The following is a 64,192-nucleotide window of genomic DNA, read 5'->3' on the forward strand; positions in this document are numbered from 1 at the left end:
TGTGGTTCTTATCCTTTCTCATTAATGCGATGTATCATGTTGATTGCTTTGTGAATATTGAACCACCCTTCAATCCAAGAATAAATTCCACTTTATTGTGATGAGTTTTTTAATGTATCGTTCAGTTCAGTTTGTTAGTATTTTGTTGAGAAATCGTGCATCTATGTTTATCAAATATATTGGCCTGTAGTTCTCTTTTTTTTAGTGGTGTCTTTATCTGGCTTTGGTATCAGGGTAATGCTGGCCTCATAGAATTAATTTGGAAGTTTTCCTTCCTCTTCTATGTTTTTAGAACAGTTTGAGAAGAATAGGTATTAACTCTTCTTTACATTTTTAGTAAGGGGCGCCTGGGTGGCTCAGTCAGTTAAGCTTCTGACTTCAGCTCAGGTCATGATCTCACAATTCATGAGTTTGAGCCCCACGTCAGGTTCTGTGCTGACAGCTCAGATCCTGGAGCCTGCTTCAGATTCTGTTTTCTCTCTTTCTCTGCCCCTACCCTAGTCATGCTCTGTCTGTCTCTCTCAAAAATAAAATGAACATTAAAAAAATATTTTTTTTTTTTGGTAGAATTCTCCTATAAAGCCATCTGGCCCTGGACTTTTGTTTGTTGGTAATATTTTGATTACTTATTCAGTTCATTGCTGATAATTAGAGTCTGTTCAAACTTTGTATTTCTTCTTGATTCAACTTTAGAAGATTGTGTGTTTCTCAGAATTTATTCATTTCCTCTAGGTTGTCCTATTTGGTGGCATATAACTTTTCACAATAATCTGTCATAATCCTTTGTATTTCCGTTGTCATTTGTCATTTCTCCTGTTTCATTTATGATTTTGTTCTGATTTTGCTTATTTGAGTTTTCCCCCTCTCTCTTTCTCGATGAGTCTGGCTAAAGGTTTATCAATTTTGTTGATATTTTCAAAGAGCCAGCTCCTGGTTTTATTGATCTGCTGTACTGTTTTTTAATGTTTCTGTTTCATTTATCTCTGCTCTAATCTTTATTATTTCCTTCCTTATACTGGTTTGGGGTTTTGTTTGTTCTTCTTTTTCTAGTTCCTTTAGGGATAAGGTTAGGTGGTCTATTGGAAATTTTTCTTGCTTCTTGAGGTAGGCCTGTATTGTTATAAACTTCCCCCTTAGACCAGCGTTTGCTGCATCCCAAAGATTTTGGACTATTGTGTTTTTGTTTTCATTTGTTTCCATGTATTTTTTGATTTCCTCTTTGATTTCTCAGTTGACCCCTTCATCGTTTAGCAGTATGTTATTTATGGCCCATGTATTTGTGTTCTTTCCTGATACTTTCTTGGGATTGACTTCTAATTTCATAGCATTGTGGTCAGAACAGATGTGTGGTATGATTCTGATCTTCATGAATTTGCTGAGACTTGCTTTGCAGTCTAATATGTGATCTATTCGGGAGAATATTCCAGGCATACTTGAAAAGAATGGATATTCTGCTGTTTTAAGATGTAATGTTCCGTTAGATCCAGGTAGTCCAGTGTGTCATTCAAAGCCACTGTTTCCTTATTGATTTTCTGTTTGGATGATCTGTCCACTGATATAAGTGGGGGCGTTAGAGTTCCCTACTATTATTATATTACTACCAATTACTTCCTTTTTGTTTGTTATTAGCTGCTTTATATGTTTGAGTGCAGCCATGTTGGGTGCATAAATATTTACAATTGTTGTATCTTCTTTTAAAAAAAATTTAAATATTTATTTATATTTGAGAGAGAGAGAGAGAGAGAGAGAGAGAGAGAGAGAGAGAATGCACAAGCAGGGGAGGGGCAGAGAGAGAGAGATGGAGACGGAATCAGAAGCAGGCTCCAGGCTCCGAGCTGTCAGCACAGAGCCCGACGTGGGGCTTGAACCCATCGACTGTGAGATCATGACCTGAGCCGAAGTCGGTCGCTCAACCGACTGAGCCACCCAGGCGCCTCATATAATTGTTGTATCTTCTTATTGGACTGGATTGTTCCCTTATGATTATGTGGTGTCCCTCTTTGTCTCTTGTTACAGTCTGTTTTAAAGTCTATTTTGTCCAATATAAATATTGCTACCTCTGCTCTTTCTTTATTTCCATTTGCATGATAAATGTTCTTCCATCCCCTGACTTTCAATCCGCAAGTGTCTTTGGGTCTGAAGTGAGTCTCTCGTAGGCCACATATAGATGGGTCTCACTTTTTTATCCATTCCATCATCCTATTTGACAGTTTCATCAAGTTCCCTCCAAAGCTCTTCTGACAAGACCCTACATATTCCAGGCTCCTCTTGTCCTTCTCCTGCCCCAGACTTAGACTCCGCTATTTTTTCAAGAAGTTCTGCCTTCTTTTAGTGGGAAATCATAGTGTAAAACTACAATCAAAGCAATAAAAATGCTCATTTTATTTGGTTGTTCATTTTTTATAGGCCTTCAAGAGATATTTAATATATATAATTCATCCAAAGATTTTTTTTTTTTTATGCAGGAGGGTTGTTCAGGTTGTTTAGCCTGATTTATCACAAGAAAATGAAGTGTATTGCCCACTGTTGAATGTAGAGCATCATACTATATTCCTACACCAAGGATGGTAATCTAAAATTTAATATGCATGGTTAAATCAATTTTTAAAGTCAATCTTCTATTTGTGGACATTGGGTTTTTTTCAAAATAGTAGATTTGTATGAGCAGCAGTTTCTATAACTAAATCTTTGTGATAATCCTAATGATTTCCTTAGTTTGTTTCTTTTAGTGGAATTGCAGGTTCAAATTTTCTGAATATTTTCATGGCTTCGAAATAGATTTCAAGTCACTTTCGGTTTCCTTATTTATTTTTTTCTATTTTGCTTAAGGTCTTAGAAGAGAGAAGACATTGACAATGGGACCTAAGTATTCTAATATTTTTCACTGCAAATTACTGTATTGGCAGACCCCTGGTTTATATCTGATAGGAATCGTGTCAGATTATTAGATACCCTAGAAATTAATCAATGCTGAGCAAAGCCATAAAACTCAGTTCCTGAATCTTTCACAGGAAGAAGCATGCTTTGGATCTGGCTGGATCCAGTTACGTGAGGCACAGCCTGAACAGCCAGACATTATCCAAGACATGGACTTACCTTAGTTGGAGAACAAATGAGATAAAAACACTTTAGATAAACACTTTAGATAAAAACACAGCCCCTTCAGTGTAGAGGCTGAAGACTGCTATGGCGACCAAAGCGACCCTCGGGCTCCTCATCTGCTAGCCCCTCCCACCCAAGAAGCAGCCTAGACTCTGGACATCACTCCTCCCCATTTGTAACCTTTTCTCAGTAACCAGTGAACTGCGTGGGGGAGCCCTGACTTCATGCACTTAGTTGCGCCAGACCAGAGACCTCACCCTTCTGAAATGAGCCCAGGCAGCAGTGTGTGCCTTGGCCTGTGTGCCAGCAGCAACTGGGACGACAATCGTTGTCCTTGGCATGGATCCCCGGACCTGGATGTTAAGAAAGGCCCGGTTTTCTTGGGAAGATGGGGGCACGGGCTCTATACATGATGGCCGTTTCACAAGGCCGACATCATGAGGGAAGGGGGCCTGGCATTAACACAGCTGGCAACCCACAGTGTTAAATTGTCCATAAAAGCGGTTGTTAAAGCCAGGAGGAAAAAAAAAAAAAAAAAAAAGCAGCCCTTCTGCAGACACTCTCTGGGCTGCTTATTCAGGAATTTCACAAAAGCTTTAGGCCAATAATGAGGCCTGCGCTACTCCTCCGCGCCCGTCTCAGCGTGACCGGTAGACCACGTGGTCCCTGTACATTGAGGCCTAATTGATGAGGTTCTGATGGTTTAAATGGAGCTCTGATTGCGGAGTTTGAAGGAACTTCTGCCAGTTAGGGCTCCGGAGGTGAGGGGAAATTTTTACGCTCCATTCCCAGAGCTCGGCTAATGACTGTTAGGAAATGAAAACTAACTTGGGGAGAAATGGAGGGGCCCGGGGAGGGGAACGAAGGCCTCCAGGCCAAATTCTGTAATCTGATCGTCCCTTTGCAGCAGGAGACCCGAGAACAAAATGCCCCTGGAATACCTTTTGCTCATTCAGCGCCTGAACATTAGTCAGCTCCTTTCAATTCAGATTGTGGATGGTGCGTCTGGTTCGGGAAGGTTACATTAGTCGGAAGAGCAAATGCCTTAGAAATGAGGTGCGGTGGTCGCATCTCAATCAGTTGTCAAATGCTTCCCCTCGCGGCGTGGCAGCAAACAGAGTGGCCCAGATCCTGGCTCAGCCACCTAATAGCTCTGGGCAAGTTTCTTCCTTCTCCAAGCCTTGTAATCCTCATGGGCAAAAGTTAGGGTGGACTGGTGCCTTGCGGCATTATTAGGAAGATGACAGGAAATAATGAACACGGTGAGTAGCATGGCCCACGGCTGGCGGCTCAGAGCCCCCACCTTCCCCCTTTTCGCCCCCGCTTCCTTTGTGCTGTGGCGGAGGGCAGGTGACTGGCTGGTCGTCCCTGTTAACAGCGCCAGCCACGCAAACAACTGACTTTTATGCTTGAGGGATGCCAGGCACTGTGCTGATAGGACAAGAAAAAAGGGTAAGAGGATCCAGATCTGAGGTTGAAAAGTCTGCGGTATATATACACTGTCAAGATAGCTTGAAGGAGATTCAGAGAGAAGGTTCTAGAAAGATTCCAAAAGCCAATGATGTATGCAGGCCCGAGTATTTATGGGATGTTGGGGAGCCTGGGAAGAGGAAGGTGCTGAGTGAGGCCCTTTCTGACAAAGGCCAGCTCTCCGAATCCCTCCCCTGGTGGGATAGGACTGTCCTTCCCTGTGCCTTTGTTTTGTTTTTCATTTTTTGAGAAAACTTTCATTGACTTGGGCGTGGGAAGTGGGTTTCTGGAATCTTTCCTCTAGGCCAAACCTCTGGTAGCCCACTGTGCACTGTGGCTGCCGTGAGGTCCATGGCTCGTCTGCACGGCATACTCCCATTCACGCCTACCTCCTTACAAATAAAAAGGTAAAAAGCAGCCAACAGTCACTTTCTCACATTATCAGCTATCAACCAGTACTCAGTCCGGTGCCATCTGGATTCTGCCCCTGTCACTGCTAGGGAACTTTGCTTGCCAAGGTCCCGATGACCAACGGCCTGTTGATTATGGAATATAATGACTCTTTTTCCATCTTTATATGCCCTGGCTGCAGAATTAGAGCCCACAAACCCACGGGGAATTCTCTCCCTTGCTTCTTTGCTAGTGTTCTTCCCAGCATGCTGATCTTTGAATTCACTTGCTCAAATACCCCCACAGTTCCAATCCTTTGAGGTCATGAGGACCTGCAACCCAGTGACTGGGCTGGGGGTACGTTCATCTATATTTGTATAGATGAACATATATTGATCATATGTATTTGTATATATGTTCATCTATATTTGTACCTCTTCCACTTGCCCTATAATTTCCTCACCTTTGCTTTGAGATACATATATATATATATATATATATATGCTTTCTGATATGTGCCTTTTAAAAATTATTTTTAATGTTTATTAATTCTAAGAGAGAGAGAGACATAGTGTCAGCAGGGGAGGGGCAGAGAGAGAGGGAGACACAGAATCCAAAGCCATCTCCAGGCTCTGAGCCATTAGCACAGAGCCTGATACGGGGCTCGAACTCATGAACTGCAAGATTGTGACCTGAGCCAAAGTCGGGCGCTTAACCAAATGAGCCACCCAGGCTCCCATATAAATTTCTATCATTGTATTATATTATTAAATAGTATATATTTTTCATATGGTAATTTCCAGGGCCTTCTTTTTAAGCTCCCAGGCTTTCTTTACTTTGCGTCCTGTTCCTATTTCACGGTTGCACTTTTTTCTTATTTGAAAGCAGAGAGAAAGATATTTTTCTCTCTGAACAGTCTCTGTTTTTGCTCAATTGTGTTCATTTAGATGTTTTGTTTTCCGTTTTTCATATTATAATCTATCTTCAGATGCTTGGTAATCCTTGATTTCAGCTCTTGCTTCAGGATCTTCCTTACCAAGCTTATGGGAAACCCTGAGTGAGTGACTGTAGTTTCTGTAGACTTTGAGTGATCTGGCTGGGCCAGTGAGTGGAGAAACATCTAGGGTCGGTTTCTTGAGGTCTCTTCTCTTGGCATGGGTCAGATTCCGCAGAGAAGCTTCTACTAGTCTCTTGTTTAGTGGGTGAAGAGCTGATTGCCCTCATTCTTGGAGGTGAATAGAAAAATAGGGGGCGCCTGGGTGGTTCAGTTGGTTAAGCATCCGACTTTGGCTCAGGTCACGATCCCACGGTTTGTGAGTTTGAGCCCCCTCACGTTGGGCTCACTGCTGTTAACACAAAGCCCACTTTGGATCCTCTGTTCCCCTCTCTTTCTGCCCTACCCCTGACTTTCGTGTGCTCTATCTCTCTCTCAAAAATTAAAATTAAAAAAAAGAAAGAAAAAGAAAAATAGGACAGGAGTTATCAGCATCCAGTATCCAAGCAATGCACTGACGTACCCTGTTTTTAGAATACTGACTCCTGTCCTTCCTGTGCCCTGTGCCCACCAGTACAGAGCGCTTCTGCTGCCTCTCTCAAAACACCAATCTCCAGTCTTGCACCAGGTTGAGGGAAAGATTGGCAAGACACCAGCCCGGGTTAGTGAGAGGATCTGACTGCTTCTTAAATCAATTTTCAAGCAGTCCTCATTAATTTGGGTCTTTCCCTTCAAACTGGCTTCCAGGGTGCTTTGTTTCCTCAGTTCCTGGGTCTTTCAGAGATTCTGGTATAAATTGGGTTTGCTCTTAACTCTCCTTCTTGCTTGTTTGGGATTCAGTTTTCTCAAGCCCCCGGAATAGGTTACTCATTGTCTATTTGATTTACACCCTTCAAAATTGTATTGTTTTCTCCTCTCCTGTCTTCCCTATCTTTCGAGGGCTTTGCTTTTAAAATACCTTTAGAGTTTTGCTAGTGAGATTTCAGGAGAGAATAGAAGTAGCTGCAGGTGACCAATGTCTCCCCTTACCCCATCCTCTTTCATTTTTTTTACGCAGCTGAGCTAGTAACACACTCTTACAGAGCAGTAACATTTCTAAGACTCTTGATTTCTGAAGATATCTTTGTTTACTTTTCATACTTGAATGATAACATGGCTGGGAATGGTGTGTTTCTGTTGTTCAAAAATTATTTTTCGTCATTACTTCAGAGGTAATCTCTATGATCTTCTTGAAAGAAGTGCTGCTAGTAATAAATCTTACTCCGTCTTATTCCCATCCCTTTGGAGGTCATCGTTTCCAAATCTCCATATGCCATTGTGGTTTTCTCTATTCTTTGACATCCTGAAATGTCGCTTCTCAATTTGCCGTAAAAGGTATGAGAAAACCTAAATGTATCCCTCGGGTCTCTAACTTCTGCGTTGGGGGGATATTTCTTCCACTGGATGTTCCACTTCACTAGCTGGTTCCACAGCTGTGGCCACTCTGTTCATTTATTGAGCATGTTGACTGTGCTTCTTTGTGTAGGTGCCCTAACTGCGGCTGGGTACTTCATGTCATGAATCCTGTCTTATCCTGCTACTATATTAAAAATATCTCCGTCTACTGATTTTGGCAGAAATGCCTCTTTCTGGTGGTGGTCTTCCTCAGATACTGATGTTTCATCTAGAACTTATCACCTTCTCTTAAAATGTTGGTCTTGATGACGGTCTTCCGTGACTCGGTACTGCTGAGTACTGCTCAGTACTACTGAGTGGATGTTCTAGAAGCTGGTTTGTGGTGAGTTGATGCCCCTCTTCTCTTTGTGTCACCAGACACAGGCCACTGCTCCTCCTCTCCAGCCCCAGCCTTCAGGTAGAGGAGGGGCCAGACTGCATGGTTGTTCTTTCTGTTCTCCAACCAAACGTCAGGTGCTGGTTATATCTGCCATCTTAGAACAACTCTCCAGAATGAAGCTTTGTATCCTCATCCAGTCTGACCCATCTGCGTTCCACGTGTGTGAGATTCTTCATAATAGCTGGCCCACTGATGGGCCCCCTTCTCATTTTCCATTATTATTATAGATTGTTTAAAGATTTAAAATTAAAGCTTTTCTGTAATTTCTATGAATGTGGTAAAAATGTAACCTGCAGCTTACTCATGCCAGCATTTTTTACCCAATCCAAGATTTTTATTCAAAAATAGATGCCGTATTCACACCTCTGCCTGCTTTGATTTGGCCCCTACTTCATTACATCCCCCAAACTTCCCTTGCTAATGTTATCTGTATTTTCCATATTGAAGAAGTCAATAACATTTTTAGTTCTCAGCTCAATAGATTCCTCAAAAGACTTTAACTTAATCAACAGTAGCCTCCCTCCTTTTTCTTAGCTCTTGTGAAATCTTAGTGTCTTTATTTTGCCCTGTCTCTCTGGTTGCTCCTTCTCAGTCAGTGTGAGCTGCCCCTACCAGATCTGTGAACACTGGAATTTTGCCCTCTTCAGTTTTGAGACTTCTTTCTTTTCTTAATGACTTCATCTACTTAGATAGCTTTTAATTCCATCTAGAATATTAAATGATGTCTCCAGAGGGAATATATGCATATTATCTATCTATCATCTATCTATCTACCTATTTAATCTATCTCATATATATATATATATATATATATATATATATATATATATATATAGTCTCAGATCTTTCTTTTGTGGTTCAATTCAAGAATTCAATTGTCTGTGTAATGTAGTTCCTCATTGTCTTACAGGTATCTCACAGTAAGATCATTAAGTCAATAATCCACATCAGAAAATTGTCCCTCTTTTTGGTACTCCACTGGTCCTTAATATATACTGTCAATCATATATATGGGTATATATGTACACACATATATATGAGTTACTTCTACTTTTGTGCCTCCCCCAATTTCTTTATACCAGTATCCTGGTACAGACCTGCAACTTTATCACAAGCTGGTTTTCCTGGGGACACAGACCCTGGGTGGATCTTAGCAATTAGTGGGCAGGTCATTTACCAGGGGGTGCTTTGGGTATCAACACTTTGGAGTGGAAGGAAACAGAACTGAGTAGGAGGAGAAGCTGGACCACAATGCAGTCCCAATAAAGCCTTCATCTGAGCACAGAGGGAGCTGTATAGCTGCATAGTCCTTTGGAATTGTCTTGAGATAAGAGGAGAAAGCTGGGCGTTTGTACCCCATGCTGAACAGTTATTAGGCACGAGTTGCTTCTGGAAGGTGTGACCTTGGGCACAGCAATTATCAAGGCAATCCTCAAAGAAGACTGACAACTGAGGTCCACCTTCTGGCAGCACTCCCAGCTGCTGGGGGTATAAGCTCTTTGTCCCTGAAGAGGGATCTGGGTAGTACATTATAGTGTCCACCACACTTATTTTGGGGGTCCCTGAAACAACATCCTATCTGATTTCTCTGAGCTTCCAGTCTCCCCACCTCCAACCCACCCTAATCTATTTTCACTCAGCTATTAGAATGAACGTTTCTTAAAACAGATATGTTGTTAGATCATTTCCATGGCTTCCCATTGCCTTCCAATTACAGCTGAAGCCCTATTAACAGTATGCTATAAAGCTCCTTCATATTTTGTCACTTATGTATTTCACAAGGCTCAGCTTTCACCACATCCACATTCCTGCCACGTCCAAAGACTTGTTTTCTTGAACGTTGCATTGTTTTTCCCGTCCCTGTGCAGCTAAACATTCTGTTGTCTCTGGTACTAATGACACCTTCTTTCTGAATCACCTGCTGTTCTTCCATCCCTCCTTTAAAATTCAGCTTGGACCTCATCCCCCCCTGGTAAACCTTACCTAACTTCCACTGCTGACCGAATGCTCACCCTATGTGTTCTTATAGCCTTCTTTGGTTACCTCTTTCGTAGCACCAATGATAGCAGGTTTTTCCCCTATTTGTCTGATTCCTTCATTACACTGAAATTTCGTCAGGGCCAGGAGCTAAGTCTTTCTCAACATCGTACCCGCAAGTCTAGTGTAGTAACCACACAAGATTCTGGCTACCAATTATAATGCGGGTGTATGGAGGGGGTTCTCCCACCCATTCAACAGCTCTCTGGACACCAGCTGGGTGTCCTACTCTGACACTACTTACCCAGCAATCGCCTCAGAATATAGGCTGAGGGGTCAGTCCACAAGACTGCTTACCATCCCTGGTACACTTCCGAGGCTACTCACAAGCCCAGGTTGTTAACCTGTGTTTCTGACTGACTGGTGATAAATCAGAGGTTTCCACAACCCCCACCTTGGGTTCAATTAATTTGGCTCATAGAACTCAGGAAACCCATTTACTCACTAGATTACAGACATATCACAAAGGATATTGAAGGATGTGAATCAATAGCCAGATGAAGGAATACATAGAGTGAGGTCCTAAACAAAGGAGTTTCTGCCCTTGTGGAGTTTGGGGCCCAGCATGGTGGCATATGTGGAAGCATTCTGATTCCTCACGCTGGAAGCTCTCCAAAATCCACCCCCTCCAAATTTTTCCTTTTTTTTTTTTTTTTTTTTTTTTTTTTTGGTTAAATATTTTATGGAGGTCTCATGACATAGGCATGGTTGATTAAATCATTGGCTGTTGGTAATTGATTCAACCTGCAGCTCCTCTAGCCTCCTTGGAGGTGTGCCTTGGAGGCGGGAGCTGAAAATTCCAACCCTCTATTCATGATTGGTTCCCCTGGCAACCAACCCCTATTCTTAGGTGCTTTCAAAAGTCATCTCATTAGCATAAACCCAGTTGTGGGAAGGGGCTTTTTATGAATAACAAGACATCCATTTCACTTTTTTGGCTCTGAAGCTTTTCAGAAACTGGATAAGAGACAAAATATTGTAACAAAAGTTGTTCCCATCGGCTTTTACTGCTCAGCAAACTCTAAGGGTTTGGGGACCGGTGAGCCAAAAACCATGGACAAAAGCTAAGTCAATATGGAAAATGTACTTTGGTCATCTGAATGACCAAATATACATTTCCCATAAATCACAATGTCAAAAACTGATTCAAAGCGTATATCCCGGAAGTATTGGTGGAGTTAATCAGTACGTAAATAAAGATGTCATAAAAACAGTGAGCCCAGGGTTGGGTTAGCAGGGCATTGTGTACTGTGATGTTTCTTCTGAGATAGTTCAGTTGTGCTTGACTGAATTATACCAAGCAGACTGGACAGACTTTCGTAAAGCCAGACCAAGGCAGAGAATTCAGGGTCCCCCACTTGCAACACGTCATGGAGAAGAAAGACTGGAATTTGAGTCAGAACTTCTGGTATCAATGTCTCCTTTTTCATTTATTAGCAATGTGACTTGGCAAGTAAGTTAACTTCCCTGTGCCCTTATAACCTAATCTGTAGCAATACAGGATTAGATTACATCACCCCTAAAGGCTCTATAAAATTAGATTATTGAATTGCTTGTCAAGCAAATATCTGATTGTCCTCTGGAAAGTTCCACTCTAAAGTCAAGTCTAAATTGGAGATTCCTGCCTAATCTTGCCCTACAAAGTCATTGCTCCCATTTTACCTGACAACTTCAGAGCACTTTTCTTTGCACCTGACCAGCTTGCCCGGGGGTGAAGTCATGCACATATCTAAATTCCAGATAAGCCTTTTACTAGTGAAAAAAAGACCTGGGGCCTGTCCTGTGATGTCAGCAACACCTCAGGTCCCAGGAAGTGTAGGTAAAAAGTCTGTAGGCCTCACTGTCACTGAAGGAGAACAGAACATGTGACCCCCAAATCTGCCACTTCGGTGTGTGGCTTATTTTGAACTGAAGGCCATCAACACCCAGCAAACTCAAGAAAAACTTTACCTTGCCCTGAACTAATTAAAAGCATTTAGATAGGGGGTCTGGTTCAGAGAGAGAGCTAAGTTTTATCTGAATGACCTATCTGTATGGCAGGGCAAACATCTAATTACCAAGTATCTGTTCTTATTGTCCTACGAACTACCCTCTTCCCTTTTGAAGCCCCGGACTCCATCCCTCCTAGCTCAGGATGGCAAAATTTGGTGTCTTTCCTCGTGCCAATTGCCTGACTTTTCCTTGGGTATCATATTTTTTGTGGCTTCCATACATACATAATTAAATTTGTTTTTCTCTTGTTAATCTGTCCTATATCAATTTACTAGCTAAAGAACAATAAAAGGGTAAAGAAAAAATTGGCCTGCAAAACATCATAAGAATATTCTGGATGACTCTGGGTGTTATTGGACATTAAAGACTCTGTCTTCTCCAAGGGAATCTTATAACTGTTAGCTTTCCATGGCATCTATGTGGAAACGGGCATGCACTGGGGGACTCAGCAGAATTTTATTCCCTTCCAAAATTAGAGGAAGAAAGGAAATTCATAAATCGGTACTATAGAAATGTTGACTGTTATTTATCTCATTTGAAAAATACGTTGGATTTTGAAATAAATACAACATATATTCCCAACGTAATGTGGAAATCGTTTCACGCTATATGGGAAGCGTATCATACATGGATCACCTTTCCCATAAATGGTAATTTCCACTTTATTTTACAGATGGAAAAACAGAGGCACCAAAAAGTTATGTGTCTTGCCTAGTATCTCAATGTTTGTTATGATGGTGATGAGAACATTTCAATTTATTGAAATTAACTGTGCTCATGGGTATGCATCCTTTCCTTAGAATTTTTCTCTTTCTCGGGAAAAACAATCTTTAAATAGCTTTGGTCCAGCAGATTGCAAAACATGTTTTTGGCTGCATATTTTGAATACCACATCAGAACACAATTCTGGTGAAGAGAAAAGTTAGGGGAAAATAAAATCCTGCTCCCGGTTCACTTGATGCTTCAAGAGCAATGTGTTCTGGGTCTTCTGATCACCCACAAGTGTCATTGCCTATGTCTAAGAGCATCTGTGTCTAATGAAGGGACAACCCACCATGTGGCTGTGCTTAAGACTGAGGGTCACTTTGCCTCTCACCTTTACCTGCAAAGTATCTCTTTATTGATTCTGTGTCTAGTTCTGCCAAGGGTGTGATGGTGGCCCATGGATGCATAAATTGTTTGTACTTGGAGAGGTGGACCAAGAATATGGCCAGTCACTTACCTTTAAAAAACAAGTATATATACAAAACAAAACAAAACAAGACAAAAAGACCAAGTATAGAAAACTGGTAGTTCCACATCTCTCTCCCCCCTACACACGCACACACACACACACACACAAACACACAACCATAGTTAAGACTGTAATCAAGGTTGGCACCCAAAAAAGCAAATCATAAAGAATGTAGATACTCTGTCCCTGGTTCACGATAGGCGATAGTATTAAACTGATGTTCCAGAGAGGTGATCATAAACCCCAGGTCAATAACAGTACCCAGAAAAGACACAGTTATTAAACCGGAGAGTTGGGGAGAAGGGACCAGGAAGGTGATCATTCTATAAGAAAAAGAAAGACTCACTTAACCTTGATCAAGGTATAGTGACAGTATGAGCTTTTGAAAATGTCCTCTGAGATCATGAATAAAAGGTTTGAGATAAGTGGCAATTACAAAAATAAGAGTGCATCCTTGATGTAATACATCTCGTGTATTAGAGTTGTTTAATAATAACTTCACTGCGTCTCTCCAGTAACAAAGTCTGGAATTCCCAAATTAGCCATTGAGGGTTTCAAAGAGTTTTCCCAGATACCTTTATTTTCCTTTATTAGTATGCTAGCTAGATTATGCTTCTGTGCTGTCCATTTTGTAGAAAGAAAATGCTTCTGTTACTGTATGGCTAAGAGACCAATCTGTTACATGAGGTGAAATTACCCAAGGTATGCTTTGGCCCCGCACACACGAACCCTTCCTAGGATATTGATTTGATGTGTTCCTAATGACACAATCCACTTAGGGAATGTTCCAGCAGGTTGTGGGAAAGAGACACCCAGAGAAAAGGCCTTTGGTCCACCTCACACCCTGCAGTGGGAATCGGAATACTTTGGTTTCAATTACATTTAATACCTTTTGCTTCAACAGCCCGTGGCCTGCTGTGATTAAATATTGATGCTGTTCTTTCAATTTGGGCTTCTGTTTTACTTTTTTTTTTTTTTTTTTTTTTTTTTTTTTTTACCTTCGCTATTGGTTGTCTCGTCTCTGGGGAAAGGGTGCTCCTAACATTCTCCAAAGAAATTTATATATATGCAGCCCAAACCTTAATATTTTGTTCTTTTAAAGAAATCGATCAAGACATCCTTATAACTGCCATGGCCAGTAAAGATGCTTATTCTCTACCATGCTAACCAAGGTGTGTGTTTAAAAGTGGACTTCTTGGCAGAGGCATGCTCTAGATGGCTTTATATCGATGCCAGCACAGTCCCAGCACGTAGTAGGTGATCAGTAACAATTTAGTTAATTTAATTAAATGAAAAATGGCCAGTGTCTCTCTTCTGTCTTCATTTGTCATTATTCATCTAGAGATTCCACATCATGTAAATCATGGCGAGTCTAATACTTCCATCCTTTTAGAGATGAGATAAATAACTTTTCCAAAATTCATATAAATCGTTATCAGTGGTGCTGGGGCTAAAACCCAGGTGTCCAACCGCTTCAGATCCATACAGCTGAATTCGAAGGTATTTATTTATTTGTTGTTGTTGTTTGTTTTGTTTTTCCTACTGGATATGACCTGTAAAGGGAGGTGCCTCCATACCCATTTGACTAAAGAAACAAAAGGGGAAAAAAGAGGAAGCTCCAGATGCTGTCCTATGTATCTGAAGCATAGATTAAACCTGATTTATAGGGAAAGGCGTGTCTCCAAATAATTCACAGGCACTGTCTGTTCCTAGCGAGTGTAAACAAACCAGAGCAGTAATGAATTCTTGGTGGTTACTGAAGTCAGCCTGCTGTGGAGAAGCAAAATGATTTGCTTTAGTGGATTCCTGATGGGTTGACCAGCTGCCCAGAATTGAGATCCAGTAGCCAGAGGGGTGCAGGAAATGGAGAACTAAATCTCAGCTTCCCACGGTCCATCAGTGTCCCGTGCAAAGGGCAGGTTGGAACAATTTGCTGCCCCAGGGAGATGGTCGGAGATGAAGGTTTGAGAAGGTTGTGCCTGAGCTGGCAATACAGGACCTGGTTCTTAGACACTGAGCCTCGCCTCCTTTGCAGATGTCAGGAGGAGTGGTGGGGGGCAAGACACTCCTCCCCCCAGGCCAGGCATAATTGATGTGTTTCTGCTAAGCCAGGCTCCCTGTCTCCTACATCCTGCATAGGGAAAGGAATACTTAGGGGGCGGTCAGTCTCCTTCCTTCCCCTCTCATCTTTCTGAAGGGAAGCACCTCGTGGAATTGGGAATACTGTAAGAAGGACCTGAGTGTGTGCCCCCATCCTGCTCCTTTCTCTCTGCCTCTTTTGAGTGAATCTGGTGGATCTCAGTGCTGAATGCACACCATCATCATCTAGTGGGGCTTCCAAAACCCACTCATATCTTGGCCCCAGTCCCAGAGATTAGACCTCAGTTTACCTGTGGTCGAGCTCGGGGCACTGATGGCTTTCAAAGTTCCCTGGCTGGCCCTAATGTACAGCCAGGACTGAGAAACAATCAGCTGAGCCGTCCCCCGGAAAAATAAACTCCTCTCTGCCTTTCCTTGTGGCAAGCCGTCTGCACTTGCTGGAGGGATGTTGCAGGCTGAATTTCACCTCCTCAAAATTCTTGCCTACCGAATCCCAGGACCCCAGAATGTGACCCTATTTGGAGAAAGGGCTTTTAAAGAGGCAATTAAGTTAAAATCAGGCCGGTAGGGTGGGCCCTACTCCAATCTGACTGGTGTCCTTATAAAAAGAGAGGATTCAGGACATAGACACATGCGGAGAAAGGACCGCAGGAGGGTGCAGCGAGAAGATGGCCAAGGAGAGAGACCCCAGAAGGAACCAAATCTTCTGACACCTTGTTCCTGCACTTCCAGCCTCCAGAACTGTCAGAAAAGAAATGTCTGTTGTTTAAGCCACCCAGCCTGTGGTATTTTGTTACGGCAGCCTGAGCAGACTAATTCCAGGGCTGTCTGTGATGTCTTGTGGCAACAGGGGTGAGGCTGTCATTTTAGGGAAGGCGTTAGCAAACCCAGTTGCAGTGACACATTTAAAAAGACTTCTTAAGCATGTTTCACCAGTAATAAAACTGACTTCCCCCCCTCCATCTCTCTAGTATGTTCTATGTATATATTTGTTTAAGTTTTTATTTTAATTACAGTTTGATGTGCTATATTTCTTGTTTTTAATTATTTTGTAAGTTATTTGTTTTGACAGAGAGCATGATCGGGGAGGGGCAGAGAGAGAGAGAGAGAGGGAGAGAGAATCTCAAGCAGGACATGCTCATGCTGACGGCACGGATCCTGATGTGGGACTCGAACTCACAAACCATGAGATCATGAGCCGGGTGCTAAACTGACTGAGCCACTCAGGCACCCCTCATTTTGTTCCAAAGTGGAAATGTGGTAAGTGTGGTCAGCTTTCAGTTGAAACCCTGGGATGAGGTATTTGCATCTTTGGCCTAACTCCTTCAGGTGCCATTAGTTATTTTTGCACTTGAGAGCTATTTCACATTGTTGTCGCTTCACATCCCAGAGAGGGCCAAAGAAGCCGACTCCAGTGAATGTTTGGAAATAGGCTCACCCTTTGTGCCAAGGGCCTTTCTTCCTTATATTTAAGACGTGGAGTGAAAACAGAAATAGCTTCTGCAAAGTTGTATTCCATTTATCCTAAAATCTTTAAAACGTCCATACGTCAATATCTACAAAATATTTGCATGAAAAGAGATGCGTTTCTCAGGGTAAATTAAAACCAAAGGGGCTAATAGCATGTGCCATGCTGTTAAATGCTTCAGGAGAATCATGCGTAGTTCTTACCCTGTAGAGGCTTCAGGATCCATTGTAACCAATCACAAGCCCTGAATTTAAGAAGCCACAGTTTAATTGAGGAAGTTATCAGCCTATTTTCTTGGGATGGCTGATGAAACCCATCTTTTTCCTCAATGGAGAATCCCAATGGAGAGCAGAAGGAGCATCAGGAAGGCTCTTTTTTCCCCCCACTCTAGAGCTGTATAAAAAGTATCAGCTTGGTGGGAGATGTTTTCGGCCACCCAACCCACATAGAAAACCAAGAATGATGTGTTGTCTGTATTGAGAATGATTGTAAACAGTGCATCAGCTCATTGCAGCAGTGCTATTCCCAAATTCCGTAAGTGGTCGTGGATGCTTTAACCAGGCAGCACAGCGCAAAGTGACTAATCTTCTATGCAGCTGCAATGTTAATGGGCCAACTGTGTTATTGCACATTTGCCTGGAAGGAACAGCGGTGCCTAAATGGATTGCTATGATTTTGAATACAGACAGAAGGACCCACCACCACGAACCCATGTTAGCAACTGACACACCATACACTAGGATGGGGCCTCGTCGCTATCTTGCCCCTCTCAGCTCCTGGAGGCTGGCAGATCTGGTGCAAAGAGACAGACGAGAAAGAGAGCAACTTGAAAGAGAGAGAAGCTTGTAGACTTTCCTCGGGCATTCAGATGAGGCAACCACGTTCCGGTGTGTACTGACTTTGCCATAAGACAAGCCAATGATCTGTGGCTGATGGTCAGCAGGCATGGATGGATCAGATCATCTGGTGGAAAAATGAAAAGGGATTTGAAGTCAGGACTCCGAATTTGCTGCTGATTCTTAATAGTAACTTAAGCTCTACCCTTGTCTCTTTTTCCATCTTTGAACACAATGATTGTCTCTCATTGACTTCCAGAGAAAGACTACTTAGGCTTAGAAATTAATGTTCTTTGCCAAAGCTCAACAGAGGATGAATGTCAGGTTTGTTCAACGCCATCACCTTGCATGCATGGTGTTTTTTGTGGCCCCAGATGCTAGGGGTGCTGGGGTACAAATGCAGAGTCAGGGTTTATCCTAAGGGAAGGACGGGTTTGGGGAGATTTTTCACTTCCCTCTTTCACTTTGCATCATCCTCACTTGTACCCATCATCATTTTTCAGACAAAATTAGAGGAAAGTAAACAATTGTCTAAGGAAGCCCTCCAAACAAAAGTAAATCAAAGGCAGGAGGATGCTGAGAAACTTGTATAGGAGGAGTGGAGACTATGTCATCTTTATTTCTTGGTGATGGGAGCCAGATTTACCGACTTTAAGTATAAAATGCTGGGAGAAGGATGGGCATCATTGCTTTAATGATCAGAAGCCTTCACCCTATTCCTTGGGCCCTTGATGAGGGAACAGTTAAGATCACTATGACACATTCTGATAGTGAACGAATTTCTCCTTCACAGTAGTTAGCAACATTAACTTTTAAATTATTCAGGTGGCCAGATATTCTTTGCTAAATATTAGTCAAGTTTGTTTTTCTTGACTAAAGAGGTATTTATCCTCTTTTCCCTTTTCCCACATTTGAGCATGGCCTGTATAATGGAATACTACTCAGCAATGAAAAAAGAATGAAACCTTGCCACTTGCAACAACGTGGATGGAACTAGAGGGTATTATGCTAGGCAAAATAAGTCAGTCAGAGAAAGACGTATCATATGATTTCACTCATGTGTGAAACCTGAGAAACATAGGGAAAGGGAAGGAAAAATAAGGTAAAAGCAGTGAGGGAGGCAAACCATAAGAGACTCTTAAATACAGAGAAGAAACTGAAGGTTGCTGGGGAGGGGAGGTTGGAAGGGAGGTGGGTGGGGGGATGGGTTTAATGGGTGATGGGTATTAAGGAGAGCACTTTTTTGGGAGGAGTACTCGGTGTCATATGTAAGAGATGAATCATTGGGTTCTACTCTTGAAGCCAAGACTATAGTGTATGTTAACTAACTTGAAATTAGATAATAATAATAAAAAAAGCATGGCCTCAAGAAGACTTATGGGAAAGTCAAAATGAAGGAGTCTTCCTGCTTTTGGTTTTCAAAGACTAAGCCCTAAGGAGAATGAATGGTTAAAAAGGAGGGAAAACAGAGCTTAAGGGCAATGACAAGAATATTATTAAAAAGATTGGGGTGCTTTGGTGGGTCAGTCAGTTAAGCGACTGACTTTGGCTCAGGTCATGATCTCATGGTTCATGAGTTCGAGCCCCGTGTCAGAGTCTGTGTTGACAGCTCAGAGCCTGGAGTGTGCTTTGGGTTCTGTGTCTCCCTCTCTCTCTCTCTGTCCCTCCCCTGCTCATGCTGTATGTCACTCTCTCTCTCTCAAAAATAAATAAACATTAAAACAATTTTTTTTAAAGATAGACCATGCAATCTGAGATGATAATAAGGGGGTAATCCGAGATGGTTGCAGAAAGGACGAAAGAGAGGGATGAAGAATTAGGTGAAAATAGATAGCTAATAGATGAAAATTCTCCATGACTTTGAAGATCATGAATAGTAAAAGGATGGACGATTTTGAGATAGAGAAATTCGGAGTAATGCCAAGGTCTAGAATGAGACTATAGGAATGAGTAGCTTAAGTAGAATGGAAAATGTCATTGGAGATGATATTTGAGAAACTAGAAAGCAATGATGCTGAAGAGGTGGTCCAAATCAGCATTCATGTTTCCTGGGATACCGATATTGCCCAAGGTATGTATGAAGATGAACAACCAGGTTTTGGATCCCTCAAAGACTGTGGAGTGGGACAGATAGGTTACTGTGCTGTATGAATGGATCCAGTATCTCTTTAAGAGATCTGGTTATTTAAAACTTTCTCCATCAGTTTTCTTCACAGTTTCAGGCTTTTTTGAAAACTGCATACCCCATCTTCTTGCTTTCATAATCTGAAGAGTATAAACACAAATCTTAAGCCTTTTTAAGCAACAAGCTGTGAAGCCACCCCTGTATTTCAGCAGTCTGGTCCTTAACAGGAGCCCAACAATGTTGTAAGATGGGGGTCCCCAAAGTAGAGAACCACAGATACAGATGATCACTCTGACTTACTGAATTCGTCTTTCAAATGCTGCTGAATGAGAGAGTTTTAAAATCTATCCCATTATTAGCTCAATATTGATAATTTTTTGAAGGTCAAAATTATTTTATTGTGTTCTATTTTTAGTAAATTTAGTGATATTTTTTGTATTGATTTACTGGTATGGTTGTTTGTATTTTCCAAAGATGGGCAATGCAATATCTTGTATCCCTCATGCTTTTCTTCCAATAGGACCTTGACATCCTCCCATCAAGTGGTGTTGTCTATGTCTCTTCCTTTGAAGCTGGGAAGAACTTTTTGACTGCAACAACTAATAAAGAATATACTACAGAAGTGATACTATGTGATTTCTGAGGCTGCATCATAAACACGTAATGCACCTCCAACTTGTTCTCTTGGAGCACATGTTGGAACTCAGCATCCAGGCTGAGAAAGAGTCTAAATTAGCCCATATGTAGAGACCACTCAGAAAGGCCATGTTGACAGTTTACCTGAGGTCCCTGCAATCAGCTAGGATCAACTGCCAGACGTGCTTGAAAGCCCCCCAAACCTTTCCAAGCTCCAGCCAACAACTAACCCAAAGTCTTTGAATTTTTCAAAATTGAGGTCCCACATGTCATCCATTGTACAAGCCATTTCTGCTATTCTGTGTCCAAATTCCTTACCCCTAAGTTCCATGGGTATATTTTTTAGAAGTTTTTAGTTGGTTTGTTGCACAGAAATAGATTACCTGAGCAATGGGGAACTAATAAAAGTTATTTGAGTTAAAGTGCATAAGAGTCTGTATGTGCGCACGCACTAAAAAGTAAGCCTTCTCCTGATTTAATCAAACCCATACCAAACTGGCAATTAACTCATTAACCTTCAAAACTGTCAGGGTATAGGTGATGTCCTTAGGATCCATGGAGCCAGAGTTAGCATGAGTGCAGTTCTACAATAGAGAATAAAATTTAAAAAGATTGTGCTGGATTGCACCACAACATTGTTTGCTACTCCTCTTCAGATTCTTCTGGTACTTTCCTTAGTTATTTATCCTCAGCTTATTTTTGTAGCAAAAGATCTGCCTGACTCTTGTCAGTTCCTAGGTAACTTTTAGCCTTTGTATTTCTCCGACAACTCCTCCTTCTACTTCTGCATGTATCTGATTTTATTTTTGTCTTTCTTCATTTATTTATTGCATACATCTGAGTTTAGATCACAGGCTGGATATCATGCTTAATATTTGCTTCCCTGGAACCAACAAATCCTAATGCTTTCTGGCTTTTATTCTGTCAAATTTCTATCACATCACACATGACTAAAACTCATTTTGTCACAAAAATCTCAAATATTGCTCCAGACCCAGATTGGCCCAATGGTGAATTCTACCAAACATTAAAAGAAGAATTTAAACTGATTATCTACAATCTCTTCCAGAGGAAAGGGGCACAGAGGATAATTTCTAACTCATTCTATAAAATTAGCACTACCCTTATACTAAAACCAAAGACATTACAAGAATAGAAAACTGACAGCAAATGTATCTCATGAACATAAATGCAAAAATCCTCAATGAAATATTAGCAAATTGAATTTAAAAAGGCGTAAAATTACGTACTGCAATGGGGTGAGGTTTATCCAAGTATGCAAGATGCAAGGCTGTTTCAATGTTTGAAAATCAATTAATATAAACCATCTCATCAACAGGCTAAAAAAGAAAATTCACATGATCATATCAATAGGTGGAGAAAAAGCATTTGACAAAATCCAACATCAATTCATGACGAAAACTCTCAGTAAACCAGGAATAGAGGGGACCTTCCTCAACTTAATAAAGATTCTAAAAAACAAAACAACAACAACAGACCTATAGCAACAACAACAACAACAACAAACAAACAAAAAAAAAACCAACTTACTTAATGGTGAGAATGATACTTAATGGTATTCTTTCCCACTAAGATCAGGTTCACATTGAGCATATCCCTTCTTGTCACTCCTTTCCAACTTTGAGCTGAAAATTTTAGCTGATGTGATAAGGCAGGAAAAGAAAAGAAAAAAACATACAGGTTGGGAAGGAAGACATAAAACACTTATTTCACAGATAACATGGTTGACTAGGCAGAAAATCCAACAGAATCCATTTTAAAACCTAAGACTCAAGGTTAATAGGTAAAAGTTAATCAGTTTCCTATACACCAGCAATGGACAAGTAAAATTTGAAATTAAAAAAAGGAAGACTGTTTACATTACCACTGCAAAAAATGAAATACTTAGATGTGTATGTAACATAGTGTATATAAAATCCATATAGGAAAACTGTAAAACTCTCATGAGCAGAATCAAAGAACTAAGTGAATGGAAAGATATTCCCTGCTTCATACAATGGAGCAAAGATAATCTCTTCAACAAATGATGCCGGAACAACTGGCCATCTCCATGCCAAACAATGAATCTAGACATAGACCTTATATCCTTCACAAAAATTAACCCCAAATGGGTCATACTAAAGGTGTAACATAAAACCATATAAATCCTAGAATGTAATACGGAAGGAAACCTGACCTTGGATGCACTTTTAGGTACAACACCAAAGGTAAGGTCCATAATTAATAATTGATACTCTGGACTTCATTAAAAGTAAAATCTTCTGCTCTGTGAAAGAAAATGGGAAGAGAATGAAAGAACAAACCACTGGGAGAAAGTACTTGAAGGCACATCTGCTAAAGGACTGCTACCCACAATATGAACTCTTAAACCTGACAATGAAAAAACAAACAACCCAATTAAAAAAGAGCCAAAGACCTTAAATGACACCTCACCAAAGAAGGCATACAAATGGCAAATAGCATATGAAAAGATGCCCCACATTATATGCCCACAGGGAGATGAAAATTAAAACTGCAATGAAATACCACCACGCACCTATTAAAATGGCCAAAGCCTGGAACACTGGCAACACCCAATGGCAGTGCAGATGCAGAGCAAAGGAAACTTGCATTCATTGTTGGTTGGAATGAAAAATGGTACAACCACTTTGGGAGACAGTTGGGCAGTTCACTGTATGATCCAGCAGTCATGCTCCTTGGTGTTTACCCAAAGGGGTTGAAAACTTCCATCCACACCCAGACGTTCACATAGATGTTTGTAGCAGCTTTCTTCATAATTGTTAACCCTTGGAGGCAACCAAGATGTCCTTGCATAGGTGAGGGGATACATAAACTGTGGGGCATCCAGACAATGGGATATTATTGATCACAAAAAAAAACTGAGCTATTAAGCCATGCTAAGACACAGAGGAGAGTCAAATGCATATTACCAAATGAAAGAAACCAATCTGCAAAGTCTATAAGACTGTATGATTCCAACTATATGACAATCTGGAAAATACTAAACTGGGGACACATCAGAAAGACTAGTGGTTGCCAGGGGTTGCGGGGAATGGGAGGAGAATGAATGGGCAGAGCCCAGAAGATGGTTCAGGCGGTGAAAATACTCTGTGGAATACTGTAATGGTGCATGCGTGTCACTGTACATTTGTCCAACCCGTAGAACATACAACACCGAGAAGGAGCTGCAATGTAAACTACAGACTTCGGGTGATTGTGATGTGTCAGTGTAGGTTCATCACTTACAGTGAAATGTACCATCCTGGTGGGGGATGTTGACATAGGGGAGGCTATGAATGTGGGGGGGGGGGCGCTGAGACATGGAAATTCTCTGTACCTTTCCCTGAATTTTCCAGTGAACTTGAAAGTGCTCTAAATAAAAAGGCATAAAAAGTCAAATATCTCTATCTCATTTTGACCTTTTATTATAACCATCTTTACTAATTATGTGTGTATGTGTGTGTGTGTGTGTGTGTATCTCAGGGCAACTTTGTATGTAAATGTATAGATCACACACAAAGAGACATGTGGGTTTACTTGTTTTATATCTGCCCTGGAGTATGTCATTGAATATATAACACAAAACTAAAATTATTTGGAATGGATTATAATATCCAGACTGTCTTAGGAACACAGTCTCATATCTTATCCTCAGAGCTTAAACGACTTTCCAATTGTCTAGTTTAAAGATTTTATACTAACATTTAAATATATATCCTCTTGACTTGCCCTGAATGGATGCAGAGAAAATAATACAGAGAAAATGATCACAAAACCTGCTCATATATTCAAGCATTATTCTTTTACAGGCTTAAACACTGCCATAAAATGTGGCCTCCGAATGCAGAGCATATGAAAACCCAGTTGAAGAATTCTTTCCTATATTGTATTCCTACCTTGGGTACATATAATGCTGCAGATGTATTTCCCAGTCATACTTTCCTCCTGTCAGAATCTGTGCAAAACACACTTGGTCATTCACATTTCTTTTGCAAACAAAACGTAAGAGAAATAATCTTTTCTCTCCTCAGTAAGAAGTGTATCACTATAGCTATTAATGAGCCGCAAAGACCAGACCCGGAGACAAAGCTTTGTATTTTGACCAATATCTTTTTGAGAAAATCCCTAAGAGTTTTTGTGTGCCTGTTTGTTTTTTGAGGGTAGACGTGCCTGTTTGTTAAGAGTAGAAGTGTCTGTTTGTTTTTTAAGGGTAGACGACTGTCACTAAAAGGAATAAACCCTGGCAGGAGAAATGGATGAATATTTCAACCTGGTGCTATTTTGCTTTCGGCCCAGAAAGGCAAAACACATTTCTGCTAATAGATTTTTTTTTCTCCTGTCACATGTACTGCAGGTTATAGAACGCAAATTATGGTAAATCTCCTGCTCTTTGCATTAGACACAAATAAACAAAAAATGCCAACCAAACAAAAGAATATGATTTATAATTCTCTATAATTGCATCTCTTTCGAGCAATATATAATCATACTGCCTCTCTCATTTTACAGCTTAGGAGGGATGGGTGAAAACACTTTTTTTTTTTTTTTACTTTTGCTGATAAAAAATAATAAGTAGAATAATAAAACCCATCCATTTTCCTGAGTGTATTGTAGAGAAGGAGCAAAATTCTCTGGCTGTTTATTAATCAGTTGGATTTGTAAATGCAGAGTATTTGACTTAAGCTCAGTCTGCTCCCAGACAAATATCCCCACAGCATGTTATGTATTAAACCATTTTTCTCAGATTAAAATCTTCCAAGTGGAGCCTCCAGTGCTGCGATCATTCAGGATCCTGAAGGCTGACTGGAGACTTCTTTTCTGATGGAAAGGTCATTTTCCTCTAACTGCCATTCTCCCTGCCTGCCTCAGGCTCATCAGATGTCCAGAGTTTCCCTCTCTGAGCCTTCACTCTGAACCCTACCTAGGAAGAGAGTGTTGTGATTTCAACTGCCAAAGGGACTCTGTTATCTGTAGGAAAGTTGGGGGCCAGTTGAAAACAGGATCCATTTTTTGTTTAATATTTTGTAGCATATTCATTTGTTAGATTTTATTCAGGGATTTGATAGGTTGCTTACTTTACGGAGTATTCAATCTATCAACATATCATGATTCAGCCTTTCATCCCTTCATTCCTTCATTCATCTGATTCACCCAGTCAATCAGAAACATTCGGGTGCTTACTGTATGAGAGGTCCCATGAATATAGCAAGCAAAAAGATAGACAAGTTCTATATTCCCTTGATGTTTGGTTACCAGCAGGGGAGACCAACAAACAAACACATGGATAAGTAATACTTTGTGTTACAGCAAATGTAAATTTCCAGAGATGGCAAAGGGTTTGGCATGCTCAGAAATAAAGGGTAGGCATTGCAGCTGAAGCATGATTAGTGACGAGAAGAAATTCGAGTGGGGAAGGAAAAAAAAGTTGGCCATTGAACCAAGTTTGGATTTTATTAAAACGAGATAACATTGAGAAGCTTCAGTCCAAAGAGTGATGATGTGATCTGATGTAGAGTTCTAAGCAGTCACCTTGCCTCCCATGTAATGATGTAATAACATAAAATGAGATCAGGAAGATTAGCTGGAATATATCATAGCAATCTGGAGGAAAGGGATGGTGGTTTGGACTAAAGCAATGATGAAGTTACAGAAGACTGAAATATATTTAAAAAAGTAAAATCAATGGGATTTGATGATGGAAGAAAGGTAGAGAATAAGGGCACTGGGTATTTATGGATGGTGTAACAGTGGTATTTGGGTTGCTGCACTGTGATGCTAATTTTTAAAGTTTATTTATTTTTGAGAGAGAGAGAGCATGAGTGAGGGAGGGACAGAGAGAGAGAGAGAGAGGGAGTGAGAGAATCCCAAGTAGCCTGTGAGCTGACAGCATGAGGCATGGGGCTCAATCCCATGAACTGTAAGATCATGACCTGAGCTGAAATCAAGAGTCAGATGCTTAACCAATTGAGCCACCCAGGTGCCCCATAATGCTATTTTTTGATAAGAAAATCTGGACGGAGGGCAGGAAGAACATATTTGAGTAGGTTATCAAAAGTTCTATATTGGAAAAATTCTGCTAAATATACCTATTAAGATGCCCAAGTGAAAAATGTACTTGTAGATATCAGGATGGAGATTTATACATTGGAGTTATCAACATAGACATGATATTTAAAAGCATCATGCTGAGCACCTAGGGTGAGAATGTAAATAAAGAAGGGAAGAGGGTTCATAACAAAGATCTAGGTCAACATGTGAAAGCTATATGGAGAAGTAGCAAGCGAACAACTAAGCAGAGAGGTACCAGTGAAGTGGGAAACAAATCAGAAGAGTGTGTGGAATCGTAGAGAATAAAGTATTTCAAGACGATAGAAGTGCTCAACTATATCAGGTACTAAGATCTGGCAACAAGTGCTCAACGGCTTTCAAAAAAGTCATTTTAATGAGGTTGGGAGGGATGAGAGTCAGACTGGAAAGAGCTTCAGAGTAAAATGGTAGAGTTGTAGACAACTTAAAAGTACAGATCCTTTGTTTAAAATGGCCAAGAGTTCATACTTTGTACTGAACTGTATTTGGAATCTAGGTTGCAGTCTCTTCAAAATGTGGATATTGATATTTCTTACATTCTAAAATTTTTTTTAATGTTCATTTATTTTTGAGAGAGGGAGACAGAGTGTGAGCTGGGGAAGGAGCAGAGAGAGAGAGAGAGGGACACAGAATCCAAAGCAGGCTCCAGGCCCTGAGCTGTCAGCACAGACCCCGATGTGGGGCTTGAGCTCACAAACTGGGAGATCATGACCTGAGCTGAAGTTGGATGCTTAACCGACTGAACCACCCGGGCGCCCCTCTATAATTATTTTTAAACTTAATTTAGGTAATACACCTAGAATGCTTTTGATAGTGCTTGAAACAACACAAGTGCTCAAGAAATGATGTTGAGTTGGAACTTTTGACTGAAGCACTGAGATAATGACAGAAATTCCAAAGTAAGATGCCAGTGCACTATAAGGCACACGCAAAGTAGGATCTCTCTGAAAACGTGTTATGCCTCTTGAATTCCCTTCACCCACAGACAGAGTCATTTCAAAGGAGTCTATTATTTGAGAATTTTTGGTGAAGACAATTTTTGAGGGAACCATGGAAATGCCATGAAACCTCCTGTCAGCCTACATTTAGAGACCTTGAGAAGGCGCCAGTGTGTCTTTGGCCGGTGTGGTGGGCTAATATCTGACTCACACTTAGATAATCTGGAGGATAGGAGAGGAAGGCTAGTGAGTTGCTTTGGATAAGAAAGAGCTGCAGGTGCCACTTGGGGTCATGGACTATCCTGTTGGCTCCGCAGATTGAGAGTTAATCTGGGGCTGTTTAAAACTCTAAAAGGGCATGGATTCCAAAGAAAAAGTCTGTGTGGAGTGGACTGGTGAAGTTACCTGGGCTTAGCAGGAAGCAGCAGCTGGGGGAATAGAATGCATGGTCTGTACCCTGGGATTTACAGTGTAGGAGCCCAGCAGGAGGAGCGCTCGGAACCCAGGGAAACATGCAGAGTCCAGAGAATTGGCTTAAACATCTGCCACCTTAAGACAGATGAGTGAGAGGAGAACTTTTCAATGCTTATAAGTTTATGACTCCTCTCTTCTTCCCGTTCCCTCACCCAATCCCCTGCAGAGTCAATGGGAAACTGAGCAAAAAGGCAGAAGCCAGTGGTCTATCCTGCCTTCCCAAGTGTCAGGTCTATCATCTGCCACAGTCAGCAGGGTGGGCAGAGGAGGAGGAGAGACAAGAGAAGTCTGCCCTTGGCATGAAGACCAAAGGGTTGATTATATCAGATTAGATTTCTGTGACTAAGTTGACCAGTCTCCATCTTGGGGAGCCTACTGTGAACACATCTTTCTCAGGGGTTAAGGCATCTCTGGCAGTCCAGGCTCCAGCAACCGTGTCCCATACAGCTGAAGAGTGTTGGGTCTGGAGTAGACTGCCTGAATTAGGATCCCCCACTTGCCAACTGCGTGGCCTCAACTGGGTTATCTCTCTTCTCTGTCTCTAAGGTTTTTTCATCAGTAAAATGGAGAATGATAGTATTTTCCACCTCTTGGCCTTTTTACGAGGGTAAAACGAACACATGTGGAAAGTTTAGAGCAATGTTCATTGAAATAAATAGCTGATAAATAGTATCTATTATTAGTTTTGCTGACAGGGTTTGATAGAGACGTGTTAATGAAACATCCTGGCCTGTCTAACCACAGTAATACTCTGAAGAAGATTAGGCACAGAGTTCAATGAATTAAAGTCACAATGCTGGATGATACAGAGCTGGCAACCAGTCTGGGAATAGACCACTTTTATTAGGTGCCCACAGTGGGCAGATAGTGGCTTGTGGGCATTCCAGGACTCCCGCATCTCCCCCCCATACTCAACCCATCCCTATCCTCAAACCCCGCTCTAGATCACATAGATCAATTCCAATTTCCTTTCCCTTCCAGTACATTTCCACAGTCACTCAGACTTTGTGATTCTAAACACCATCACAGCCCCTGATTCGGAGGCCAGGCTCCTTAAAGATACAGACCTGAGACCATGCCTATTTAGCAACAGGTATCTCAAATCACTATTACATGCAATTCTCTGACTCCCTGTGTTTGTTGACTCAGCACACAATCCCCCCCCAAACACTTGAGCGTCAGTAGAGGCCAAGGGCGAGAGTAGTGGTTTGGGAATTCAATTCCCCTTCCATCCCTATAAATAGCTGCTTTAATTTGAGGCTGAACCCCCTTTCTGCAGGAGCCTGGCACTCTCACTGCTTAGAAATCAAGGATGTCAATCTTCCCTGCTGTCAACCTTTAACCAGAGTCAATTGCACAGGTGCTTGTGTTGCCCACTTCAGTGTCCTTGGGATATTTCCTTTCTGGTTTGTCTGGCCTTGGCTAAAAGTTCTGGATTCACATTCCAGGCAACATTAAGTTGCCTTTCCCATACACGTTCATGCTTACAAACCCTTGGAGTTTGACAAATTGTTTCAGTTCCCACCAAAGCCGGCTAGCTTGGCAAATCCATCAGACCTGCCAACATTTCACAGAGTGAGTTTAGAGGGGAAGATATCTTGTCCCAACTGGTAACTCCACTTATGGGCAGAATGCCCATACATTTGTAATGTTCTAAGTCACAATGAGCGCCTAGCACACTGTGGGCAATAACGGTGATAATGATGATGATGATGATGATGATAACGATGATGACGAAGGTCGGGAAATGCTCTGAAATACATTTCTGAGGCATCATCCTCAGCTATATATTAGACTTTTACTCATGGCTCGGGCACATTGTGTTTGATAGCTACTGGTTGATGTAAATACACTTGGTACAATAATTCACCAAATTCGTTAAGTGCTAAGCCAAGAGGGGATACCAAGATGAACAACCCAAGATTCTCATCCTGGAGAGATGTATAACCTCAAAGATATGATAAGCATCTAAGTGGCTAGGAACAAGACTTGCGTAGAACCAGAGCCATCAGAGTTCCAGGTGAAGACTGTGAGTTCAGGGAAGGGGCGGCACCATGACTGGTCTCCAGAATCAGCAGAGCCTCTTCAGAGAGGTGACATTGGAGCTAGACCTTGGAATCTTAATCTGGGATGGAAGAGGATTTTAGTGGAGGGACAGGCTTCGTGAATGATCATTAGGAAGTTTTTTCTCTAAAGGGGCAGAACAAGTTGGAGTGAGTTGAGGGTCGTTAAGGAGAGCAAAAATAAAGGGCCCCGTAGTCCGAGAGGAAACACTTTGCAGTCACTGACAGACTATGTGACGGTAAGTCACCGAAAGGCACAAGACCCAGCCTCATCTATAAAAATGAAACGTTGAGTTTCAGTGTCTTGGGTCTAACCATTTTTTGTTTTGTTTTGTTTTGCCTTGTCAAATGGTGTTTTTTGTACTCTGTAGTTGTGAGGGATGTCTATACAGTGGTTACAAGAATATCTTCTTTATTTAGTAGAGAGAAGTTCCTACCCCCTCTCCCGTAAGCTGCAATATTTGTCCTGTGCCAAGGTCCTAGATCTGAAAGAGCATGAACACTGTAAGGTTGGCTTCAGCAAACCCATCTGACATTACACTCTCCAGTCAGACCTTTATTGCACAGCAGGCCAACCGCCAACCTTCTCCTTGGTTCGTGAAGGATGTCACTCTTCTTAACCACTTACTGCTTCTCATGCCAGTATGATTATTATAACACCCACCCCATCTACCTGTCCCAGGGGATTCTTCAGGCTGCAACTCAAATTTCACCTTCCTCATGAATCCTCACTTATTTCTCCAGACCTATGATTCATTCCACATCTGATTACATGGGAGAAGCTATTTTCAATGCCAGACAACTGAGCTGTGGGAATTGTCACTGCTATATTCCATTCCAGGAAAACAAGTCCCACCCACCCAACAGTCAGTGGGCCATAGCCACATTTGCTTAGTGTCAGTAGTGCCTTGCTGAGTTCTAGAACATCGCTATATGAATGTTCACTGATAAATTCCTGTATCATAGAAATCATAAGATTTCCCCAACTTTAAGTGCAGATTCAATAAGCAGGGAGGTTCCTTCACATGGGCATGCCGCTCTGGAGAGCTGTCAGCCACTTTTTCCAGGGACAACTTCAGATGTTTGAATCCATGGGAAGAGAGGAAAGAAAGGAGGGATCAAATTCCTCAGGAAGTTCTTCCTGGTGTCCTAATGTCATGTGACCTTGCTATGTGGAGATACTACTATTCTGACCCTCCGTCCTGGGTGGTATCTATTCTGAGGATTTAAATGCACTGAAAAGAAGCAATCAATAGTCCAGCACTTTTGCAGATTTTCAATTAATGAGAATCTACTTTGTCAAGTTCATTAAATGAGTTGTGGAGAAGAGGAAGGCAAGAGACAATTAGACAAAGTAGTGGGATGTGTTAATTGAACATTGTGTAAAAAATTCAAAAACCCAGAATCTGGAAGTTTTAGGACTCTACTAGGAACTTTATCCTCCTCATAGGGCGGAAAGACAGGATGGCTTCTAACAATCCCTGCATGAGTTTTGTGCCTGGGGAACAACAGAACTGTAGCCCTGAAAACATTCAATGCTAAAAAAAATTACCTTTAAATTTTTTCATACATATTTAAGAAGGAATTAGCTCCCCTGAATGAGGCATAATAAGCAGTGAAATTCAGCCACGGAGTCTTGGCCCTAATTTATGCTAAGTGGACAATGATTGATGTCAAATTGCAGAGGAATACCTAAGAAATTACCTACCACAGTCACAGAAATATCAGAAGAATTTATCATAATTAATGGTATTGCTCTGAGAACCAAAGGAAGGGTGAGGAGTTTGCATTTCTTATAAAGTGCTGACTATATTATTTGCTTCAGGTAATAATTACAGCACCCAGGCTTGCTAAATGGCAATAGTTAACATGCAGAGGTGATAAACAAAGCTCTGGCAATAGGCAGGCTCAGTTTAATCTTCAACCTGAATGTGAGCTGCCTGTTTCTATAACATATAATGTGTCAGTTAGCTCAACCCTCTTATGTTTTGGAGGACCAGAGGTTAGCAGGACCAAAATAATGCAAATCCCTAATTGTATCCCAGTCACGTGTTGGGGCTGTTCTAAAGAGATCTTTCAAATATCAGAATAAAGTGACAGCGCAAATAATGACTTTGGATTTCTAGAAGATCTATCACTCAGGACCTCAGAGCTTTGCATATCTGGGAGATGGCACACATTTTTCAGATGCAAGCAAAATGAGAGAAGGTCACTGGCATATTTTGATTTCTACTATGTGTCATCTGAAGTACTTTGCATCCAATATCTTATTTAAAACTCACAGCCATCCTGTGGCAGTGGAATTATTCTTTTATTGTACAAATAAAGAACTGAGGCCAGGGGACATTCCGTGAACTTGTACTAGGTTACATAGTCAATCATTGGCAGAGGTAGGATCAGAGCCAAAGACTGTCTGGGTCCAGACCCCAGGATCCTTCCATTCCCCCATTCTAGAGAGATTAGCTGACAGCCAAGGGCAGGGCTATTGTTTCCTTACTCATACTATTCTTTGTTACTCTATTATTTCTGCCCTTACTCCTGAATTATGACAGAGCCTTGCAGAAGTCATCCCTATGCTACATGATTCAGTGCCCTTCTATTTTAAATGTGGAGAACACCCTCATTCCAAATATCGGAAATGCAGCAGAGTAATTTTGCCAGAGCACCGTGGTAAGATTAATACTGTACTACTGCATTGCGTGTATATCTAAAATTTGTGTGATATATAATTTGAGATTTCTTTCTTCAGGAGTGGTTGATTTGCATTGATCCATTCACATTTTCCCATTTTAGAGACATTGGTCAGATAAATACTTCTGGCTGTTTTCCTTCATGGTTATGGGTGGAAGGACGTATGTTTCTATGGCTAGAACGTTCCTAGGGATCAGGTTGGAGACCTTCACTGGCCCTTATTAACCTCACTAACTCTGATAGGTATTGGGAAGAGGAGCTTCTGGCCTAGGCTGAAATCTATCTTGGGACTTTTCACTCCAGGGGCTGAGGTCTACCCACTGGGTGCCGATTTTAGGTGGAATTAGTCACAGCTCTTCCAATATGTTATTCATTCATTTTTCACAGGCAGGCTGCATCATATTTAGCAACAAACATCTCTGTATGTGTGTGCATGACCTGAAAGTCTGGTGAGGCCCATTGTTTCTTCACTGTACAGTTCATTTATCCTCCAAGGATGCTACCATATCCTGACAACTGCCAAGGCTCTGGGATTGCTTCTCTGTCTGCCGTCAGAGCACTTTGATCATTTGCCCACTGATGACTTATTCTGTCTGTGCCATTGTCTTTCCATTAAACTGTGAGTTCCTTCAGAATAAGAGTAGCCCCTTTTCACTTTGTTTATTGCCTTCCACATGATCTGGCACCTAGTAAACATTCCATAAATGGCTGTGGAATGAATGGAAAGGGACAGGCATGGTTGACTGGATGTCACTGGCATCAAACCCATGAGCCTGGCCTTATTAGCATAGTGCCCTAACCATCAGAGCTAACCAGCCATGGCCAAGACACATCAGTCTAATTCCCAGGAAGAACAAGTTCTGAGCGCAACTCCACAGATGTCAGAAAATTGGCACCCTGTATAAAGTTAGAATCCATTCACTGCAGTAAAGGGCTGCCTTGCGTTTCCCCTGCTAAGTGTACATTGGTGTGAATAATGGGTAGAGATAACTAAATGAGAAAGTAACTTAACTTTTAAGGTTTTCCCCCCTAAGGAAGTGGTTCTATTATTTTAAGAGCTGCTGCTACTGTCATCCTGACTGTTGTTTTGTTTCTCTTGTAGATGTCACACAGCTCCTTTAATGGAGCGTATACGAGATACAGAGAGTTGATAAACCTAATGACCAGGAAAAGCACTGTTGGCTTTCTTGACTTTGGACTGACTTCCAGAGCCTAGAGCCTGAAGAAAGTCAGGCAGAGTTTAACTTTATCCTTAGCATAACCTTGCCAGTAGTTTCTCTAAAAGTTTGGAATAAGGGTTGAGGGAAACAGAGACCTCCAGTGGACATGACATCCCACCAGAAAGGTATCCAGGCATGCTGAACTCCCAGAGCTTACCTGTGGATTCATCACTCCCTGAACGAAATTGTACTTGATGTTCTGTTATCTGATAACAGGAATAGAACTCTGGGGGTGGCGGGGGGGAGGGGTGCAGAGAGCACAAGATAATGTTTGCCTATGAACTTGGCCAAATCTGCTTCTCATGAAGGAAGATCAGTTGAGAAAATCTTACAAAATATAGTGGAAGGACTAGACAGACTTTGCATATGGTATTAAATTATGTCCCTACTTCTTGCTCTGTGGCTTTAGGTAGTTTACTTACACTCTCTAAGCTTCAGTCCCCTCCCTTGTAAGATGGGAAAACTATCTCTGGTTCTAGGTGGCAGTAGGAATAAATAAAACAATGTATTCAGATTCATACTAAATGTCTATCATAGAACAAGTGCTCAATAAATATTTAGTTTCTTATACATACCTCTAGTTACAAACACCCAATCATGTATCCTTTAAACCTGGAATAATTGCCTGCTTCTGACCTCAAATAATCTCCTCCTGCTTTTATATATGATTGGCTCCTATCAAACTCTACAAAAGAAGAGTCTCCTCTGGGGAGTTTTTTGGCCCTTCATACGGACTTGCTCTTCTTTTTCTGATCTAATCCTAGCTTTGTTATCATAGTTATATTATCATACGCATGGCCATGTATTAAAACTGCTTATGCATCTCCTTTATTTATTGTGTGTTATTTGAAACAATAGCCTCTTGTTATATTCTTCTCTGTGACCCAAGGTCAATAGCAGAGGTTGAGTTAGGAATACTGAGTCATAAATAAAGGGACATAAAAAGGAAACTCAGTATTCTGGTTGTTTTAATTCAACATGGGAAAACTTGAAAAAGTGTAATGCTTTTGATGAATCCTGAGATGGTATCTTGGGGGAGGGGAGTATTATAAGAGGATAACGTGGTGGGTGGGAGCAAGGGCAACCAAAGCAAAGACAGTATTTCCATGAAATTGAAACTCTAAGGAACAGATGGCACTTTCACTACTGAAGAGAGATATTCATTCATATCAGGCATCAGATTATTTTTTTAAAAATGTACGCCCGTTGGTAAACTAAGAGATATAATTTTAAAGATATGTCCTTGAAAAATAACTCAGCAATAGCTCAGGGTAATTAAGTGAGCCTAAGAGAGGAGTATAAAGCATAAGGAATGAGTTAAGTAGGTTCCATCTGTGATTCAGGTGATGAGGTTGTGTGGAGAGAAATAGGGGGTCCATCTGGGGTCCTGGGGCTTTGTATAGGAGCACCATTGTTTTATGAAGAAATAAACACACCTGTGCTCTGAGTTTGCCAGCAAAGCCAATCTGTTTCACATTTTAAACTCAGCTCAATTATAAAATCAACGGATCCCTCTAGAACAAAAGTGTGTCAGGGCGACATCCCCCTTCTCCAAATAAGTGTAAACAATCCAACACTAACGTCCAAGCTAGACCTTTTCTTGAATGCATGTGGCTACAGAGCTTGCCAGCCTGGATGGTGGCATCAGCATCTTTACCTGGTTTCTATGTCATCCCACTGACCAATACCTGGTATCCTTAGTAATGTAAAATATGTAGCAGTCAAAATAAATTAATTAAAAGTTTTGGAAATTTTGAATAGTGTTACCTTTGGCATCCTGGAAAAGTAAAGGCAGGCAAAAATCATGGTATGAATATTTTCTATAAAAATAAAACAAAAAGAAAAAAAAAAAAACAAGTCCACCCTGTCATTTTTCTGGGCTTTGTAGAGTATACAAAAGTTATTGCATGTGTGTGTGTGTGTGTGTGTGTGTGTGTGTGTGCGCCTGTGTGTGTGCCTGTGTACGTGTAAGGGCAGTGAGCTTGGTGGTAGTGGTGTCTGGGCCCGGAACTGTGTGCAAATACCGCGTGTTTATTCCAGCTTTCATTTAGCGGAAGCTCAAAAATTTTTGATGTTAGTTTTTCAATGAGTTTTTTATTTTTTAGGGCAACTTAATACTGTTTACTTGTTTCTCCAACCTAAGGTGGCTCTTTAAAGGTTAGGTCTCGGTCTAGTTCACTGGTGAGCCCCTAATGCTCCATACAGAGCCTGGAACATAGTAGATAGCCAAAAATTGATTACTGATATATATTTTTTAATGTTTATTTATCTTTTGAATGAAAGAAAGAGACAGAGTGTGAGCAGGGGAGGGCCAGAGAGAGGGAGACACAGAATCCAAAGCAGACTCCAGGCTCTGAGCTGTCAGCAAAGAGCCCAATGTGGGGCTCAAACCCATGAACCGTAAGATCATGACCTGAGCCAAAGTTAGATGCTTAACCACTGAGCCACCCAGGGGCCCCTATTACTGATTTATAAGTAAAAGACTAGGGGAGGGGAATGAGAAAGAGAGGAAACATTGACAGCTAAAATCTTCAGATAATTCCTAAAGTTTATTTGAACCCTTAGGAAGAGTTATTTGGCGGAAATTTGTCTCTATGTGCTTTATGATCCAGGACGAGTATTGAGAGTCTACAGTGCTAAGGTGGCATTCAGACTGATTTTCACTGGTATACAGTTAGGTAACCTCTACTGAGCCCTTGTTAGAATAAACATCCACTCTACTTCTATCTCCTGCCTTTGTAAGATTCAGACTGTGAACTAACCACTCTATTTCTCTCAGTTTGAGCCTCTCAGATTTCCACTGATCTTTCCTGCCCACGATCGTCTTCCACATTTGAAACTACCTAGACGCACCAGGGCATAGAGTTACATGTCTTCTTCTTCTCCTTCTCCTTCTCATTCTTCTTCTTCTCCTTCTTAATGTTTATTTATTTTTGAGAGACAGAGAGAGACAGAGCATGAGCATGGGAGGGGAAAAGAGAGGGGGACACACAGACTCTGAAGCAGACTCCAGGCTCTGAGCTGTTAGCATAGAACCCGACGTAGGACTTGAACTCACAAACAGCGAGATCATGACCTGAGCCAAAGTTGTACGCTTAACCGATTGAGCCACCCAGGCGTCCCTAGTTACATGTCTTCTTTCATATAAGGCATGTGCATTCCAACATTTTAGAGACAATGCCCCCTTCTCTGTTGTATATAAACCAAAGAGGTCACTCCAGAAATAGACATTTCAATTCAAATTACGGAAAGGGAGGTTAATATTCATTTGCACAGTTTAATATATCTCCAGTTATTGGCTGATCAATTGAAGGATAGTCAGATATTGCTAGAAGTACCTATTCAGACTATTTTTGGAATTAGAAAGTCAAAGAGTATGAGGTCAAGGCCGGACTTCCTCGTCAGCCAAGTTGTTTGAGTGTTATCATGAGTTGTCTTACACAGTAGCCAGTAACCATATATGGCTATTAAAATTTCTATAAATGGATTAAAATTAAATAAAATTAAAGATTTAATTTTGTAGTCTCATCAACCACATTTCAAGTATTCAATAGGCACATGTGGCTAGAATCTACCCTATTGGAGATGGCATCAATAAAGAACATCATGATTCCACAAAGTTCTATTGCTTAGTGCTGTAGAACCTATGTCCTTTGGAAAATTTTAAAGACAGGTTACCTTTAGGGTGCCACCACCAGGGGTATCTGTATGTGTGCATATGTGTGCGTATGTGTGCGTATGTGTGCGTGTGTGTGTGTGTGTGTCGTGTGTTGTGTTTTGTACTTATAGCATCACCAGAAATAATGAACAATTATTTTGCTACTTGTAGATGATTGTTTCATGATGTTTAAGACTTCTTGTGATTGGGGCTACTTTTGAAGTGGTGCATAAATGATGGAACTATCCAATGCAAAGGTAGAGAGTTGTGATCAAATGAAATTATGCTTACTGTATTTTTTTCTTTTGGATCACTCTGCTGTGCTTTTCTTTCCGTTCAAATATGTGTGCATTGTTGGGTCTTGAGACAGAAATTTCATAAATTGTAGAGCTGATCTTGCCTTCTCTGTTCATAGTAATGGACGAAGAAATGGCAGGCCAGTAGCAGGCATATCTTGTGGCAAATGCAACCTGGATCATAAATTGTAAGACCTCTTACGTATGAGTAAAACTCTGGTGGGGTCACATTGCCCAAATGCTTATTAAACATATAGAACCAAAATGCCTGTGAAATGTTTAGCTATATACTCAGCTCATGAGTAACCAAGAGTTGACATTTCTTTTTGTCTTACCTGTTCTCCTTTTGCCTTTTTCCTTCCTCCCTCTTCCTAGCTTCCTCCTTCAACCACTAAACACATATTTACTGAGTGTTCATGAGCTTCGGGGAAGGGATTGGTGAACAAACACAGTCCCTATTCTCCTGGAGTTCACAGTCAGGGAAACAGACAACAAAAAATACTTACACAATTAATTATTCAAGAACATTTTGATAAGTACAATAAAGGAGGAATGTAGGATGATAACCAAACAAAAAACCCTGATAACAAGGAGACTTGACTTGGTCTGGACTGTGGAGGTGGAAGAATAATGAATCTGATATTTGGTTTCCCCTTTGTTAATTAATTCTTCCCTCCGGGCAGGCTAGGTGAAGTATGTTGTATAAACATATGGCGTTGCTGGTATTTCTTTTATGGTGTCTAAGCCTCTCTGAGACTCCTGGTCCAAATTTCAAAGCTGGTCTCATGAAACTGTTCTCAGAGCAAGAGTTAAGAATGACTGCAGGTGGGAAGAATAGAACAGCTGGGAATGGATCAGGAGTAGGGGTGCTACTGTGAAAAATTTTCTTTAACACAAAAATAAATGTATTCTACCAAGGGCTCAGGAGGGGAGAGGTGAGGGCACACACATATTTCTTTGTTGGCATTAATGTTTTCTTGGCAGCTTTGTTACTCTGGACCCATCAGTGTCAACTCATTGATCCGACTTAGCTTGTTGGCTCTCTCCACTGGATAAAAAAAAAAAAAAAATGTTGCTAAATTATATCAGATCCTATGATAAAATATATTCAGCTGTCCCCATAGCTGTGCACTTGCCCTGGCTTCTGTGGTTACATTAGAAGTTGTGCTTTTTTCTCTATTCATCTCTTTTGTCTTTCTCTGCTATTGCTCTTTTTATCACAGCATCTGTGTCTTCTATCTCCGTCCTGCACAAATTCTGACTGGTGATAAGGTACGGGCTGTTAATTGCTGATGCCCGTGAAATTCTGAACGGTTGCTTATTACAGGGCTCGGGGTCTTCCTTTGATGACATTTAAGAAATATGATAATGAATTAAAATACGTGTACCCGCTTTATGATTTTGTGTGTGTGTGCACATATGGCTAGTCTTTTCTCAAATGCGCTCACGCGATGTTACTTTTGGAATGCGGTTATCTCCTCAAAGTGGCTATCAAGGGAATTAGGACTCAAATTAAGGATTATTAAAAAGACATTCACACTGAAATATGTTATTACTGCAAAAGCTGTTCTTGCATTAGCAAAATGAAGTTAGTGAAACAACGGGCATTTACAGCTGAGGCTCTAAATCAAAATTCTGCAAAGCATTCCTATTTTTCCACCCCAATAGCATCCTCCCCTCCCCAGTCCTGTCCCCATGAACTTTGGCAGGGACCTCATTTTGTAGAAGCACCAGGCAGGCTTAGAAACCAGTAGAGTGTTCAGCTATTTCTCACATTTGCCCCAAACACTGGCTATTTCCTTTTTGGCTTTAGGGGAATTGGCTCAGCAGGAACTTGAGCTCTTGCACACTCGGTTTGGGAATCTGGATCTATTGCAATATGTCCCATCAGCTATTTGCTTTGCAGTGTAGTATATGTTGGATCTACTAGATGAAAAAGGCACATAACTGATTTTCAAGAGCAAACATCGCACAGCATTTTCGAAACACAGTCTTCCTCCTGTGTTCCTTAGCTCACTTGTTGGTTCAGATATTACTGGATGATTCTGTTGGCAATTTGGGCCTGGGCCTGGATTCTTCTCTCTTCTTACTTTCCCCTTGCAAGCAATATCACAAACCTAGCAGACATAACACCTTTTGTTAACCTCCTCAGTCTTCCTCCAATTGCTCCCTCCTCTACTGCTCTTCAACTCCATCCCCCTTGGTCTATGTCCTGCTGTCATCATTTCTTGTCTATATCTCAGCTGTGGTCACCACCTTCAGTTTCATCCTTCCCATTCTGCTTCTTTTTTTCTTGAAGAATCCAACTGCCCAGTGCAGAAGATGCAAATTGCATTGTCGTCATCATCATCATCATCATTATTATGTCTTTTATCAAAAGTCCATCAATGGTTTTACAACGGGCATAGAATTAAGTTAGAACATCTTAACTTGGCATTAAAAAGCCCTCTGGGGGCGCCTGGGTGGCGCAGTCGGTTAAGCGTCCGACTTCAGCCAGGTCACGATCTCGCGGTCCGTGGGTTCGAGCCCCTCATCGGGCTCTGGGCTGATGGCTCAGAGCCTGGAGCCTGTTTCCGATTCTGTGTCTCCCTCTCTCTCTGCCCCTCCCCCGTTCATGCTCTGTCTCTCTCTGTCCCAAAAATAAATAAACGTTGAAAAAAAAAAATATTTTTTTAAAAAAAAAAGAAAAAAAAATTAAAAAAAATAAATAAATAAAAAGCCCTCTGTATTATGACCTTTGCTTACTTTGCAAGCTTCATCTGAGTTCATGTTACCTCTGAATTTGTAGTTTTCCTGTGGAATACTCTACCACAACATGATCTCTCTCTTTCTTTACACTTGTCCCCCCACCCCCCACCCCCACTCCAGGCCTTTTCTCTCTCTTTCTCTGGTTGGCCAGATGACTCCTTTTAAAATTCAAGAACTGTTGTCCAGAGGCTGTCTTCCCCCAAATCCTAGACCTCCAGGCTGAGTTGAAGATCTCTTATCCATATTCTTATAAAACTACATTCTTATAAGGGACACCTGGGTGGCTCAATCAGTTGGGCATCAGGACTTCGGCTCAGGTCATGGTCTCAGGGTTCCTGGGTTCAAGCCCAACATCGGGCTCACTGCTGTCAGCGTGGAGCCTGCTTGGGATCCTGTGTCCCCTTCCCTGCCCCCACTGGCACTCTCTACCTCAAAAACACATAAACAACAACAACAACAAACAACCCTACATTCTCATAAAAATAACACTCCCTAAGCATTTTTAATGTTTATTTTTGTCAATATTTGTAATGTTTATATTTTGTCAGCCCAAAGCCTAACGTGGGGCTCTCACCCATGAAGCGTGAGATCACGCTTTGAGCTGAAGTCTGAGGCTCAATCGTCAGAGCCACCCAGGTGGGTGTTTTTTTTTTTAAAAAAAAAACAGCTTTATTGAAATAGAATTCACATAACAAAGTTCATCCATTTTAAGTGCACAATCCAATGAATTTTGGTATTTACACAGAGCTGGGCAGCCATCACCCTGACAACACTTTTTATTATCTCTATTTTTGATTATAAAAGAAGTGATGAAGTGGTATTTAATGATGCTTTTGATTTTCATTTCCATAGGGGCAAATTATGTTGATGTTTTTTTTGTGTGTGCTTATTAGCTATTTGTGTATCTTCTTTGTAGATCTATCCATTCAGATCTTTTTTTCCCATTTTCAGTTGAGTTGTCTTTTTATTATTGAATTGTAAGAATTATTTATTCTGGATACTAGACCCTTGGAACATGTATAATTTGTAAACTTTTCTCTCTTTCTGTGGGTTGCCCCTTCAGTTTCTTAATAATATCCTTTTAAGTTCCTTTTCATGAATAGCATCCCCCATTATCAACATCGCTCTCCAGAATGGTATATTTCTTTTTACCAAGGATGAACCTACACAGACACATTATAATCGCTCAAAGTCTATAGTTTACTTTAGGGTTCACTCTTGGTGTTGTGTATTCCATGGATTTGGACAAATGCATAATAGCGTACATCCATTATTATAACATCATACAGAGTATTTTTACTGGCCTAAGTATCCTCTGTGTTCTGTCTATTTCCTACCCATTCACACACCAACCCCAGCAACCACTGAACTGTTTATTGTCTCCCTAATTTTGCTTTTTCCAGAATGACGTGTAGTTAGAATCATACAATATTTAGCCTCCTGAGGTTGGCTTCATTCACTAAGTAATATTCATTTAAGATTCCTTCGTGTCTTTTTATGACTTAACAGCTCATTTCTTTCTAGTGCTGGATACTATTCCATTGTCTTAATGTGCCACAGTTTATCCATTCACCTACTGAAGGACATTTTGGTTGCTTTCAAGTTTTCATAATTATGAATAAAGCTGTTGTAAATATTGGTATGTGCATTTTTGTGTCAACAGAAATCTTGAGTTTTAGGTAAATATTGAGGAGCACAATTCCTGGATCATATGAAGAGTCAGGCTAGTTTTATAAGAAACTGCCAAATTGTCTTCCAAAGTAGGGAACAATTTGGCATTCCCACAGCAATGAATGAGAGTTCTTGTATCACATCTTCACTATCATTTAGTGTGGTTGTTTTAATTTGCATTTCCTGATGACATATGATATAGAGCATCTTTTCTTATTTGTCATCTGTATATCTTCTTTGGTGGGGTGTCTGTTAATATCTTTCCACTTTTTATTTGGGTTGCTTGCTTTCTTATAGTTAAGTTTTAAGACTTCTCTGCAGATTTTGGATAATAGTCCTTCGTCAGATGTGTCCTTTGCAAATACTTTCTTCCAGCCCTTGGCTGGTCTTCTCATTCTCTTAACATTATCTTTCACAGAGAAGTTTTTAATTTTAATGAAGTCTAGCTTATCAATTATTTCTTTCATGAATGGTGCCTTCGGTGTTTTTATCTAAAAAGTCATTGTCATACCCAAGGTCATCTAGGTTTTCTCCTGTGTTATCTTCTAGATGTTTCATAGTATTATACTTTACATTTAGATCTGGGATCCATTTTGAATTAATTTTTTGTGAAGAATGTAAGGTCTATGTCTAGATTCTTTTTTTTTTTTCAAGTAAATGTCCAGATTTCTCAGCATTGTTTGTTGAAAAGACTATCTTACTCTCTTGTATTGCCTTTGCTCCTTTGTCAAAGATCAGTTGACTATATTTATGTGAGTTTATTTCTGGGCTCTCTGTTCTTTTGCCAGTACCACAGTGTCTTGATAACAGTGTCTTGAACCATGGGGGAGGGGAAGGGGGAATAAAAGGAAAAAAAAAGGAAAAAAAAAAAGAAAAAAAAAAAAAAAAAAAAAGAGGTTAGAGTGGGAGAGAGCCAAAGCATAAGAGACTCTCAAAAACTGAGAACAAACTGAGGGTTGATGGGGGGTGGGAGGGAGGGGAGGGTGGGTGATGGGCACTGAGGAGGGCACCTGTTGGGATGAGCCTTGGGTGTTGTATGGAAACCAATGTGACAATAGATTTCATATATTGAAAAAAAATAAAATAAAATAAGTCTTGAAGTTTTTTAAGAGTCTCTTATGGTTTGGCTCTCTCCCTCTCCATCTTTTTTTTTTCTTCCCCTCCCCCATGGTCTTCTGTTAAGTTTTTCAGGATCCACATAGGAGTGAACACATATGGAATCTGTCCTTCTCTGTATGACTTATTTCACTTAGCATCACACTCTCCAGTTCCATCCATGTTGCTACAAAAGGCCATATTTCATTCTTTCTCATTGCCACGTAGTACTCCATTGTGTATATAAACCACAATTTCTTTATCCATTTGTCAGTTGATGGACATTTAGGCTCTTTGCATAATTTGGCTATTGTTGAGAGTGCTGCTGTAAACATTGGGGTACAAGTGCCCCTATGCATCAGCACTCCTGTATCCCTTGGGTAAATTCCTAGCAGTGCTACTGCTGGGTCATTGGATAGGTCTGTTTTTAATTTTTTGAGAAACCTCCACACTGTTTTCCAGAGCGGCTGCAACAGTTTGCATTCCCACCAACAGTGCAAGAGGGTGCCCGTTTAACTGAGGGTTGATAGGGGGTGGGAAGGAGGGGTGGGTGGGTGATGGGCATTGAGGAGGGCACCTGTTGGGATGAGCACTGGGTGTTGTATGGAAACCAGTTTGACAATAAATTTCATAATAAAACAAAATAAAATAAGTCTTGAAGTCAGAGAGTGTGAGTCTTTCTACTTTGTTCTTCAACATCGATATTGCATTGACTATTCTGGGTCTTTTATCTCTCCACATAAATTTTAGAATCATCTTGTTGATATTCACAGCATTTTGACTGGGATTGCACTGAATCTATAGATGAAGTTGGGAAGAATTGATAGCTGGATCATATTGAGTCTTCCTCTTCATGACATCAAATATCTCTCCATTTATTTAGTTATTCCTTGATTTTGTTTATCAGACTTTTGCTATCTTCCTCATTGACAATGTACCATATTGCTAGATTTTTACCTAAGTTATCTCATAAGGGGGTGCTAACATAAATAGTATTATGTTTTTAATTTAAAGTTCCACTTGTCCATTGTTGGTTTATAGGAAAGTGATTGACTTTTGTATATTAAACTTGAGTCCTGCAACCTAATATAATTGCTTATTGGTTCCAGCAGGCTTTTTTGTTGATTCAATTGGATTTTATACATAAATGAATATGTATTCTGCAAACAAAAACAGTTTTATTTCTTTCTTCCCAATCTGTATACTGTTTATTTTCTTCTTCTCTTATTGCATTAGCTAGGACTTCCAGTATGATGTTGGAAAGGAGTGGTGTAGTGGGACATCCTTGCATTTTACCTAGTCTTAGAAGGAAAGCTTTGAGTTTTTCACTATTAAGTATGTTGATAGCTATGGTCTTTTTATAGATGTTCTTCATGAGGTTGAGGAAATTTCTCACAATTTCTAGTTTACTAAGAGTTTTTACCATAAATAGGTGTTGGATTTTGTGGAATGATTTTTCCACAACTATTGACAAAATCATGTGATTTTTTTTTTTTTGAGCTTGTTAATCTAATGGATTTTATACATTGATTTTTGAATGTTGAACCAGCCTTGCATGCCTGAGATAAATCCCATTTGGTTATGGTATATAATTCTTTTCATACATTGTTGGTTTTTATTTGCTAGTATTTTACTAAGAATTTCATATCTATATTTATGAGAGATATTAGTATATAGTTTTATTTAATATAATGTCTTTGTCTGATTTTGGGATTGGGGTAATGCTGGCCTCATAGAATGAATTAGGAAACGTTCCTTCTGCTCCTGTCCTCTGAAAGAGATCATAGAGAATTGGTATAATGACTTTCTTAAATTTGTGACAGAATTAACCATGAACCCATCAGAATTTGCTGCTTTCTGTTTGGACATTTCTGTTATGGATTATTTTTTCAAAATTTTAAATAGATATTGGCCTATTCAGATTGTCTGTTTCTTCTTGTGTGTGCTTTGACAGGTTGTATCTTTCTAAGAATTGGTCCATGTCATCTGAGTTATCAAATGTGTGAACATAGGTGAATTTGTGGTCACATTTGTGGGTTTTTTATGTGTGTTCAAATTATTTTCTTGGGTATGTCCTTCGTAGTAAAATGATGCTGTCAGCCTTAAAAACTTTGTATTTCTTATAAAATGGGTGTGCTTGCAATATACTCTTTCAAATTTTGTTTAGCTGGGAAAGTTTTTACTTTGTTTTTCTTTTTAAGGATTGTTTTTCTGGTTCTTAGTGACAGCATTTTGAATATGTCATGAACTGCCTCCTGGCCTCCACTGCTTCTGACAGGAAGTAAGACCTTAATCTTATTGATGGTCTCCTGTGCATGGCAAGATTTTTTTTTCTTGCTGTTTTAAAGATTTCTTTTTGTTTCAATATTTTTGCTATTAAGCAGTGGGGTCTGGATCTCTTTGCATTTATTCTGCCTTAATCTTCTTGAGCTTCTTGGATGTGTAGATCAACAACTTTAATCAAACTTGAGATGTGTTCTGCCATTGTTTTTTGAAACATATATTCAATATTTTTTTTCTGCAACCGTCTTCTCTACATCTGCTAATGCCATTACAAATATCTTGTTGCACTTACTAGTAACACACATTTCTTTGTGGCTTTGTCAATTTTTCTTTTTCTCTCAATGTTTCAGACTGCATATGGTCTATTAATTTATCTTCAAGTTTACTGATTTTAAGTCTTTATCAAGTCCAACCTCTGAGTCCCTTTCTGAATCAAAGGCAATTTTTGTTGCCTCCTTTTTTTTTAATTACAGTCACACTTTCCTATATGTTTGCATGTCTTGTAGTTATTTTGTCGAAAACTTAACATTTTCGATAATTTAGCAACTCTAGATAATTATCCTCTCTCACAGAGCTTTCTGTTGCTCATTGTTTGCTTTATTTTCTCAGTGATCTGGCTCCACTGACTATTTTATTGAAGTACGTTTCTCCCCCAGTGTGAGGTCTCTGCGGCCACTCCACAGAGGGCACTGCCTTGGGCATGCACACAGTCACCTTGTGATGACAGTGGTTTTAGCAGGGCCCCCTCAGTGTCTTTCCATTATAAGCTTTCTGCCTCTGTTGGCATTACATCCAGCTTTAAACTGCCCTAATTGCTAGTTAATTGTTCTATTGGTTTTGACAATACCCAAGGGCATAAATTGTTTCACTGTCTTATTCAATTCAGTTTGGAACCCTGAGCAGGAATAGCTTTTGAAGTCAATCTTTGAGGTTAGTTCTAACTTTGGGAGATCTCTTCATAGCTTTTTCTTTCCCTGGTTCTCTCTGGTAAACTAGCTGGACCACAATTTCTCTTATTGCTCTCATGAAGCTACCAACCTTTTCTTAATTGCTTGCCATCAAAATCTCAACCGTTTTTGAGGCTCGAATTCCCCTATCAGTACTCTGTTTCAGATAACTATTTGTTCCTTTGAGAATAATGCTCTGTTTTGTGTTTTTTTTTTTTTTTTTACCTGACTCTCTTCCTGGGCAAAATCTTTAAGCCACTGATGTAGAAGTGAGATGGGGACAGTGGCCTGTTTCTCTCATAGAGATATTCTGTTTTATACTCAAAGAGATGGGTGCCAGCAATAGCTTCTGGGTCTTCTTGGCTTTTCTCTCCTGTATAGGATCTTCTCATAAGCAAGCTGGGGTGAGGAGGGACAGGGTTCCAGTGTTCTCAGGTGGTCTTACTTCCACTCTATCAGTGGGGCATGCATGAAGAAAGAGAGTTACTGACCTCTCTCAGCTATACTTACCTGGAACGTAGCTTCTGCAACATGCAGCTGGGAGGAATGACAAATGCCTATTACCTGCCCCTCCCAGGAAGTACTATGGTGCTTGATGGGAAGCTGATGGACAGCTCTATCTTCTTGGCCATATCTCCATTAAGTGGGGCTTCCATCATGCTCAGTTGGGCTGGGGGGAGCCGAGTAACATGTTATGGCTCAAGTGGCAGAAAATCTCACTGTTTTTACCAAAATTTAGTAGACTGTCTTGAATAAATGATTCCTCATTTGCTGCATAACCTTACAATTTCCAGAGACTTTAAATGGTTGTTTCTAAAATAATTTTAAGCAATTATGATTGTTTCGCTGGAAAGTGGGTCCTCAAAGATCCTCAAAACATTATTGTCCCCACTGTAATTTTGATTGAGAGAGAGAGAGAGAGAGAGAGAGAGAGAGAGAGAGTCTGTGTGTGTGTGTGTGTGTGTGTGTGTGTGTGTGCATCATGTGCGTGTGCTGCCAGGGTGCATTGCTGGGCTCTTATTTTTAGGAATTTTTTTTAACATAGGGCAGATTATACTGGTAGCGATTTAAAGTACTGACATAAAGTTTCCTTTTTCTTTTTCTTTTTCTTTCTTTTCTTTCTTTCTTTTTCTCTTTCTTTCTTTCTTTCTTTCTTTTTTTTTATTGAGAGAGAGAGACAGAGAGCACGAGTGGGGGAGAGGAGCAGAGGGAGAGAGAGAACCTCAAGCAAGCTTTGCTCAATGTGGAGCCTGCTGTTGGACTCCATCCCACAGCCTTGGGGTCATGACTTGAGCTGAAATCAAGAGTCACACACTCAACTAACTGAGCCACCCAGGCACCCTAAAGTTTCCTTTTTAAAAGTAAATGAATTGAAACTATATGTTTCGACTGTAGAAAGACTTAGTAGTGATGAAAATCATAGCCCTTACAGAAGTAGGGAACATCAACACTTCATGTTAAATTGAGGAAATAAGAGATAAAGAAAGGTAATGAATGATTCCTAAAAGGAAATATATATTTTTTTTCACCTCTGAGTCAAAACATGGACAAACAGTAGCCACAACACTTTTGCCCATACCAACAGTCATGTTCATGTCTAGCATTTCTAGTTCATTTCAGATTTGGTCTCCAATATTCTCCACTAAAAAAGAACTAAGACTTCCAAGGAAAATAATTTGAGTCAAGAAAAAAATCAGCATAGTGCTAGAAATGACTATTATTGACAGAAGGCAAGGACATTTTTAAGACTGTCAAGGGCAGTAATAAAGAACAAAGAAGTTGGCTCAAAGGAGCTCTACTGGGAAGGTTATAGTCATTTGAATATTAAAGCGGATGAAAGTTATGGTTAATTACAAAAGTTTTGAAAGGTTAGGAAGTTTTCACACAAAAGAAGGTAAAACAGAAATTTTAATTTTAGCGGTTTAATTACTGAACAAATGCTATTGTATGTGGGCATTTTATATGTTCTTCAAAATACATAGTTGCAAAGCATAGATATTTGTTTGCTTTTTTCTGTGTAAATAGATTTTGGTAGATACAGAATACTTGGAGTAATCCAGAGAGTTCTAGACAAATTGGGAACTGTACTCATTAAAAAAACTTATCCATAAAACTGATCATACTTATCCTGGTAGCTTATCAGTTTGAAAAGGGTTTGGTGGTAAATAACCAAATTACCATTTACTGCCAAAGTTTAGTTTGTTTCAAGATAATACCCCCTATGCTCCTTCAAAGAAGACTAAGTGTGCAATTGATTCTGTTTATCCTAGGACATACACCTCCAACTGACACTGCTAATTTAAAAAAGATGCTTGTAAAGCTTATTTTTTTTAACAATGATAGCAAAATTGGTAAACGTGTTGTGATGGTGAATAATGGCAGTTAAATATAATACAGTAACAAGACAGCCACATAACGCCAGGTAAACATGACTCTAAGAGAATATTATTCTAGGTAAAGGTCCCAGTTGGCAAAATATTTAAAGCTAACTAAAAGGCATGGGCCCCAACAGCTTTATCAATATACCTAGTGAAGTTAAGACATAAAAAGGAAGCTGAATCTGATGTTACGTAGCTCAAGTTTGGGTTACATTCAGAAAAAGCAACTACATACTCTGGTTCTCTTCAGATCATATAAATCTGTTGCCTTTTACTAGAGATTTCTGTGGAGAGGAAAAAACAGCTACATGTTGCACCTGGCCAAGAATCCATTAATTTATAACCCAGAACCTGTAACCTTGACTGGTCTGAGATGCTATCATTTATCCTTTTTGTCGAAAATAACTATGACTTTTGGAAAATATCTGAATAAGTTTGAGAATAGCCTTAGGATGGTATCATCTGACTATAACTATAATCAAGTATAAAAACAAGTGTACAATGACAAAATGAGCCAAATGCATGGTACCAACAATTTAAAATGGGTTTTAGATTGAGTATAGCACTTTCTCCAGATACTATAGATAGTAACTCTATTTGTGTTGTACTGCTCTTTAAGGTGTTTGAAATATTTAAAAGACTTAGATATACTAAATTTGTAAATATGGCTTAACTTGTTTAAGAAAACTTTATTAACAATATATATCCATCCATTTCTAAATAAACTTGTTTAATGTAATTAATTGAGCATTTAATAAAGTATAATCGGTAAGTGTTCTTCTTTATGCAAAATAAAACCCTCGGACATGAGTCTAATCCACAGTAAAAAAAAATTTGGATGAAAAATATTAGAGAAATAATGGTAAACATGGTAGATGGTGGAACGTTTTAGGCAAAAATAGTAACAGAGACAGAGAGATACGTGACATTGGGGAAAACCTGTTTTAAGTGTTAAAAACATAGCTACTGGTGTTATAGAGATCTGGGTTTGAGTTCTCAGCACTCCATTTATTACTGTGTGATTAAAGACAGTTACCTAAACTTTTAATCCCTTCTTGTCCTCATCTGAAAAACATAGGAAGAAAATACTTCCCTCCCAAGGCTCAGGACAATATTTCCAGCTGAGTACCAGATGCATGGTGACATTTTCAATAAATGGTCAGTGTTGTTCTTACCATCCTTTATACTGTTTTACTGAACTATCTCTTGCGTTTGGGAGGCGTTATTAAAATAATTTGTACCATTTCACAATATTGACATATCCTTCCTTAGCCTAGTACATTTCCTTTCACCATTACGTTGCTAACATCCTCTGCTCTGTCTCCTCTTGTTCTACTTCTCAGTCCTCTGGTTGAGGCATCCGCGTCTGCCGTTCCTACAGAAAGGAACCCATCAGGGTCCTATTCCCCGACTTTTTTCTCATTCAGTCCAGTGTGATCAGGGAATCTCATCCAATCCAATACGATGATGATTCTCAAGTCTCTATTCATGGCCTTGGCTTCTCCCAAGTTCCAATGCTACATAGCCAAAAAAGAAATTATCCAGTGTATAACCATCTCTAACTTGACAAATTAAAACTCAAATGCTTTATCTTGTCTATTCTCCTTAACTTAGTTGTAGATAACATCACTCATCTCATTCAAGAGTAAAACCCAGCATTTGCTTTCTCCTTTTCCCCCTCACACTGTAAGTGCCAACCACTGTGCTAACTGCTTAGATTGTGTGTGTGTGTGTGTGTGTGAGAGAGAGAGAGAGAGAGAGAGAGAGATGGAGACAGAGATAGAGATAGAGAGATAACATTTTTGTCCTCGTGGAGTTTATAATCTCTGTGGAGGAAATATACAATACAATAATAAAGAAGTCCAGAAATAAATGTGCACCTTGAAAACATATAATGTTAGTTGACTTAGGAAAGTCAAGGAAGTTTGAAGAGAGTATTGATTGAGTTGGGGCTACAAGAGATGTAGATATTAGTTGGGCAAAGTGAAATGGCATTCCAAGCAGAGGGAACATCAAAGGCTCTAAGGAGTGAGGGATCATGGTGCAGTTTAGAAACTGAAAGAAGGTCAATTGTAACAAGACTGGATAGAGCGTTAGATACGACAAAATGGCAGGTGGAATCTAAGATTTTGGTTTTACTTAAAGATTAATTTTAAGTACTATGAGTACAGCTTTAGATATTTTCATTTATTTATTTTTTCTTCTTGTATTTATTGAGTTGGACTAGGTTTCAGGCACTTCTCTATGCTCTTGGGATAAATCAGAATAAGATAGACAAACCATCACCACCTTCCAGTAGTTTATATTCTTATAAGAGGAAGCAACTAATATGAAACTAATGCAATAAATAAGTAAAGCATACAGTGTTTTGGAAAGTGAATGCTATGGAAAGAGAAGTAGGGCAGCTAAAGGGAGATTGAAACTGTCAAAATGTGGAAGATGTTATTTTAAATACGACGTTTGCTGTAGTCTTCATTGAGAAAGTAACACTTCAGCAAAGAGGCGAAGGAGGTGAATTAGCCAGTCATGTGGATATCCAGGAGGGGAGTATTCAAATAGAAGGAATAGCCAGGACCAAGACCCTGGAGCAGAAGCCTGCTGGGCATGCTCATATCCAAGGAACAGCAAAGAAGGCATATGACTGGAGTGGAGTGAGAGAATAATAGGCATCATATTTAAAATTAATGAGTGTGGGTCCATATTTTTAGTATTTGTGGACCATTGAAAGGACTTTAGTTTTAATCATAAGAACGCTTGTTGAGTCCAAAGTTCAGTGCAAATGTCAAAAGTCATTTGGAACTTTGAGGGGAGGTCATGGACATACAAGTTTTTGATTCATCTCTAGCAGTTAAAACCACGGATATGGAAGAGATTATCTAGACCAGAAGACTGGCAAATTCCATGGGACAAATCCATTCTACTGGCTGATTTTGTAAATACAGTTTTATTAGAACACAGCCACACCTATTAATTTACATATTGTCTATGTCTGCTTTCACTTTACAACAACAGAATTGAATAGTTACAACAGAATATATGGTCCACAAATCCTGAAATATTAACTTTCTGCTGATATTAACTTCTTGCTGATTTCATGGCTAGAGATACAAAACAGCTTAAAAGAAGTAGGACTATGACAGTCTTGGCAACTGCAACATTTTCTGTCCTGGGAGAGTAGGCTTAGTATGCACAGGAGACAGAAATAAGCAGCTATAGTGAAAATCCAGCACTGGTTTCACAGGAGTTCAAGAAGATGGTGTTTCAGATATGAAAGCCACTGTCAATTAAGATGACTGAGAATTACTCTTTAGATTAACAATTTGAAGGTCACTGGTTTTCCTCGCAAAAGCTGTTTCAGTGAAGGGTTGGGTGTTACCATTAGAGTCAAATGGAAGTGGCTTGACAATTGAGGATACAGACATCTCTTTGATAGGTTTCTCAAGAGGAAGATAAAGATTTAGCTGGAGGTAATTGTTGGGGGGTCAAGGGAGGGTTTTGTTTTATGTTACTTTGTTTCTCTTTGTTGAGATCAAATTAGCTTAATTAAAAGTTTGTGGAAGAATCTTATTGAAGGGGACATTTAACCATTACAGAAAGAAGGGTTAAAGCAGTGTTAAATTCCTCAAAAAGTTATAATAAGTGGAATGGAAATTACATTTTGCAGGAACAAGCCCTTTGTTGTAACAGAAGAGGAAGAGAGGGAGAGTATAAACAATGGAAGATTTTTATGCCTGGGAAGGGGAATATGAAAAAAGTTTCTAGATGATAACTTCTATTTTTCTGTTTTTTTAAAGAGTGAGTTTTTGTTTTGTTTTGTTTTTTTAGAGAGAGAGAGAGAAAGAGAGAGAAAGAGAGAGAGAATCGTAAGCAGGCTCCATGCCCAGCACAGAGCCCCACCTGGACCTCCATCTCACGACAATGAGCTCATGACCTGAGCATAAATTAAGAGTAGGATACGCAACCGACTGAGCCACCCAGGTGCCCTACTTCTATTTCTCTTTAAAGCAGGGGTAGCAAGAGGGAGAGAGGGAGTGGACTAGAGAAACAGTAGACTTGCCAGTCAATATAGTATACTCATCTTAGTTTAAAGACAATGGAGTTGGGGCGCCTGGGTGGCGCAGTCGGTTGAGCATCTGACTTCAGCCAGGTCACGATCTCGCGGTCCGTGAGTTCGAGCCCCGCGTCGGGCTCTGGGCTGATGGCTCAGAGCCTGGAGCCTGTTTCTGATTCTGTGTCTCCCTCTCTCTCTGCCCCTCCCCCGTTCATGCTCTGTCTCTCTCTGTCCCAAAAATAAGTAAAAACGTTGAAAAAAAAATTTAAAAAAAAAAATAAAAAAAAAATAAAGACAATGGAGTTATACTAGAGCCAGCCTGTCTTTTTGGGTGCTTTGTTTTCTTTTGTTTTTAAATATGTGCTCAGGGGGGCCTGGGTGGCTCAGTTGGTTAAACATCTGACTCTTGGTTTTAGCTCAGATCATGATCTCACAGTGTGTGAGTTCGAGCCCCGTGTGGGGCTCTACGTTGGCAGAGCATAGCCTACTTGGGATTTGTCTCTCCCTCTCTCTCTGCCACTCCCAGGCTTGTTCTCTCTCTTTCTCTCTCTCTCTCTCTCTCTCAAAAAAAAAAAATTCAAAGACATAAATGAATGAATGAATGAATGAATGAATAAATAAATCTGTGTTCAGCAACTCAGGTGCAGGCATGGAAGATATATTTGTCCAGGTTCATTCAATACTGGAGGTTTGAAAGGGGGATGAGGCACAACACTGAGGGGGAAATGATGTTATGCTTTATGGACAGTGTTATTTAAGAGATGGATTCTGGATTCTAAAGATCAGAAGGGAAGAGTGAGTGGAGGCACCTGGAAGGTTAAAGCAAGAAAATTTTGGTAAACAAGGCGGAAGAAAAAAAATTTTGTTTAGAAGAGAGGGTGACTGATAGAGATTTTGGAATGTGAAGCAATCTACATATAACCAAGTTCAAGGAATAAACTTGAAAGGGTTAGAATGGGTCGTTTGGAGATGAAGAACCTAAGGATGTGAACCAAGGTTGTTCAATGAATTATCCTTATAGAATTTGAAGTAATGAGAGTTGATGCTCCCATTTTGAGAATTTTGAGAGTTTGGGTTGGCTACAAAGAGAGTGGGGAAGAATTTTTAATGACTAAAAATTCATGGGGCTGACTAAAGACTGAAGAGGGACAAATTGGAAAACAACAGATCATGCTATTTAGAGAATGGTGTAGTCAGAGGGCAGAAACCTCAAAGGAGATGGTTTAAATTTAACAGGAAGAGCAGTAAGAAGTCACAGAGAACCAGAAGGACAGCACAAGCTCTTCTTTTTCTAGAATTAAAACAGATGTGAGAAAATAATTATCTACCATTTGAGGAAAGTATTTAAAAAGTGCACAAATAATGACAAAATGAACTGAACCACGGTACCTATACTTCAGAATGGATTTTTGAGTGAACATCCACATATACCACAAAGACAGCAGGATTGACGGTTCCAGAGGGCATAGAAAAATGGCCTGGTATGGCAGACTGAGAAAGGAGTAGGGGATGACACAGAACTTGTTATGATGATACAGTGGAGGACAGACAGAAGGGCATGATAGATTTGAACTAGTGGTCACTTTGAAATAGCTGGGTATCATGCCTACATCCAATAAGTCACGTATCCTATATCAAAACAACACCAAGACCCAGAAACTCTAGAAAAAACTTTCTCTGACCTGCATCACCATTTTTATATTTGATTTTACCTCTACCACCTTGATTTGGAACATCACATCTCTCACTCTTAGATCTTCCCAAATTTTCCTAGCATCTCCAGGTCTCCAATCATGATCGCATTTAACCCAATCTCTAAAAAGCTTCCTAATCATCTAATTGTTATTCAAAATACCCATTCAATGGCTTCCCAATGTGAAGTTGTTTCATAAAGTTCTGCCTGTCTCCCAAATCTCTTCTTCCCCCAGGAACATTAGGCTCCATTCATACGGAACCATGTTTTCTAGAACTTGCCATGGTATTGGACACGTCCAAGCCTTTGCTCATGTATGATCTCTACCTGGAGCTTTTCTTCCACCTCTGGTGTCAGACATTTTTGTCTCCCTTACAGCCATGCCTCCAACTCAAGGCTTTCCCTGAATTTAATTTTTCAGAAAGTGTTAATCAATCTCTCCTTTGTATCTTGTATATATGTCTATTAAAATTGCTTTGACAAATGTTTGTTGCATTTATGTGTTTCCTTAACAGTTTTCTCTACTAGACAATAAACTCCTTGAATGATGATGTCTGTGACCTAAAAGATGCTTAATAAAGGCTTGCCAAATTGAAGTGGACTTCACACACCTGCTCTTGCCACAAGCACGCTGTTCTCAAGTAAGCGTTCTCTCTTTTGGCTCCACTCTTGAAATACAAATTGACCTCTCAGAATTTGTCTTCTAAGGCCCTTGTTGGAAAATGTTAATAACTGGCCAGTGACAGGCATGATTAAGCCTTCTCTTCTCCTTTATTTACATGGGTGTCACTGCACTGGCTCTGAGAGAGCCGTAAAGAACACTAACACTGCATCCACGGTGACAGAACAAACCATTCCCTAGAAATTGATAAGGACTTTTCTTTCTGGAAACGAATTTGGTTGTGGCAAAACAAACAGTTGTCTCAACTGCAGCCGATCCCTTTTTCTTTAATAACTTCCATTTATTTTATCACATCCCTTTCTCCAAGTAGTATAATGAACGCATTTATCTTTAAAGGATGGGGATTGGCAGAATTTCCTCCAATTTAGAGGAAATCTAAATGACCTTTAACAAAGCCTCTTTACATGTTTTAAGCTGTCTTGGTTTGGGAGTTTAGGTGAATCATGTTGGATTTTGGGTCTTACGTCTTAAATAAGAATCAACGATCCTGAAAAGAAATGAAACAGCAAATTTTGTTTCATTGACCGGGATAAAATACTCAAACTAGTAGTATATTAAAGAAATTCTCAAGATGATTTCATGTGAGTATTATTGGCTAGTATGATTACAAAAAAAATAGAATTTCCCTCCTGGTTCTGGGGAAAAAATAAAACACAACTAGTTGATATCTTAAAACCCTAAAGTAAATTACCTGGCAAGTGAGTATCAGGCAGGCATTTGTAAACTCCTAGTATGTTCTGGAAAATGTGGATCTTTTGTTCCCTTCGATTTTATCTGCCAACAAGGAGTTAAGAAAAAAAAAGAAAGAAAAACTAGCATATCTTGTTGGAGTGACAGCTTTGCCCATATTTCCTTTGATTTAAAAATTTCTGTTTTTTTTTTTTTAAACAAAACTTTCTGGTCAGTAGGTCTCAAACATTCCTTTTTCTCTAGAAAATGAGAAAACATAGATCTCAGCAGAAAAATAGGTTTAAATATATTGCTCATCTTTGAAAAACTCTGCCTTATTTAGATTCCTTTCAGGCCATTGATTTGAGGAAATATTGACTCAGGAAAAGCACAACACACACACACACACACACACACACACACACACACACACACATGCACACACACATCACAAAACCAAAGAGAAAAGCAGACAAATAACCAATAACAGCAGCAAGTAGCCATTCTTATTTGAATCTCCCCAAATTAACCTAACTCTGAAATTTTTCCGTAAAACTTGTCAATGGAATGATTGCTTTAGAATTTCTATGTTCAATGATAAAAGAAGTAATCATGTGTGGTTTCTGGGTTACCTACCAGCTCTGGCGATCAGACACTTCAACGAAAATGCTGTTCCATGCCTTATAATACGCCTAGTTTGCATTTAGAGACTAAGAATGTCCAGAAAATTCCATTTTCCAAGAGATTCTCCACTACTCTTATGACATGCTTTTTGATATACAATCAGTAGGACTTCCAATCCCCTTCTGAAGATAAGAAAGCTTATATTAAGTGAAAGGATTCTTTGCCTATGGTCACTCGCTTGAACTAGGAACAGAAACTAGGAACATAAATATTCTGATAAATTGTTTCACTGGACTCATATTTATATTTATTTAAGAGATAAGTCCTTCCTGCATCCCTGCTCTAGCTAACTAGTAGAATACAATGATGCCCTATTAATCTGGAACCATGCAGGAATAAAGACGGTGTGGGGATTTTTCAGATGCTTATAATACCTAACATCCATACAATGCTTTTCCATATACACAGGGCTTTCACAGCCACTGTTTGATTTTATCCTCAAAACTTAGGGCATTTCACAGTTGTGAGAAAGCTGAAGTTAAGAAAATAGAGGTGAAAAAGCTTGCCCATGTTACAAAATTAGTTGTCAGGGTAAGAAGTGAAATCTGGTATTTTAACTTAGAGTAAAATGTTCTTCTTCAGGGAACTCTTTTTAAAAATTTTTTTTAAAAATGTTTATTTGTTTTTGAGAGAGAGACAGAGCATGAGTAGGGGAAGGACAGAAAGAGAGGGAGACACAGAATCTGAAACAGGCTCCAGGCCCTGACCTGTCAGCACAGAGCCCCATGCGGGGCTTGAACTCACGGAGCCGTGAGATCATGATCTGAAGTCGGAGGCTTAACCAACTGAGCCACTCAGGCACCCCCTTACTTCAGGGAACTCTTAAAAGTAAATGTATCAAAATAAGTTTTTGTTTACAGTTCTGTCACAAAAAGTTTTAAACATTTATGGTGTCTTTCCTGGTATTCACAGAGAAAGGATACTGAATATGATTTAAACTTTTTTTTTGTTTTTTGTTTTGCCTTTGAGACAGGATGGTCATAATTAGCTTCCACTATTGTACTTTACTGTCACAAATACAGGGCTGTGCTTACATTTTAGTGTTTCTTTCTTATTTCTCAGTAGGAGTTTGTCAAATATCACCCCTCCTGATATGTGTGCTCACCTCAAAAAGCCTTTCATTTTCTTTTCCATTCCATCTTCTAATGTATGCTTCTAATATACTCTAGTCTGAGAGACTAGGTCATTAATCTTATTAAATGTGTTGGCTATGGTAATGGGTAAAGCGATCAGCGAGGGACTAAAATTCCCAAACGTTAGTGTGCACAAACACTGCTTGGGGAGTGTGTAAAATACAGATGCATGGGACCTACTCTCAAATCTGGAAGATCTGGAATGGAGACTAAGAATGGTAACCAATTCTCCATGTGGTTCTGAAGGACGTTTTCTCCTGTCTGTCATTTAATAACACCAGTGTAGGAGCAGGATACGTGTTTCATGCGTGAAGCATATGATATCAATTCCATATCTTTTAAGTTGTTTACTTTAGATTCTAGAAGAGGCAACATGGTTCAGTAAATAAGATTTGGAGTCAGTCACACCTGGAATTAAAATCCAGTTCCGTTACTTTCAAGTTAAGTGGCCTTGGAAGCAGGTTCTTAACCTTCCTCATCATCATATCGTGTGGGAAATGCTTCCTCACTTCATGTCACAGGGCTGCTATTTATGATGAAACGCCATCATGCCTGTGACAGTATCTTCATATACTGTATAGTTCCATACGGTTATTTAGAATTTTATAGTTTGTTGCTGCCAGAACACTTACTGAGAGATGAATCAATTATTAGTTTTCTGAAGCTCAGTGGCTTTCCAATTGGTGTAGCCAAAATGCCGCTAAACTAGCCTTCCTAGCTGCATCAGCAACCAAGATAGGACATTCAAGACCCGGACACCCTGGCTATCAGCCCTTCAGGGCACATCAAGAGCCAAATTTGTTCCAGACCTTGCCAGAATGCGGGAGAAACACACACACACACACACACACACACACACACACACACACACACACCACAAAAGTGAAGGGAGAGCAAGGTAGAGCCTGCTCCAGGTGAAATGAAAATTGAAGGATTTTCTGCTGCAGATTCTTCCTCCAGGTTTAACACCTGCTCAGTCACCCAACCCTCCCAATTTGAATAAGTGATTAACAACTCATTAACAGATCATTAGCTAAATCAGCCCAGTGTAGTGAAGAGGACCCAGGTTCACTAATTCCCCTGGATTATCACCAAATGCAGACCAAAAAGCAAATTAAATATGGCTGATAAAAATGCGAGCAATTAAGCTATTTTTATATCAGGGTGGGGGAAAGTGGTTTGTAGAAATGACTCTTCTCCTTTCCATCCAGGAAAGCAGGAGTTTGGCCCTGTACTTGTTACCTTCCTGAGTATAATTCAGGAACCGTTTTACTACCCACCCCTTCCCCCCATCTCAGATTTTCCCAAGTGGCTGAGTGGATGCCTGATTACTCCTGGACCATTGGGTATTTCAGGTTTTTTTTTTGGGGGGGGGGGTATTTCAGGTTTTTAAAAATTAATTTATTTCTAAAATTCCAGCATAGTTAAAATACAGTGTTCTGTTAGTTTTGGGTATACACTGTAGGGATTCAACAATTCTGTGCAATTTTGTTCAATAATTCTATTGATGAACACTTGGATTGCTTCCATATCTTGTCTATTGCAAATAATGCTGCAATAAACTTAGGGGTGCATATATATCTTTTTGAATTAGTGTTTTCATTTTCTTTGGATAAACACCCAGTAGGGGAATTACTGGACCATATGGTAATTCTACTTTTAATTTTTTGAAGAACCTCCATACTGTTTTCCACAGTGACTGCACCTGTTTGCATTCCCATCAACAGTGCATGAGGGTTCCCCTTTTTCCATATCCAGGTTTTTTTTTTTAAGTTTATTAATTTATTTATTTATTGAGAGAGAGAGGCAGGGAGAGAGGGAGAGAGAGAATCCCAAGCAGGCTCCGCACTGTCAGTGCAGAGCCTGATGCAGGGCTCGAACTCACCAACCATGAGATGGTGACCTGAGCCAATGTCAGACGCTTAACCAACTGAGCCACTCAGGTGCCCCTCTCCATATCCAGTTTTAAGTCTCTTCTCCCAATAGCTTCCTGTGCACATGTCAGATGTTGGTCTGGCTGCCTAATGACTGCTTTCTGCACTTCATATAAGAAATTAACTTTTCCATTTGGTTATAGTCTGGTGAAAGAAGGGGCAGATGACACAAACTGAGCCAGTCAGATACTCCCTTCCTGGATTCAATTTCTTGCACAGAGGTTCAGAAACACTGAAAATGGTGGCCCGAATTAGTCACTTGTCTTTCCTGCCTCGTCAGGTACCTTGGTTTCTGCTTATTTCCAAACCTGGATCTCCAACTTCTCCTTGACTCTGAATCCCCATTAGCTTTTCCATCCATTGCTTTTACCCAAGCCATTCTGAATCCATTTCTCTTGCTTTCCACTAAAGAACTCTGATAATGTGGACGTTTTCAAGGAAAAGAGGAGAGGGACTGAGTTAAGTCTTAAAAACTGGAATCAATTGCTCTTACCTTTCATATTTTGATGACCTTTTGTCTGAAAGTCTTCTCCAGCTCAGAAGTGGTCACCACACTCCTTACATTTGGCCATCAGCATAGCTGATTGTTTTATCTCTAGGTCGTACATAGATTCTGTCCATTTGTCTCAGTCTTTGCTGCCACTTTTGCCCCCCTGCTAAATACTTTCACGAGACAGCTCCCAGCCCCCACCCACACATGTTAACATAAATTGGATTATCTCATTAGATTAGTTAACCATCTCAGTGACTTCCTATTGCACTTAAAATAAAAATCCTGTTTGACCTACCGGTTGTCTCTTTATGTCCAGCCTCTCTCATGCCCTTCCTTCATTGGGGCCGTCAGACACATAGCACCCTTTCAGTTCCTTGGACAGGCAGAGTTCTTTCCCAGATCAGGTCGTATGAAAACGTGATGCTATTCCCTCTTCACATGAATATTTCCCTTTTATCCTTTAGATAGTAGTTTAATGTGACCTCCAAAAAGAATCCCTCCCTGATCACCCTATGCAAGTAAATTTTGTTTCTATTAAAGGACTCAGAAACTTGTAATTACATACTTATTTATTTTTGTCTGCTTATTGACTATTTTCTTCATTAGGAGGATGAGCAAAAATTATAGTTTGTTCACAACAGTCTAAGTCTATGCTGATTATCCCAGCGAATTATTACAGGTCATTTAAAATACCCAGGTTTGAAAGGTCACCCTAAACTTCAGATGATAAGCATCATGAGAGCAAAACCTGGTATGGTCTTTTTGTTATGTTGTTCTTATTTCTAAAAATATAACCAAGACCTGTTAAGTTCTTGGGCGAAGAGTCCTCTTAGGGACCTCGCGAGCTCATGATCAAATTATCACCATGAAAAATCTCACAAAAGGCATTTTCCGGAAAACTGTAACACTGTAATCTCCATCCCTAATTTACAATGGCCCGCAAAATTTTTTCTCTCCCTCCTGATAAAATCTTGTATTTTCCCATCCTTCCTAAGCTGTTACAATTGGATTAAATGAATAAAAAAAAAATAATGCCAACATTCTCCTTTGTTTCTTATTCACCATCATCTTTCTTTTCCTCTTCTTTTTAAAAACTAATACAATCATTTATCAGACCATCAGAGCTTTGCCTCTCTTAATCTTCCACAATGTACTCATCTTTCCCATATCATCTCTTGAAAATCATACCCTTCCAGAGTGCCTAGGTGGCTCAGTCAGTTAAGCATGCAACTTCAACGCAGGTCATGATCTTTTGGTTCAGGAGTTTGAGTCCTGCGCCTGGCTCTGTGCTGACAGCTCAGAACCTAGAGCCTGCTTCAGATGCTGTGTCTCCCTCTCTCTGCTCCTACCCCACTCACACTCTTTCTCTCTCTCAAAAATAAATGAACATTAAACATTTTTAAAAATTATACCCTTCTAGGTTCACACGCGTGCTTCCTTACTGACTTCAGGCTTCCCACCCAATTTCCAACAATTTGAGCTTTGTAGCAAAGCAGTTAAAACCGCAAACAGGTTCCATAGTACCCCTTTCCAGATTACTATTATTTCTGTGCTGCTTGTTAGCTTTGTGACCTCGGGCAGGTTACTTAAACTTTTGAATTCCTAATTTCTGATATGTGAAAAGGACATAATATTACCATAGTGTTATTATGAGGGTGAATCAAGACATGTATGTAAAGTATTTAGTGCAGAGCCTGGAACAAACGAATTGATTGATGAATGGCATCACCACTACCACCCTCCCCCCTACCCCATCACCATCATGATCATTATCATCATCTTCATCATCTCCATAATTGTTATATGAAACACTTACTACAGTGCCTGGGAAAAGGAGACTTTCCATGCATGTTATCATTATAGTCAACAACACTAGCATCCATCCTGACCACCCAGATGATATCCAAGAGCTCCAACATTCACGACTTCCTGCGTCTCCATTCACATAGCGACTACCTGAGTCTTACAGCGGTAACAGCATCAGACTCTAAATCCCATCTTCACATAGTGGCTCAATTTTAATTGTTTCTTTCCCTTGCTTCCTTGTTTTTTGTCCCTTCCTATTTATCCATCTGTCTTCCCTCCTGATATTTACACCTATGCCAGCCTAGTTTCAAAGATATATATATATATATATATATATATATATATATATATATATATATCCCCAGAGACTTAATTTGCTTTAAATTCTTAGCAGAAGCATAATTTAAAAAAAAAAAAACAAAAACAAAAAAAAAAACAAAAAAAAAAAAACAGAATTAGAAGCTATTTAAGAAATCAACTTGGATAGTTTTAAAAATACTTACAAAGTCATATTTAGTATAATCCTAACCTAATAACCAGACACTAGGATGGCCCCAAGTGGATCTTGCCTCCTGTATCCACACCCTGGTCTAGCGCCTATCTTTGAGTGTGGGCTGGACCTAGTGACTCGTTTTAGTCAATGGAGTAAGAGAAATTTGATGGAATGTCACTTCCATGGCTAGACAGCAAAAGCTTGTGACTTCTGTCTTGCTGCCTAAATCTCTTCTATTGTCTTCTTAGACTGCACGCTTTGATGAAACAAACTGTCACAGTGTTTGAGACCAGCATGATATCATAAGGGAATGAGGGCAGTCTTTGGCCAGCACCCAGTGAAGAACAGAGGGCATTAAAACAGCCAGGGAGCAGCTAAATCCTGCAAACAACCACAGAAGTTTACGAGTAAAAATTTCCCCAGTCAAGCTTTGAGATGACTACAGCCCAGTCAATACCTCTATTGCAGCCTCTAAGACACTTGAGTGGAACGTCTAGTTGAGCCGGGCCAAAATAGTGTGACATTTGAAGCTGCTAAGCTTTGGGATCATTAGCAAGAAGACCACTAATGGACCGGGGTAGCCTTTTATATTTCGTCTTTCTTATCTCAAATGCAGGGTGTTACACATACGCGTTTCAAAACCCTGCTGCCCGAATGCCCAATGTCTCTCTTACTATCAGCCTTCATTTTATCTTCACTGCTGCCTGGAAAGAGTTGGACTTCTTCGTGAGTTTCTTTCTGCGACTCTACACACATTTCGAACTTGCTCTACACCAGCATTCTCAGCCAATAACCCATCCTGTGTTTTTAGTGAGGAGTTTAACCTCAGGCATTCCTGACTCTCCCGGGTCTCTTCTCGTAACTTTGGTGTCTCCCTGTGCTTCTTTTTTTAAAATTTATTTATATATGAAATTTATTGTCAAATTGGTTTCCATACAACACCCAGTGCTCATCCCAAAAGGTGCCCTCCTCAATACCCATCACCCACCCTCTCCTCCCTCCCACCCCCCATCAACCCTCAGTTTGCTCTCAGTTCTCAACAGTCTCTTATGCTTTGGCTCTCTCCCACTCTAACCTCTTTTTTTTTTTTTTCCTTCCCCTCCCCCATGGGTTCCTGTTAAGTTTCTCAGGATCCACATAAGAGTGAAACCATATGGTATCTGTCTTTCTCTGTATGGCTTATTTCACTTAGCATCACACTCTCCAGTTCCATCCACGTTGCTACAAAAGGCCATATTTCATTTTTTCTCATTGCCACGTAGTATTCCATAGTGTATATAAACCACAATTTCTTTATCCATTCATCAGTTGATGGACATTTAGGCTCTTTCCATAATTTGGCTATTGTTGAGAGTGCTGCTATGAACATTGGGGTACAAGTGCCCCTATGCATCAGTACTCCTGTGTCCCTTGGATAAATTCCTAGCAGTGCTATTGCTGGGTCATAGGGTAGGTCTATTTTTAATTTTCTGAGGAACCTCCACACTGCTTTCCAGAGCGGCTGCACCAATTTGCATTCCCACCAACAGTGCAAGAGGGTTCCCGTTTCTCCACATCCTCTCCAGCATCTATAGTCTCCTGATTTGTTCATTTTGGCCACTCTGACTGGCGTGAGGTGATACCTGAGTGTGGTTTTGATTTGTATTTCCCTGATAAGGAGCGACGCTGAACATCTTTTCATGTGCCTGTTGGCCATCCGGATGTCTTCTTTAGAGAAGTGTCTATTCATGTTTTCTGCCCATTTCTTCACTGGGTTATTTGCTTTT

At 40.1% G+C, this 64,192-nt stretch overlaps 1 long non-coding RNA gene and 1 pseudogene across 1 annotated transcript; one reads left to right on the forward strand and one right to left on the reverse strand.

The window, feature by feature from the left end:
- Window positions 1–16,350: 16,350 nt before the first annotated feature.
- Window positions 16,351–60,246, reverse strand: LOC121035298 (uncharacterized). The gene is made up of 3 exons (XR_005792838.1): window positions 60,128–60,246; window positions 21,770–21,877; window positions 16,351–17,584 (listed from the first exon to the last, which is right to left on the reverse strand). It is a non-coding gene; the product is annotated as an uncharacterized LOC121035298 (long non-coding RNA).
- On the forward strand, window positions 49,029–49,084 carry LOC121035678 (uncharacterized; annotated as a pseudogene).
- Window positions 60,247–64,192: the final 3,946 nt, after the last annotated feature.

The sequence above is a fragment of the Herpailurus yagouaroundi genome, unplaced genomic scaffold (genome assembly GCF_014898765.1).
Source record: "Herpailurus yagouaroundi ecotype Mexico unplaced genomic scaffold, PumYag 161, whole genome shotgun sequence".
Taxonomy (NCBI): Eukaryota; Metazoa; Chordata; class Mammalia; order Carnivora; family Felidae; genus Herpailurus; species Herpailurus yagouaroundi.